The 58,315-nt window shown below is 39.6% G+C and overlaps 3 protein-coding genes across 4 annotated transcripts; 1 reads left to right on the forward strand and 2 right to left on the reverse strand.

The window, feature by feature from the left end:
• The first annotated feature begins 21,721 nt into the window (after positions 1–21,721).
• LOC139953808 (uncharacterized) lies at positions 21,722–43,465 on the forward strand. Of its 2 annotated transcripts, none has more exons than XM_071953373.1 (3): positions 21,722–21,788; positions 35,057–35,780; positions 41,831–43,465. In XM_071953373.1, exons 2-3 carry the CDS (start codon positions 35,073–35,075, stop codon positions 42,395–42,397), a joined length of 1,275 nt encoding a protein of 424 aa, XP_071809474.1. In that variant the 5' UTR covers positions 21,722–21,788; positions 35,057–35,072; the 3' UTR covers positions 42,398–43,465. The 2 variants fall into 2 exon arrangements, with proteins under 2 accessions (XP_071809474.1, XP_071809475.1); XM_071953374.1 differs by lacking the exon at positions 21,722–21,788 and adding an exon at positions 32,161–32,432.
• LOC139954058 (uncharacterized) lies at positions 23,686–26,215 on the reverse strand. The gene is made up of 2 exons (XM_071953719.1): positions 24,615–26,215; positions 23,686–24,457 (listed from the first exon to the last, which is right to left on the reverse strand). The coding sequence occupies exons 1-2, from the start codon at positions 26,156–26,158 to the stop codon at positions 23,686–23,688; spliced, it is 2,316 nt and encodes a 771-aa protein (XP_071809820.1). The 5' UTR covers positions 26,159–26,215.
• Positions 43,466–45,443: 1,978 nt separating the features above from the next.
• Positions 45,444–56,472, reverse strand: LOC139953927 (gamma-butyrobetaine dioxygenase-like). The gene is made up of 5 exons (XM_071953535.1): positions 55,027–56,472; positions 53,556–53,661; positions 51,821–52,017; positions 50,345–50,511; positions 45,444–48,826 (listed from the first exon to the last, which is right to left on the reverse strand). The coding sequence occupies exons 1-5, from the start codon at positions 55,581–55,583 to the stop codon at positions 48,657–48,659; spliced, it is 1,197 nt and encodes a 398-aa protein (XP_071809636.1). The 5' UTR covers positions 55,584–56,472; the 3' UTR covers positions 45,444–48,656.
• Positions 56,473–58,315: the final 1,843 nt, after the last annotated feature.

The raw sequence follows: 58,315 nt of genomic DNA on the forward strand, positions 1-58,315 counted from the left end.
ATATGTTTTTAGAACTTGCAAAATCAACATTTTTACCATATTTTGGCCCTCAAAATGTCATTTTTTTCAGGGGTCTCAGAGTATTTTCCTTTCGGTTTTGATCAGGTCCAAAATTTGTCTTTTTTTTTCTGGTAGAAAAACTTGGGCAAGTGTATCCTGATGTTAACAGTACTGTCTCAAAAATAGACTTTTTTCCCCAAACAGAAAAATACACTTTGAATTTTCTTTTTCTTCATACTGAATTTCGAACATTAAAAAGTAATAATTCTATCAATCTTGCAGCTTTTCCTAAGCACTCTATAGGCTTAGTGGATTACCCAACATTGATCAGGAACGATTGATGACCTTAATTTTAGATCTTGCCAGGCCCAGCCCCAATCATATTTCTTGACATTGCATAAAACAATGTTTTGTGAATAGCGCCTCTTTTTGTGAAAGTGTTCCCTTTCGGTTGTTATTGGTATTTTCATGTCTTCTGGGTAGAAACACTGTGTTTATTGTATCCTGTTGTGACTGATCATGCCTTAAGTATAGTAATTTTTCCAAAAGCAATGCATGCTTGTTAAAAATCTGGCACTGTTTCAATGCCCTTTGAGTAATGAATACAAAGTTTGTATATAATGGTATCCAACCGAACCATAACCAATGCTTTGAAACTGAGAGTTCTTGATTTGGCTACTTTACCTATTGTACAGGTATGATTCCCATTGCAAGTAGAGTGCGATGAGCATTCTTTACAGGTTGTCTTTAATACAGGGCCTACTCACCTTGGTCCCTGCCTGCTACCAAATGTAAAACTTTTCATAGAGATAGAGATCATAAACAATGTAGTTTCTGTGCTTGAGGCAGATGGTTTGGAGCATCCAATCATGTCCAACACAAATGTGGGAAATTAAAAAGCCTGCTTAAAAGTGTTGGAAAAATTTGCCAAGATCTTATTAAAAACAATGATACTAACGATTTGCATGACGAGCGTAAGAGATCATTTAAAAGGAACACGTTCCAGGGATCGGTCAAGTTGGTCTTTGAAATGCGTTTGTAACCGCTTGTTACAAAATGCATGGCTAGAAAGATGTTTTTGAGTGATACTTGTCTGGATCATTATATTCTACTTTTAAAATATCTTTCTAATCATATGCATTTTGTAATAAACGTTTACAAACACTTTTCAAAGACCAACTCGACCGATCCAAGGCAACGTGTGTTCCTTTAATGAAACAACACGGATAGAAGTTGTAAATACTTGCACCTGCTCAACATAAATAAGTAAGATGCATTTGCAGTGACAAAAGTTTATTCAGGCTAGTTTGATTATTTTTTCCATTCACTATCTTACTAGTTCATAATTAGCATATATTTCTCTGAGAACGATCAACAAAAAACATTGTCAAACATTACCTGTTGAACTCTTTTATTGTTTGCAACAGTACAATTGAAAGGAACCCCACCATGGTTGGGGGAACTGCTTACAGAAGGCCAAAGCAGTTGAATTTGGACACAGTACTTGCTCACTTTTAGAGCCTCTTTGTTCTGATAGGGATGAAAATGTTTAGTTTGGTAGCGAGCAGGGGACCAAGAAGACTGTTAAAAGGCCATGTACAAATGTATACACAAGAATGGTAAAGAATGCTAATCGCACTACTTCTCTTCTTGCAATGTGAATCATACCTGTACAACTAGGTAAAGCAGTCATGACAAAACAAGAACTCTCAGTGGCAAAGCATGGTTATAAACTTTTTATATGTTACTTAAAGAACATGGAAACAGTGCCATATTTTTTTAACAAGCATGCTCGTTTTTGTTTTTTATCAATTCAAACTAAGGGATAACTTCAAAATGCATTTTTTTTGTTTTTGGAAAAATTACCATGTTTGAGGCAGAAGTGTCACAATAGAATACAATAAAAGTGTTTCTCCCCAGCAGACATGCAAACCATAATGATAGCCCAATCACAACCAAAGGGGAAATATTCTGAGGACCAGTAATAAATTAAGACAGTACAAACTTTCTTAATGTGCAAGGGAAATTAAAAAATGTGACTTTCAAAAAAGAGGCGCTGTTCACAAAACTTTTTTATTTTTTTATGCAATGTCAAGAAATATGATTGGGCCGGGGCCGGGGTGGGGCCGGGGCAAATTCTTAGATTTAGGTCTTTAACAAGTCCTGATCAATGTTTGGTAATGCACTAAGCCTACAGAGTGCTTATGAAAAACTGCCAGATTGATGGAATTATTACTAACTTCTTAATGTTATAAATTCAAAATGAAGCAAATATTTCAAAATGCATTGCTCTATGTTTTCGGGGAAAAGGGTTTATTTTTGAAACAGTTCTGTTGCATCAGGATGCAATTGCCCGGGTTTTTCTTAAAAGAAATAAAAAGACAAGTTTTGGCCGTGATCAAAACCGAAAGGAAAATATTCTGAGACCCCTGCAAAAATGAAATTTTGAGTGCAAAAAATATGGTAAAAATGTGGATTTTGCAAGTTCTAAAAACATACTCTAATGCACGATCTTAAAACACCACAAGGGTGAAATTTATAGCAATAGTTTTTTGTCTCAAGTAAAGCCAAGGATGATAATTTATAGTGATGGAAAAGGTTTCATAAATATGCTTGTTTTTTGGTGGGGTGGGGTGGAGTTGTAAATATTAACTAAAACACAGTTTTTCAGACCCCCAAATCGGCCTAAAGTGGCCTAAAAACAAATAAACTGTTACCATGGCAACGTGTTATATTATGATTTGAAATGTAAACGCTGTTTATTTGGACCCCAGGTCCCTACCATCCACAAAGTATAAGAAAAATGTTCCTTATTTTTTACCGTGGATACGTTTATCGATACTATGTGAAAAGACCCTTAAAAAGGCATTTTTCACGTTTTGGGGAAAAAAGTCTAGTTTTGAGGCAGGACTGTCACAACAGGATACAATTGCCCAAGTTTTTGACACCAGATATGGAAAGACCAATGTTTGCCCTAATCACAGCCGAAAGGAGAATTTTCTGAGACCCCTGGCAAATTGACATTTGGGGGTCCAAAAATAGGGTAAAAATGTCGATTTTGCAAGTTCTAAAAACATACTGTAATGCATGATGCAAAAATAGCACAAGGGTGATATTTATAGCAATAATTTTTTTTTCTCAAGGAAGGCCAAGGATGATACTTTGTAGTGATATAAAAGGTTTTTTGAAATAATTTTGCATTTTGGTGGGGTGTAGTTGTAAATATGAGCTTAAATCCAGTTTTTCAGACCCCAAAATTGGCCTAAAATGGCCAAAAAACAAAATGAGCCGTAACCATGGCAACGGGCTATATATGGAATTGAAAATGCAATTTTGTTTACTTGCACCCCAAGGCCCTTCCACCCACAAAGTATAAAAAAAATTCATTTTTTGACCGTGAGCAACTATGTCAATTATTTACCTGAACTGACTCTTAATTGTTTTCAAAGAAATTGGTGTACATTTTGATTATTTTGTTAATATAGCTATATGTGATAACACCCATGGTGTTAATGTAACACCCCATGTGTTGCAGTGTGGTGAACAGCTGGCGTAATGTTATTTTCTTTTTCCTTGGTGTAGTAGGTTCGTCTCCAAATGATCGTCGAAATTTAGCCTGTAATTAATTTGTTATTTCATTGGGTATTTTTTGTAGGACACAAAATGCAATGTTCACGGATTTACATTAAACTCACACGGTTTGAAGATAAACATAGTAGCAAGCTTCCCTTTTAATACTACTTGCTGAGGTGCAGTAGTTTTTGAGGAATGAGTAAAACAAGTCGAGCAAATTGAAAATTGTAAAACGTTTTTGCAAACATTTCACATTATTTAGATAATAATAATAATTATAATAAAATAATGCATTTATAATGCGCAATCTATCTAGTGTACAAGACCCTATTCCGAGGCGCAGAACAAAAAACAATACATACAACAAAAAAGAAGTGTAGAACATAATACAAAATTAAACAATGAATAATCTACTGTCAAGACATGTAACGAGAGATTTAAATAAATGAGTTTTCAGCAAGTTTTTAAACAATGGAAGAGAACTACAGCACCTGATGTTATTAGGTAAAGCGTTCTAAAGTTTAGGAGCACAAGCGGAAAAGGCACGATCACCATATGATGAGGAAGTTCTAGGAATAGTTAAAAGGGACTTAGCAGAAGAACGAAGAGTGCGAGAGGGGGCATAACGTACAAGGAGATTTGCAATATAAGACGGAGTCAAACCGATCTGAGATTTAAATGCAGAAAGTAGAATTTTGAATTGAATTCGTTGTCGAATGGGTAGCCAGTAAAGTTCCTGCAATATAGGTGTAATATGATCATGTTTTTTAGATTTTGTTAAAACACGAGCGGCAGCATTTTGTAAAAGTTGTAGTTTGTGGAGCTGGTGTTCGGTAACTCCGTATAATAGGGAATTACCATTGTGAAGGCGAGAAGTGACCAAAGAATGGATGATAGTAGCAGCAGTATTATTTGATAAGGTTTTTCGAATGGTATGAACAGTTCTTAAGTAATAGTATGTCGATTGACAGATTCTGCTGACATGTTTATCCATGGATAGTGTGTTATCAAAAATAATTCCCAAATTACGCGCACAAGGTGAGGCGTGAATAGAGGCACTGTCAACATGGATGTTATGATTAGTGATTTTATGGCGTTGATGTCTGGGAGTTATAATGAGAAATTCAGTTTTATCATCATTTAGTTTAAGCTTGTTAATTGTCATCCACGACTTAATCTCAGATATGCAGGCTTCGGCACACTGGCGTGCCGATTTCTCACTATTGGGTATGTTTAAATCAAATGATAAATAGAGCTGTGTGTCATCCGCATAGGCATGTACCCGCAAGCCATGTTTACGAGCAATATTGGCAATTTGGCTAGCATAGATTGTAAAAAGCAACGGCCCCAGAACTGATCCTTGGGGCACGCCGTAAGGGAGTAGATCAAAGTCAGACAGGACACCAGCAATGTTCACTGACTGGGTCTTGTTACTGAGATATGATATAATAAAGTACATCATGGTCAATGGTGTCAAAGGCTGCAGAAAGATCAAGAAGAATAAGAAATACACCAAATTTATCATCCAGTTCACATAAAATATCATTTTGTACCCTCAATAAAGCTGTTTCTGTACTGTGGAATTTTCTGTAAGCTGATTGAAAGTGTTCATATAAGTTGTTAGAAGATAAATGATCAATGAGCTGGCATGCGACAGCCTTCTCAACAATTTTGGACACAAACTTTAAATTGGAGACAGGACGGAAGTTCTTTAAAATTCCAGGGTCAAGTGATGGCTTTTTTAGGAGCGGTGTAACTTGTGCGTTTTTAAAATGGTCCGGGAAAATTGCTGTTTCGAAAGAGTTGTTCGCAATCCTTGTGATCACAGGTGCCAATATATTTATATGGTCTGTAAGCATCCATGTTGGTACAGGATCCAAGACACACGATTTAGATGGTGATCCAGAGATAAGTTTAGAAATCTCTGTTACACTAACAGGTCTGAAATGTTCCAAAACTGGGGAAGTACAATTTTAAGGTCTCGAAATCAAGCATCTGAAAGCACACAACTTCGTGTGACGAGGGTGTATTTTCTTCCATTATTATCTCGCTACTTCGACCAATTGAGTTCAAATTTTCGTGTTTCGGGGGGTTTTTTTTGGCTTAGCTTGAGATACACCAATAATGAGAAGACTGGTCTTTGACAGTTACCAAAATGGTGTCCAGTGTCTTTACACTTCATTTCATACGGAGAATTACCATTATGTATCAACATTCAAACATTATACTGTTTGCTGACCTCAAAGTATCTTTTTCTCTTCTGTTTCCGGTTTCAACCGGGAGACAATGACAACATTTTTGTAATATTTTTGCAATTTTAATAAATTAAATAAACCCATTGTATGGGTTGTGTCAAAAACCTTGCAGTTCACAAGATATGATATTATTTGAAAGTATTTAGTATGTAATTAAAGGCAATGTACACGTTTGGTAATTGTCAAAGACCAGTCTTATCACTTGGTTTATCCCATCATAAGCATAAATAACAAGCCTGTGAAAATTTGGGCTCAATTGGTCATCGAAGTTGCGAGAAAATGATGAAAGATAAAACACCCTTGTTGGACGAATTGGTGTGCTTTCAGCTATGAATAACAGACTTCTAGCTATTAGTCTTTTAATATGTTAGTGAGAAATTACCTCTTTCTCAAAAACTACTTTACTTCAGAGGGAGTCGTTTCCCACACACAATGTTTTATACTATCAACAGCTCTTCAATGCTCTTTACAAGTCAGTTTTTAAGTTAATATTTGTTTTAAATAATTAACAAACGTGTACCTCCCCTTAAAAGTAAATCAACACCTGGGCCCAACAAGGCTAGGACATAAATTCGGCGCTAGCGGGGAATCGTGTATCGTAATCACGCTAATTCGGCTTTTCGGGGTGGCTCAAAAATTAAAAAGTTTATTCCCCGGGCAGGAAAAAGGCAAGAGTGGCCATCTTGTTTTTCTAATAGTCAACTCTGGAACTCGCGTTTTGACGGTGCAAATCGACCAAGTTGAGCATCCTGAACAACTTTCCTGTGTGGAGGCATGCAAAATTCGCAAAACCTTAGGAATTACAACTTTTTGGTGCAAAAGTGACGTCAAAATTTGACAAAAAAATCGTCGATATAACAGTGGCGGAGTTCAATTTTGCACCGGCACACTCGGGTTGGTCACAACTCGTGGTAGGTACATACTGTAGTACATTTACCATAGTGGATTATTCACAAAGTGACTGCATCCAGTTTTAATCAAATGACGATTACGTGGTTAATTAATTAAGATTGTTTACATTTTTTTACATTTCAAGTAAAGCTTGTGTTGTGAGCTTCAATTTGGTATAATAAACTCACACTTTCGTATTATGGTTTGGGAGATAGGGTTTAAACAAAATAATAAGTTAAGATGTTTTCTGTTCCGATGGCAGGTCGGAACAGCTAATATTAAAAATCTTGACGAAAACAATACCTGTTAAGACGGTAGGTCGGAACAGCTAATTATAGGAAGAACAAACACAAAACAGTTAGCGTCAAATAAAACTTTACCAATAAAGTCAGAGATGAATACTTAAATGAAACAGATATACAAAATACCCAACATCATAATAAAACATAAAAGGGAACACTAGTTGTGTGATAAAAATAATACTAGAGAAAAAGCCAAGCCTTTATGCCTTGATATATAAGGTGCGCTCAAATTTAGATGAAACCAATCAAGACTGTTTAGCTTTTGATCTTTGACATTTTACATGTCATGGAAGTAGATTGTGTTAACTCATACAGATCTGTACATATTGGTTCACAAAGTGATTAATTAACGAGTAATTAACATTCAATTAACAAGATCATTGTATTAATTTTGGTTTTTACCCATACACCGATGTGTGTTAGCACTGTATACTCAGTACTTTCCCGAGTCCTGTGAAAAAATATCACAGGCATGTTACTCGGGTGGGATTCGAACCCACGACCCTTGCAATTCTAGAGCAGTGTCTTACCAACTAGACTACCGAGGTTGCCCGGCAGCTAGAGGCAGTTCGAATCCTATGTTTTGGCAGCGGGTACCGCAACGATATAATAGATGTTAAATCATCCCCGATGCAAATTTAACATCTATTAAGATCATTGTATCTTCATGAAAGCTGTACAACGTAGTCTGTGTACAGCACGTCGTATGTAAATCATGTTGGTGTTTTTGAAAGCAGGAGAGGACAAAGTTGTTGGAACTTCCTGTTGATGCTGACATCACGAAAACATCAGCATATAAAAGTATTGGAATTGCACTACCTATTGAACCACTTGTAGTGTGCATGGAATCCAACACGTTCCCAGTCTAGAGTCAAGCTCTGATTGTAAAAATCAATTCAGGCATCATCTTCAATTTAATTTTATGCAACAAGGAAACTTATACATTTTCTGATTTTATTTCAAAGGGTAACGGAAATGGCCGTTAGCAAACTGTTTCCAACAAAAAATAAGTGGTGTACGTGCACAATATGATTACTGGCCTTAAGCCTTGCCCTCTAGATAATAAATCAAGCATTCAGTTGAAATTGTTATCGCCACAATATTCAGCGAACCATGAATCATACACAGCTACTATTCACAAGGAAATCTATGTGTGGAGGGTAACAGACAGCACACAATGGAACCGGAGTTTAACAATGACAATACCAAAAGTGCAATCGTCAGCCGTTGAAGTTTATTATACATGGGGCTGATGGTGATCAAAAGGATAAAAGTTTGTTATCGCCACTTTATTCAGCGAACCATGAATCATACACAGCTACTATTCACAAGAAAATCTATGTGTGGAGGGTAACAGACAGCACACAATGGAACCGGAGTTTCTAGTGACAAAACCAAAAGTCACTATGAACTCAAAACCCTGCATTTTTGTGTGAAAACTGTTTTGACAGGAAATGCTCTGGTTGAAAACTGTTTGAAAATTGTGTCAATGATGAGATAAATTTGTGTTTGTTTTTTCACGCAGCAAAACTGCGTGAAACTGTTAAATTGGGTTTAAACTGTGTGAATTTAATGATAATTGGTATGTGCATACACATTTTACACGTAGACCTACACCACGTGTATTGAACTAGCGGTGCAGCAGAGTCACGCACCAGTTATCACCCACCTAAAAAGCTTCGCGTACAATAGTCTTCTTTCAAGGCGTTCAAAAACATACGTGTCCCATGCTGTTAGTTAGTCTACTCCACAGTCGTCAATATTTCATAATTCATAATTCCTCAACCACATAAGCTAGTTTGACAATCTTTACATTTTATGAAAGGGCTTTACAAACTTCACAAAAATGGATATGTTGGTGACCTTTTTTGACCGTTTGATCAGTCTAAACCCGAAGTGACTGTAAAACGCTTTGAAAAGACGTTTCATGTATGGCTTTTTAGGTTGAAATGTACACCTTTTGATGGTTACAACCACATAATAAAACTTTGCAAAGGTATGGATGGTTTACAAAAATAATTCAGATGACGTCACCAAAAATTAGTGCGCTTTCTAGCGGCAGATTTAAAACATCTAAAAACACACTTTTACTAGATGTTTGTGTCAGGATAACAATTGTTTCAGAATTGTTAAACATAATCTCCTTCATATTAGCAACATATCTGTGGAGTATTAGCTTCATGACGTCATCATGTGTCACGTGGTATTGCTTTAAAGGTGCACTTTTCAAAGATGTGTGTCTGCCAAACCAAAAGTTCGACTGAGGTGAAACTTGGTGCATTGTTAGTCAAGGACATTAACTTTCTGAACTCGAAATTACGTCATGATGATGTCATTGTGTTGTTTTGAAATTTTTTGCAATTTTTATAATTTATTACAAATCTTTAGCACAAAGCAATGTGCAATATTTGTTTTTTACACCAGGCTTTTACTCCCGGAAACCGAACACCTAGAGTTTGTTCACAAACTCTCTATGTCTAGTTCCTTTTAAAGTGACAGTTAACAGTAAAACTAACACAACACTGACTACTTAATTGTCGTCACGTGGTCATTGTGTAAAGCATCACCTCCCCTGCATGCACTATGATCCGATCATCAACAGTGCACATTGTTATGCGTAGAGCAGGTATTCAGATGTGCTAACTGCCCAGTTTACCTGTCTAGCGGCACCCGCAGTACAGGAATTTGCACAACACAAAAAACATTGCAAAAACGCGTACAAGTGGGCGAACGGGGGATAATGAACGGGACGGGAAAAAAATTAATTAGACTGACAAATAGTACAAAACGGGTAAAACAGGAATGATTGAGGACGGAAAAAAAATTAACGGGGCTAGGGAAATAATACGGGAAAGGAATACATAAACAAGGACAGGGTAATTGGTAGTGTGACGTCACTCTTTGCTTATAGCAATTAAGATTGCTGCAAAGTAAAGATCAATCTTAGTGCTTTGTAAAATCGAAACAGCATGGAAATCTAGCGGGTTTCCCGCTAGTCAGTAACAATTTGTAACAATCTCTAGGACTACTCTCAGTAATCTATATAGGGTGCGTTCGTTTATCTTCCCTGGGTCTACACTGCGGTCCTCACTCGGGTGAGCCCTTGACAAGAGCTAAACGAACGACCACTCACCGCTCTCGTAGTGACGTCGTTTACCTGGGGCCAGCCCCCAAGTGACCCACTCCACAAGCAGGGCACTGGGGGCTGACCTGGGTGAGCCCCTGGTGTGACGTCAAAAGCTATTCGAACGCACCGGGGCAGACCGGGGATGACCCAGGGAAGCTAAACGAACGCACCCACTATTAAAAGCGTAACCCGCGCCATCTTGGATTGAAATTAGAAGGTCTAGTGGCATGGCATCCTTGTGGAAATCAACACGGTTGTGTGTGTGGAATTCAACACGTTTGTGTCTTTTTAGACGTCGGGTTGCAAGTCTACAAAACCCTGACCCAAACTCCCACTTACGAGTCATCTGATTGGAGGAAGTTTTGGCGGCGACCGTCTGTCAACTACTGGTCGATGGTGTTACCAGACTTCCTAGAAATCCTTCTGACAGGTGACACCGAACTGAACCTAGCACAGTATTGGGCCCGAAATAGCCAGCCGCGTATTCCCGGAAAAAGCCAGCCGCGTATTCGGAAAATAGAACACATACAGTACAGGGAGGTTCAATTCTGAAGATGAAGATCTGTATTATTCGAACGAATTCTAAAATACTAGCCATAAACCACAACTTTTTATTTGATAATATATCAATTTAATAAGTATATATGATTAAAAAACAATGAAAAAAGAAATAAACTTTTAACAAGACGTCACAAAATGACCCGCAAACACAAAGACAAAAATTAAATCGTTTGTGTTACACTGTGTCATTAAATATACTGTGTAAATACATAACTATAATTTGAAAATAATTTGTACCCTTCATTAAGACAAAAATTTGCTTTTTTATTCCAGAATCTTAAAGACTGATTTACTGGGCGGATCAAATTTTGGAGCTGGCCAATTTGGTCAATTAATTAGTGGTTAATTAATCACAATAATATACGCAATTTTCAATATTATTTTACCGCACTAACAATGCGGTTGACTTAAAAACAATTTGAAAAGAATTTGTACCCTTCATGAAGACAAAAATTAACTTTTTTATTCCATAATCTTTAAGACTGATAAACTGGGCAGATCAAATTTTGGAGCTGGCTAATTTGGTCCACTAGTTAGTGGTTAATTAATCACACTAATATACGCCATTTTCTATATATTTTAATACCGCACATAAAACAATGATGTTGACTTAAAAACAATTTGAAAAGAATAATTTTTGTACCCTTCATTTTTAGACGTCATTTTCAATCGTCATTGCATAGGCGTTGCAAGACAAGATTAGAAAATAATTTGTACCCTTGATCGTAATGCAATTTTTTTTTTTCAGAACCTTGTATAGAATAATATACTGGGCGTATCAAATTTTTGAGCTTGGCATTTTGGTCCACCAACTAGTGGTTATTTAACCACACTTGACGCCTTTTTTAATCTTTAATACGCACAAAATGCGTGATGACAAAAAAAATGTTTGTTTTTTAAAATTTATTTCATAACCTTGTGGACTAATATAGGGCTTACTCTGGGCGTGTCAAATTTTTGAGCTGGACAATTTGGTCAACTTAATAGTGGTTAATTAATCACAGCTTTTACGTACGCCATTTGTTATTTATCTTACAATCGTCGGTGGCTGAATAGACCGATTGCGCTTCCAACATCACGTGATCTAAGATGGTTAGTACACATCAACACACACGGCCTGCTGCATATCATCGTGCGTGAAAAAGACATGATTATTGTTGCATTTTGTTTGTTCAGGCAAGGCTTTACTTTCTCGAAATTACTGAAGAATATTCTTTAGTTTGTAACATGAGACATTACCGGTGGCTGAACAATGCCAGTATGTAGGTCAACACAGTTCCACCAACTTGGAAATTCTACGAGAATGTTCACATGATGTCATATTCTCTAGATATAATTTTATTGTATAAGAATAGGTTTTCCCAGCCACATTCAGCAAAAAAAACATGCATTCAATTGCATTTTATTGCAGTCAAATTCACGCTTTTCCCTCTAATGCTCTAAAATAAACTAGGGTTTATTTTTAGCTCTTGCATTCAATTTCGTTTTCGTGCACACGTGATTTCGTTTTTCTCGTGCAGTTTTTCTCGCTTTAGTCATTCTATTTCATTTATAGGCATTCAAGACTACACTTTGACCGTTAAGTTGATTGTCTACTACCTATTTACAATGATGCATTTAATAAGAATCACCGAAGCGAACATGATTTTGCTTCTAGTATGCTTTTTCTTTTTCATGTGCAACGAATTCAATTTTGCATTCAAATTCGAATTTTATTCAAACTGCTTTAATATACAAATCTTCACAAACTGTTTTGTAAAACCAACTACTTTTAAAACAATAATATAAAGAAAAATGGCAAATGGCAACACAAAACAAGAAATTGTATGAAGGGCAAGGCCCTTAGTTATCATGCGAATAAGGCAATACAAAGGCTCCCCCATTTGGTGTTCAACTAATCTAAGTTGTTATTCTAACAAAGATCATTTTTTCCATTGCCAAACAATGTTTTTTTAATTTTTTATAAAAGTAAACGAGGGTTTTCTGTCATTCATCTTCATGCGATTAAATGATAACTGCAAAGAATGAGAATAATTTAAAGATGAGTTATGGCTTTATGAGTAAACTGTGAATTAGCTCCTTTAAAGTCACCTGGAAGTGGTATTTTGTCGAAATAAAGCTTTTGTCACTAATATAATTATGTGTTTTGATGAGTGGAATGTGAATAAACAGTTAACTAAGGTTAAAAAAATTAGTTCTTATCTTATTTACAAATTTAAGAGTAGGCCCGACCCGAGAGGGCGCTGTTCGAGGCGCGATATTGAAGAGAAAATGCTGCACAGTGCTGAAAAAGACGTCGGACCGAACCACTAGACACTATTGCTCTTGTGAGTCTGACCAGCCATGCAGACTGACCCCATCTTTAGTTGTTTTGCTGCATCCAGCATTAATACGAATGCAAGAAAACAACTTTTTCAAAACGTACGAACTCAATGACTTGGACTTGCATGTTATTTGCACGTGTGTTTACTCTACGCATAAAGGCAAAGTCTGCCTCGATTGACGTCACAAAAGGGGTAGGCGGAGTCAACCCCCAAACAACTTTAACTATTTTTTAAACATATTATAAATCGTGACAAACAATTACTAAAAAAAATGTTTTATTGTTACTAAACATCTACTTTTAATGTTTGAAAAAATAAAAATTATATTTCCAGGTGACTTTAAGCACAGTTATGTTGTCCTTTGAATGAGTTTTGTCCATGTATTTTCAGTTTATTTACATCATGTGTTTTCTTAATTGAAATAGCTCATATTCAGTGCGTTGTTACTCTTTCTTAAAGTAAAGGCCAGCACCCGATAACTTTGAAATGCAAAACTAATTATTTTGCTTTAGCCTTGATATATTTTTTGCCCAATATGATGTTGTTTTTGTTTTTCTGCTAATGTCAGGACCATTTTAAATTAGAAGTTAATAAATGTTCCAAAGGAAGCTTACAATAAGGGGGCGTGAAACAATTTAAAAACAAATTAATGGTGTTCTCCAAAGCTTCAATTAGTCTTACCCCATTTTCACTGCTCCAACCGACCTCGGGCAGCCATCTTCTTAGTCAAAATCGCTCAGGCCTTTACTTGGTTATAATGTCAAACAAGTTCAAGTCTGAATTCTTTTTGGTTCATAAGGGAAACTGTTTTAATTTAAATATGAAAATGTAACTTCTACTTCAAAGAGAACCTCAACAGCTTTTCTTCTGATCGTGCAGATCTTTACTTGCTAGTAGCTATATATTAAGTCTGGAGGATTGGGGGCTAAAAAATACAATTTTTTTATCATAATGAAGGGAACAATAATTTTTTGAAGAGATTGTTCTGTAGGAAATATTGTGCATAGTTGATTAACCACTAATTAGTGGACCAAATTTGCCAGCTAAATAAATTGATACGCCCAGTATATCAATCTTCAAAGTTCTGGAACTAAGAAAACATTTTTTTCCCCTCTAATTAAGGGTACAATTTTTTTTCAAATTTTTGTTATGTCCACCGCCTATGCAATTGTGCGTATACATTGAAAATGGCATCTATAACTGTGGTTAATTAACCACTAATTTTTAGTGGACCAAAATAGCCAGCTTCAAAATTTGATACGCCCACTATACTAGTCTTTAAGGTTCTGGAACAAAAAAAAAGGTGAATTTTTATCTTAAAGGGAAAGAACACGTTTGGTAATTGTCAAAGACCAGTCTGCTCACTTGGTGTATCCCAACATAAGCATAACATAACAAGCATGTGAACATTTGAGCTCAATTGGTCATCAAAGTTGTGAGAAAATGATGAGAGAAAAAAACACCCTTTTTGGACAGATAGGAATAAAATACTTCTGGCTAGAAGTCTTTTACTATTTTAGTGAGAATTTACCTCTTTCTCAAAATCTATGCTATTTCAGAGGGAGCCGTTTCTCACAATGTTTTATACTATCAACAGCTCTCAAATGCTCGTTACCAAGTGAGTTTTTAATTTAATATTTGTTTTGAGTAATTACCAAACGTGTACATTCCCTTTAACAATTAATAATTCAACCGCTTTGTTTTGTGCGTAATTGTATATAATATTGAAAATGGCGTATATTACTGTGATTAATTAACCACTAATTAGTGGACCAAATTGGCCAGCTCCAAAATTTGATCCGCCCAGTATATCAGTCTTAAAGATTCTGGAATAAAAAAGCAAACATTTGTCTTAATGAAGGGTACAAATTCTTTTCAAATTGTTTTTAATTCAACCGCATTGTTATGTGCGGTAAAATTGATTGAAAATGGCGTATATTAGTGTGATTAATTAACCACTAATTAGTGAACCAAATTGGCCAGCTCCAAAATTTGATCTGCCCAGTATATCAGTCTTAAAGATTCTGGAATAAAAAAGTTAATTTTTGTCTTCATGAAGGGTACAAACTCTTTTCAATTTTTTTTAAGTCAACCGCATTGTTATGTGCGGTAATTATATTGAAAATGACGTATATTAGTGTGATTAATTAATCACTAATTAGTGAACCAAATTAGCCAGCTCCAAAATTTGATCTGCCCAGTTTATCAGTTTTAAAGATTCTGGAATAAAAAAGCAAATATTTGTCTTAATGAAGGGTACAAATTCTTTTCAAATTGTATTTAAGTCAACCGCATTGTTATATGCGGTATTAAAATATATAGAAAATGGCGTATATTAGTGTGATTAATTAACCACTAATTAGTGAACCAAATTGGCCAGCTCCAAAATTTGATCTGCCCAGTATATCAGTCTTGAAGATTCTGGAATAAAAAAGCAAATTTTTGTCTTAATGAAGGGTACAAATTCTTTTCAAATTGTTTTAAAGTCAACCGCAATGTTATGTGCGGTAAAATATATTGAAAGTGGCGTATATTAGTGTGCATAATTAATCACTAATTAGTGGACCAAATTAGCCAGCTCCAAAATCTGATCTGCCCAGTATATCAGTCTTAAAGATTATGGAATAAAAAAGTAAATTTTTGTCTTAATGAAGGGTACAAATTCTTTTCAAATTGTTTTTAAGTCAACCGCATTGTTAGTGCGGTAAAATATATTGAAAGTGGTGTATATTATTAGTGTGATTAATTAACCACTAATTAGTGAACCCAATTGGCCAGCTCCAAAATTTGATCTGCCCAGTATATCAGTCTTAAAGATTCTGGAATAAAAAAGAAAATTTTTGTCTTAATGAAGGGTACAAATTCTTTTCAAATTGTTTTAAAGTCAACCGCATTGTTTATGTGCAGTAAAATAATATTGAAAATGGCGTATATTAGTGTGATTAATTAACCACTAATTAGTGGACCAAATTTGCCAGCTCCAAAATTTGATCTGCCAAGTATATCAGTCTTAAAGATTATAGAACAAAAAAGTTAATTTTTGTCTTAATGAAGGGTACAAATTCTTTTCAAATTGTTTTTAAGTCAACCGCATTGTTAGTGCGGTTTAAATATATTGAAAATTGCGTATATTATTGTGATTAATTAACCACTAATTAATTGACCAAATTGGCCAGCTCCAAAATTTGATCCGCCCAGTATATCAGTCTTGAAGATTCTGGAATAAAAAAGCAAATTTTTGTCTTAATGAAGGGTACAAATTCTTTTCAAATTGTTTTAAAGTCAACCGCAATGTTATGTGCGGTAAAATATATTAAAAGTGGCGTATATTAGTGTGATTAATTGATCACTAATTAGTGGACCAAATTAGCCAGCTCCAAAATTTGATCTGCCAAGTATATCAGTCTTAAAGATTATGGAACAAAAAAGTTAATTTTTGTCTTAATGAAGGGTACAAATACTTTTCAAATTGTTTTTAAGTCAACCGCATTGTTAGTGCGGTAAAATATATTGAAAATTGCGTATATTATTGTGATTAATTAACCACTAATTAATTGACCAAATTGGCCAGCTCCAAAATTTGATCCGCCCAGTATATCAGTCTTCACGATTCTGGAATAAAAAAGCAAATATTTGTCATAATGAATGGTACAAATTCTTTTCAAATTGTTTTTAAGTCAGCCGCATTGTTATGTGCGGTAAAATATATTGAAAATGGCGTATATTACTGTGATTAATTAACCACTAATTAATTGACCAAATTAGCCAGCTCCAAAATTTGATCCGCCCAGTATATCAGTCTTTAAGATTCTGGAATAAAAAAGCAAATTTTTGTCTAAATGAAGGGTACAAATTATTTTCAAATTATAGTTATGTATTTACACAGTATATTAATGACACAGTGTAACACAAACGATTTAATTTTTGCCTTTGTGTTTGCGGGTCATTTGTGACGTCTTGTTAAAAGTTTATTTCTTTTTTCATTGTTTTTTAATCATAAATACTTATTAAATTGACATATTATCAAATAAAAAGTTGTAGTTTATGGCCAGTATTTTAAAGTTCGTTCGAATAAAACAGATCTTCATCTTCAGAATTGAACCTCCCTGTACTGTATGTGTTCTATTTTCCGAATACGCGGCTGGCTTTTTCCGGAATACGCGGCTGGCTATTTCGGGCCCAATACTGTGCTAGGTTCCGTTCGGTCAGGTGACTCATAGGACAGTGTTTCGCAGATGGTTCTCCGGATTGGTTCACTCATTGCCCCTTGCCCGCCAACCTGCCATTCGATCCGCCCTTTTTGGTCGGGTTACTTTCGTGTTGTACTAAGCATGGTTCTCCGGATTGGTTCATTCATTGCCGCGCAGGGTCGAAGAGGCTGGGTGCCAGGACAAACCGAAACAAATCTCACGAATTTGCATTGCATGAATGAAGTAACTCACAGATTGATGTTTCGCAGGTGACCATGTGTCAACCACTGGTCGATGTTGTTACAAGACTTCCTAGAAATCCTTCTGCCAGGTCACTCATTTGTTGTAAAGATTAAATGGATAATATTTATAAACTAGACATGTTTGCATTTGTGCACAAATGCAGAGCTGTTTCGTCAATAAAATTTTCAAATTTCTCAACTGAGTTTGAAATTTGTTGTGTATTCAAAGCAATTTGCCTAATGTGGCATAAATAAAAACATAAATTTTGATTATACCATGTTCAGATAGCAATTTATGTGTTAAAGGTGCAAAAATGGAAAAAATCATAAAAAAATTGTGTGATGACGTCATCATGACGTCATTTAACAATTCACGAGAACTTGCCAATATCTAACAATCTACCAAGTTTCAACACAATCGCGTCCTTACTTTGAGAGTTATACGACTTCAAAAAGTACACATTTAATGCCGCATCACGTGACCCCGATGACGTCATTGATCTGAAACTTCACACATATGATGCCTAGCTAGCTGACAGTAACCATGTGTGTAAAATTTAAAGTGATTACAAAAAACTTCACCACAGACATCTTCAAAAAGTCCATTTTGAAGAGTTTTCAACCTGCCGCTAGAGGGCGCTGTTGCAATTTGTGACGTCATCGATATTGTTTTTGAACTGCCCACCCTTGCTAGACACTTACGTCCTTGGAAAGCAACGTTATAACTTTTGCCACTTTTGAATTAAAGGGGCACTTCCGGTTTCGACCGGAAGTAGAGGTCACGTGAGGTCGCGCACACGAAACAAAATGAAGACCTATAATTAATCCCTACCCAATCCCGCAAACAGAAATCTACGGGTCTCTTTTGACTGATTTGATATAGATTTTCAAACATTTCACAGAAAACACCTTTAAGATGACGTCACGTGACCAGTGATGACGTCATCATGACATCCTTGCTTTAGGATCATTATTGCACCATAACCTTCAATCCCTGAAAGTTTCATTGCAATTGCTCTTTGGGAACTATGCAAAACATTGCGAGTACTGAATCAGACAAATAAAAATAAAAATTAAAGGTGCAAAAATGAAAAAAATCATTAAAAATCATGTGATGACGTCGTGATGACGTCATCATGACGTCATTTAATAACTTACGAGAACTTGCCAATATATAATGATCTACATAGTTTCAACATAATGGCGTCTCTCCTTCGAGAGTTATACGACTTCAAAAAGTGCACCTTTAATGCTGCATCACGCAATTTTTTGAATTGCCCACCCTTGCTAGACACTTTTATCGCGGAGAAAAGAATTTCATAAGTTTTACCACTTTTGAGTTACAGGGTACTTTCGTTTTTGGCCCGTTTCGACCGGAAGTAGAGGTCATGTGAGGTCACGCACACGAAATAAAATGAAGACCTAATTTATTCCTACCTAATCCCATTAACAGAAATCTACGGTCTCTTGTGGTTGATTTGATATAGATTTTCAAAGATTTAAATAAAACACCTTTAAGATGACGTCACGTGACCGGTGATGTCATCATGACGAATTTCGTTTAGGACCCTCCTTGCACCAATGCCCTTCATCACTGAAAGTTTCATTGCAATTGCTCTTTAGGAACCATGCAAAAAAATGCGAGAACTGAATAATCCTGAAAAAAACAAATAAAAAACCGAACAAAACCAATAGCTGTTTCGCTGCGCTTCGCTACTAAACAGCTAAAAAGCATTCACTTCCAAACGGCATGAGAATTATGGACAAGGAGGGATCAAACGGAAGCTTTATAATTTGGAAACATTGGGTATGGGCTATAGGTTAAGAGGAGCCTGTAAGGTGTCTGAGGGAACTTTACAATTAGGAACATTTTGGGGTTGGGGGGGGGGGGGGGGCTTACACAAATAAAGTAAGCATGTGAAATCGAGCCCAACCTCCTTACATTCTGGTCAGTGTATTGTGAGTGGTGTGTTGTCTGGTTTTGAGACAGGTCACCTGTTGCTTGGTGAAGGAGGTCGCCGTGGGACCACTTTAGGTTGAAAGTGGGTGGCGACCTCGGACTTACAATAAATCTCCATACAGAAATTGCACGTATCTTGCTGTTGTTAAACTATGGACACTTACTATCTTTATAGAACAAATTATTTACAAGAAGAGAGTGTATACATTGTGATTCTTTTTGTATAAGTCTTGCCAGTAAACTCAAATGAGTACATGAATATAGTTTTAGAATACGGTCTGTTCATGGAGGTATAGTGTTGCAGTTTCAGAGTTTACCCCATCAGGAAGTTTGTGAAAAACTTATACACGTACGTCAAAGGCTGTTTTGAAGCTGTAAAAAAGAACTTTGCATTTGGCCAAAGTTGTGAAGCAAAACGACATTAAGTTTCCTTTTGAGTAAGTCCATTCACAAAATTGGTTAGAGCAGTGTGTCGGTCAGGTCTCAGAATGTTCATTTTGCCAAATCCATTTTGTAGCCTACTTTAGCAATCGCCCCGTCGGGTTGGTTACTGGAGATAATGTTAACAAAAAAGCCCTCATGCGGCTGAATGGGGTACATTTTTTGGAGTTTATCTATAACAAAATTGACCCAAACTGGACGTAACAAACCCTATAAATAACTTGACATGCTTTCTGAAAGTGAAACAAGTTAGAGAAATATTAAGGAGTGAGGACGAATTTACCGTTTTTATTTAGTTTGTACGATACAGGGTTCCAAAGATATGGCATGTATGGAGGTTTGTTCCTAGCAGCGTGAACAAGAACGGTCAGAAATTGTGTCGTTAAAATTTTGCGAGATGCAATAAGCCCAAAGTGACAATAAACAATACATTTTTTTTGACGTTCACGTTCACGTTTAGTGTTCCCGTAACGTGCAGCCTATTGACCGGAAAGTTTACAGGACCAATTCAGATGAGAATAAACTAAAAAGAGCGGCATCCCGCTAGTAGTTTATAAGGTACGTCGTCTAACCCAAAACGAGGTGGGCGCAGCCACTGCAAGTAGTGGCGGACGTGGGTTAGAATTATGACGCCATGCATAAATATTAAGAGAGGCGTATAACACCCTCACCCACATTACATTTCGAAATATTTGTGTAAAGGATTTTGCATCCCGCTAGTATTATTTATTTAAGTCAAAGCACATGCTTCATTATAGGGACCCATTTCTTACAAGCTGTGCTATATGGGTTCCTCTACAGTTTCACTCCCTGTTTACTTAATACTGTACTGTTTTTACTGTTTATTGTGAATACTGTGGAAATAAATGAACTGAATTTCGATTATTAATGCATGAGCAATCGCATTGTGTGCAGAATTGGTTCAACCCTTCGTCGCCCTTGGATTCGTCTAGTCTGACGTACACTGACTACGAATCCATCGGATCGGTGGAACTAGAGAACATACGTACACTGCTGGTACTCCTGATCGCAGTAGTGCGGGAATTTGATGCTGAGACATAATTGACCATTAACGCAATCATTAAACAGCAGGTAAGATGCATCATTGTCAATAAGTATAATAATACTATAAAATAAAATGGTGTTGTTAAATATTATTTATAATGTGGTGGCAACACCGAATGGTTGTTCTTTTCCAGAAATGTATATTTATTTGGTAATACACCGTGCCAGTGTTCTCACAACTATCTTAGGTAGAGTCAACTCGGTCCGAAGTCAACTCGGACCGAATCTATGTCCGAAGCCAATTCGCGAAAAATAAAACAAAATGTTGGCGAGAAGTAACTGGCTGTATCGCGCCGATATTGTGTACTTTAAATACAAACGAAATTTTATAAATTAAAAGGGCCTATACACTGCAAAAACGTTGGTCAAACTATGTGACACATTTTGTTGGGCAAAGTCACTTCCACAATTATTGGTCAAAGGTTGCCCATTGAAAGCAACAATTGGTACTGTTGGGCAAACATTTTGTTTGCCCTTTTTTTACAAGAAGTGAAACAAAGTTGGGCAATTGTTGGGCAAATATTTCTTAATCTGAATTCATCATTATTGTTGGTTACAATGTTGCCCATATTTTGGGCAACTTTTTGGTAGTTTGAATTAATCGTAATTGTTGGTGAAAATGATGCACATTAGTTGGGGCAATGATCCGATCATGCGCATTTCGATCAAAGATTTGCATAACAACTGGGCAAGTTTTATGCAACATCTGGGCATTGTTCCCGCAAAATGCTGTACGAAGTGCATGCATAAAAGCATAAAAACAATCTTTTCCAACATTGCGAGTGGAGGAGTGGCTGTGACCGTGTCGTCTCTCTTAAACGAGCGGGATTGCCCAGTGGTTATAGAACCTTTTGCAGGTTAGTTTTTAACTTAACACGGAAAGTTGTTTCCTATTTAGTTGTACACAGTTGTAAAAGTGGCAGAGCAAAAAACACCCAGTGCTACTGCCATTGAATTATTCTCAGTTTGATCATGACGTTCGTGTACATGTATTATGTAATGTTACAAACATCGTACTGTCGGTGCATTGTATTGTGGCGGGACCGGGGGGTGGGGCCAACAGGTCTGGTCTCGTTCGACGGGGACACCGTCCCCCGGGTTAATTATCACACCCCAAAATATATTTATGAGCCCTGGTGCTCAGGTGAGCGGCTACCCAAACACCAGGGGGGGACTAATAACGAGCGGCGGCTAAAGCCTGCGGGCGGTTCGTTTGGTGGAGATTTACCACCACCTAGACTTAGATTAACCTCAAATTATAAACGAGCAGTTAGGAAACCTCAAATAACCTCACGAGGATTCATAGGTTCCAAGGCACAACTAAATGGTTTATTTCAAGTACAATAATCAATAGATAATTCACAGGTTTATAATCACAACACAACCCAATAACCTCGCCTTATAATAATATCAGGCCCTTAGTCAAGGCAATCAATAAATGCACTAAACCTCATACAAAAGTTATACACAAGTGGGCCCAAGTGACAGGTGAACCTCACACCTCATACAAGTTACACAATCTTCTCAACTACAGACTATGCCTCACACGGCGTAACTTCTAACCCACAAAAGCTAAGCAGGAGGGAAATTCCCCAGGAACCTTCCAGCGATAAACAGTGTGCCTCACCGAACCACATACAAGTCGTGAATTCCCCGGGCTACACTCAACCGTTTTCTCTACCCGAGATGCGGTTATTCGCCCTCACACAACCTCAGTATTCGCAGTTCCCACGTAAGGAAACACAACACACGCTCCCGTTCCCAAATTTCCGGTACACAAGCTTATTAGTTACCTCGCTCTTCTATCTATACGGTCGGCGGTTCAATCCTCGATCCATCGACAACACAGCAACACGTAACCTCACTCCCTAAATGCTAGACTAGCCCAAGAGCAACACGTGGAGAGATAACCTTCGAGATCAGATAACACAGCACGCCGCAGAGAGAGAGAGAGCATGCCTTCAGCGCCGCCTGTTTTATAGCCAACGCGCAGACCCCACGCGACGCAGAAAAGGCGCAGTAGACTGGCCACAGTCCACCAACTACACTCAACTTACACCCTGTTCCGCCACACAGGCCCCAGCTAAGCTTGGGCCGTCCCGGTCCAAACAGCTTAAAACAAACAAACCTCAGGAACAGGCACAATATTAAACACTAAACTTAAACATTAAAAACCCCTTATACAATAGAAACATGCGAGGTTTACTAACCCTCACATCTACTCATTTATACATCCTCAACACATGTACTGGTCACCACAGATCCATGCCTTCTCGTTAATACAAGAAAGTCATATGAGGCCTACCTCAACCTCACAACTACTGTTCTAGTTTAACCAAAAAGATAAAAAGTCATCCTCACTGTGGTGAGGTTTATCCAACTCCTATACAAAATTTTACATTACAAGTCATACAGAACAAACAGTAACCCACACCTCCAGTGAGGTCACTGTCTGGATTACACAATAGAAATATTAATTTTACTATGAATTAGCGTCTTCGATCTACACCATTATCGAATCCACCTTAATCACCATTTATACAACAATTATTAAATGCCTTAGGTTTCTTAAACTTAGCAATACAAAAAATATAAAAGTTAGCGGCCTCAACACTTAAACAAGAACACTGTGATTTATCTTAAAATTTTACAATAATCAAAATATAAATTTGACAAAAATACTGCACTGATTTTTTCACAAAATGTCATTCCGGCAAGATAATGATAATTTAGTCGTAAGTTCACTGCTCGTCTCTAGGGGTCCAAAGTGTAGCGGGAAGAGTCCACTGGTTTGAGAAATACGCGAGTGATGTTCTCCACGTCGACCAACGTGTCTCCCAGGTAGGTCTTTCGGCAGAGCGTTTCCTCGACACGGGCAAACCGGGTCCGTCTGGCTGGTACCTCCGGCGGGTCCACGGAGTCCTCACCATCGTCTTGGCCTGGCTCGGGAGCAGCGCTCTTGGACGAAGATTCGGACACTGTCCCTGGGGAAGAGCCGTCTGTGTTTGCAGGTTCCCCTCTCATGATTGCCAACATGGTGCGAGGTTTCCCACCCAACCGAATCGACGGGGACCTTGGTGGAGCCTGAAGAGGCGGTGTTGGTGACAGGCTGATGACGGTGGGGCTCAGAGGTGGCTGGGTTCCTTCGGCTGGAGCCTTGGGCGATGGGGGTGGCTTGCTCAACGTAGCTGGGGCTGAGGACCGCTTGGTTGGGTTATCACGAGCTAGTCTTCCCACCAGAACTGATCGGTCCACCGATACCGGAAGAGTGATTCCCCCATTCGACAACACAGGTGAACCTCTGTGAGGTTCCTTCTCGAGCTTGGCTTGGATCAACGCACCCTCCGCCCGATGATCAGGGTGGCAAATCCGGTAGTGTCTAGCAAAATTGTCTCTTCTCTTTTCTTTAAAACTGCACCTTTTGCAGTGAAGAAACTTGGGCGGGCCGTGCTTTACACGCAGATGGCGCCACAAGCCTTGCTTGCAGGTGAAGGTGTCACGACACTTATAGCACTCCTCAACCATCCTGCAGCAAACAAAACACAACAAAAAAAACCTTCCATCAAACCAACATCATTAACCCTACAACCTAATAGTGCTACCTATACCTCACAGGTAGTCGGTGTCCCCTTTTCGGATACCTCCGAGAGGTTTCCTCCCCACCAGGTAGGCCTATATCTAACCCTGTTTGGCCTACTACATTAGTTGGACTAGTCTCTGAACCTGCAGTAGGTTCCAGCCCTCTCTCCGGTTCCTCACTCACCTCCTCCATACCTTTGTGCCCACTTTCCAGGACAACCTCAGGTTCATCACTTACTCTCACATTCTCACTTTCATTTTGCCCATTTTCAGGGGCAACCTCATGTGCATCTCCTACGTGAACTTCCACCACCCTCTTAGGCCGATACGCCCAAGGCTCAAGGGGTTTACCCTCATATCGCTTAAGCCTATCCCCGTGGACTACAAAAGCTTTGCTCCCACGTTTCAGCTGAACTCGAAACGTCACATCTGAGAGTCTTTTGACCACCAAATACGGTCCTTCCCAACGAAGCTGCAACTTCGGGGACCGACCCTTTTTCTTCAGCTTGTTGAATAGCCAAACAAACTGGCCTTCCTTCAACCCTTGACCGTGAACCTTACGGTCGTAATTTCGTTTCTGCCGTCTGGCACTCTGCCTGAGGCACTCTCTCGCTCGGGTGTGAGCCTCTTGCAGGTCGTGTCGTAGAGCTTCTGCATAATCAGTACGCACCGTGACCTCCACACTAGGGCACTCTACCATCAAATCGACGGGCAACCTCACTTCCCTCCCCAACATCATCATGTTCGGGGACTCACCGGTTGACTCCTGGGGAGTGCACCTATATGCAAAAGATGCGTAGGGTAGACACTCGTCCCAGTCACTCTGCTGTCGTTTTGGCTCAATCATCATGGCCACCATGTTTACCAACGTTTTGTTGTAACGTTCGACCATCCCATCGGACTTTGGGTTATAGGCCGTGGTCCGAGTTTTCGAGATGCCAAGGACCCTGCACATTTCAGCAAAAACTGCTGACTCGAAGTTCGTTCCCTGGTCGGAATGTAGTTCCAAGGGAACCCCGAACCGACAAACAAACTCCTTGACAAACTTGTCAGCCACAGTTACCGCCCTTGCATCGGGAAGGGGGTACGCCTCCATCCATTTAGAGCAGTAGTCACCGACTACCATAACCCAGGCGTTGCCACTGTCACTTCGTGGCAGTGGCCCCAGCAAGTCCAGAGCCACTCGTTCCATCGGCTCGCCGACCCTGTATTGCTGCAAGGGGTGAACACGCCTCTTTGCCGGAGACTTCCTTCGCCCACACAGAATGCACTGTCTAATGAACGACCTCACATCAGCGACCATACCCGGCCAGTAATATCTCAGTTTGAGCTTGGCCAGCGTCTTTGTAACGCCCAAATGACCACTAGCCCGACCACCATGTAACTCTAGGAGGACAATCTCCCTTAGCTTCTCTGGCAGCACAATGCGCCACCTGATCGACCCTCCATCATCCGACTCCCAGCTTCTACATAAAACATTGTCTCGCACTTCCAGCTGGTCCCATAAAGACCACAGAGTCTTGTGTACCCTTGAGGTGTCCGACACAGCCTCCCAGAGAGGCCGACTGCTCGACTCCTCCTTTGCCCGTACAATCCAATTGATACCAGGGTCACTTAGTTGTGCTTCCCTGACTGCTCCCATAGGCATATGTGGCTCAGCAAGTACGCCCCTAACCAATGCCTCGGGAGGTTCAGAGTCTTCCACAACTTCCTCATGAACCTCAATTGTCTCAGGTTGCATAGAAACCTCAGTACCAACTACAACCTCTTCGGTGTCTGCACCTCTTCCACATTGTTTGCAGACCTTTCTGGACAACGCATCAGCATTCCCATGCTTACGACCAGGCCTATGCTGAATGGTCATGTCATACTCGGAAATAACCTCAATCCACCTCGCCAGCTGACCCTCAGGGTTCTTGAAATTAAGTAACCACCTAAGAGCAGCGTGGTCAGTCCTTACAGTCACCTTGCGACCATACAAGTACTGCCTGAACTGTTTGAGGTATACTACAACTGCCAAAAGTTCCCGTCGGGTCACGCAATAGTTCCTCTCGGCGCGACTCAGTTTACGGCTAGCAAAGGCTAGAACTTTCTCTTCCCCATCGTGCATCTGGGACAACACAGCCCCTATCCCATCTCCGCTAGCATCAGTGTCTAGAATATAGTCACTGTCCAGAAGGGGATATGCCAGTACTGGGGTGGTTTGCAATCTGTGCTTAAGTTCATCGAACGCCCGCTGACAGGCCTCAGTCCAGATAAACTCCCGTGACTTTTCAGTCAAAGCATGTAGCGGTGACGCTACCTCAGCAAACCCTCTGACAAACTTACGATAATAGGAAGCGAGGCCTAGAAAGCTTCGAACTTCCTTGACACATTTTGGTACGGGCCAATTTGCCACTGCTCGAACCTTTTCAGGATCCGTAGCCACACCTTCGGGGGACACAATATGGCCCAAATAACCCACCGACCTCTGGAAAAGGAAGCACTTACTCGGCTTCAGCTTTAGGCCGGCTTGGCGCAGTCGTGAGAGAACAACTCGCAGTCGCTCAATCTCTTCGCGCACTGTCTTGCCAAACACAATCACATCATCAAGGTATATCAGCAGGATGTCCCACTGAAGCCCTCCCATAACTTTTTCCATTAACCTCTCGAACGTAGCCGGTGCGTTGCAGAGGCCAAAAGGCATGCATTTCCATCGGTACAAACCGTTACGCACGACAAAAGTTGATTTCTGGCTAGCCTCCTCATCGAGGGCTACCTGCCAGTACCCAGACGCTAAATCAAGCGTCGAGAACCATTTGGCACCTGACAATGCATCAAGTGTTTCATCTATTCGAGGGACGGGATAGGCATCCTTGATTGTTACCGCATTCAAACCTCGATAATCGACACAGAATCGCCGTGTCCCATCCTTCTTTTTCACTAGAACTACATTAGCAGCCCAGGGGCTATCTGAAGGCTCAATAACCCCTCGCTGCTTAAGCTCTTTGACTTGTCTCATGATTTCCTCCTGGTTACACAAGGGGTGGCGCCTAGGCCTCTCCTTAACGGGTCTTGCATCACCGGTATGAATGTGATGCTCAACAACATTGGTCTTCCCAATATCGTGGTCACCAGAGGAAAATACATCCTGATAGTCTGATAAACAAGACTTAACCTCATCGTGGTAATCCTCACTGAGGTTCACCTTACTCCTCTCATATAAGTCGTACAAGTGCTTAGGCAGTTTGTCATTAACCTCACCAGCACCTACCCGACTCAGCGGAACCACCGACTCAACCTCAACTGCTTCCACAGTCCCGACTGTGGTACCCTTCCGCACCACCCGTGCATCATCACTGGGATTGAGGATTCGAAGTGGTAATACCTCACCCTGAGGTTTAACCAATGATCTGGCTAAAACTAAACCTCGTTGGGCCAATTCGCCTCCACCCTCAACAGGCTCAATGATGGCAGACCGAAGTGGTATCTCGCCAGTATGAATAATCGACCCAGGCACCACGGCCTCATGTCCGGATGCTATTTCAGTTGTTTCCGCGACAACTACCCTGCCAACAAATGGCTCTCCTGCACTACTTGTGCACCTCACTCGTTCTCCATTCAACCTCAACTCAAGACTCTGGAAATCTAAGTTCCCACGGGTTGGCAACAAGAAATCCATTCCAAGTATACCCATACACTTGATGTCTGCGAAAACTGCCTTGACCTGATGGACAGTTTTACCCACCTGAACATCCACCGAGGCAACACCCATTACGGCAAGCGGGCTGCCGTCCACCTGCCGAATATTAATCCCCTCGTTGATCAGCACCGGCCTCTGTTCTTTGGCCATGCTATGGTACACCGAACCACTAATTACTGTATCTGTCGAGCCAGAGTCGACTAGAAAACGGCATTTAGTGCCCCTCACCAATCCATTAACAAACAACCCAAGTCTAGGCCGAAGGACAGAAAAAGATTGGGTCGCCACCGGCTCTTCTTCCTCTGTAACTCGCCTCTTCTTGGCTGTATCTAGTTCTTCTTCTCTTCCTCGTTTGGACCCTTGGGTACATCCAGCCTTTCCGTGGGCCCCCCGGTCGGCTGGTCGGCGTTTCCCGAACGCCCCTGCTTTTTGCGAGGTTCAGTGCACTCCCGTATGAAGTGCCCAAGCTCTCCGCAATTGAAACACCTCACACCCTGGCTCTTCCTCATCTCAGGCCTCTGTGAAAACCCTTGAGGTTTATCACCTCGACTGTTCCAGCCTGGGCCTTTTTTGGTCAATTCAAACAATAACTCCACAACCATGTCCATCTTTTTCAACTGCTCAGTAGCACTGCCCTCCAATTCCTGGAGACGCTGTTCGGTGCCAGAGTCAACGGCCCTTGCAAACTTGGCAGGCCTACGTTCCTCTCTTCTTTGACTTTCAACCTTTTCGATGCTTTCGGTTTCGAGAGCAGCCTGGATGGCTTCATCCAAAGATTTTGGGCGCGCACGATAGATGCCTTCTCTCACCACTTGACTGTCCACAGCATCTATGAAATGGTTTTTCCCGAGGCGCTCTCGTGCCTCCTCAGAAATCTCAGGATAGGCCTTCACAGTCAAATCTCGGACCGCCTGTCCCAACTCTTGAATAGTCTCTTCCGCACCCTGTCTTCGATGCCTGAGCTCCACCAAATAATTTTCGGCCTGTTGACCAGGGCCAAATCTCCTTTCAAGGAGCCTCACCAGTTCACCATAGGTGAACTTCTTCTTTGCTCCATCTCCAAGGATTCGGAGCGCATCAGCCTGGAGGCTCGCAGCCAGAAACTCGGCTGCTTGCTCATCGCTCCACTGATTAACCTTTTTACAGGCCTCAAAATGCCTGTGGTAGTCGGTCCAAAGGACCTTACCCTTATACCGGTCGGGGGTAATAGTAGGACGGCGGAGCCTGTCCTCTTGAGGCTGAAAAGAAACCTCATCCCCAACCAACCTTACCTCTCTTTTGAGTGGCCATGGACCAGCATGAGGTTTACTAACCTCACTGTTTCCGGGACCCTCTTTCTCCACATAAGGATGAGTCAAAAAACTCAAAACCTCATTGTGCAAACCTCGTTCAGTTACCGACTGAACCTCGGTGTTTAGAAAAGGGTTTGTATTAGAACTGTGCGACGGAAAGGGGATAGACCTATGATGAGGTGTACTCCCAACATGCCTTTCACCCCTTTCAACCAACTCAGGGGACATCCCAACACTGGAAGCTTGCCGTGCCTTTAATGAGGCAAAGTCGGCGGTATCCTCTGGCAACTTAAAGAATATTTCCGTGTCGGCCTCGCACGAAGGACGATCCCTTACTCTAAGGGAACCCTCTTCCATGCCCTCGGGCTGACCCTTCCGCCTTGCGGCCTCCAGTTCGGCCGCCAACCGTTCTCTCTCCCACTTTAACCACTGCACCTCCATTCTGGAGCGACACAGTTCATCTTGGAAAGAACCCTGTTCATCCACACCTCTAGAGGTGACCCTATCTGGTTCTCTCCTTCCACTCATACCAGGTTGTCTCTCACTACGACAATCTCTACAGTAAACCTCAAACGTGTACCTCAGAGAGGTTCACCAAACATGTACAAGATAAACCTTAAAATAATGCACCTAAAAATTACAATTGCTCAAAAATATCTACAGGAAAATCAAGTCTAGGAATCCCACTTCTGACACCATTTGTGGCGGGACCGGGGGGTGGGGCCAACAGGTCTGGTCTCGTTCGACGGGGACACCGTCCCCCGGGTTAATTATCACACCCCAAAATATATTTATGAGCCCTGGTGCTCAGGTGAGCGGCTACCCAAACACCAGGGGGGGACTAATAACGAGCGGCGGCTAAAGCCTGCGGGCGGTTCGTTTGGTGGAGATTTACCACCACCTAGACTTAGATTAACCTCAAATTATAAACGAGCAGTTAGGAAACCTCAAATAACCTCACGAGGATTCATAGGTTCCAAGGCACAACTAAATGGTTTATTTCAAGTACAATAATCAATAGATAATTCACAGGTTTATAATCACAACACAACCCAATAACCTCGCCTTATAATAATATCAGGCCCTTAGTCAAGGCAATCAATAAATGCACTAAACCTCATACAAAAGTTATACACAAGTGGGCCCAAGTGACAGGTGAACCTCACACCTCATACAAGTTACACAATCTTCTCAACTACAGACTATGCCTCACACGGCGTAACTTCTAACCCACAAAAGCTAAGCAGGAGGGAAATTCCCCAGGAACCTTCCAGCGATAAACAGTGTGCCTCACCGAACCACATACAAGTCGTGAATTCCCCGGGCTACACTCAACCGTTTTCTCTACCCGAGATGCGGTTATTCGCCCTCACACAACCTCAGTATTCGCAGTTCCCACGTAAGGAAACACAACACACGCTCCCGTTCCCAAATTTCCGGTACACAAGCTTATTAGTTACCTCGCTCTTCTATCTATACGGTCGGCGGTTCAATCCTCGATCCATCGACAACACAGCAACACGTAACCTCACTCCCTAAATGCTAGACTAGCCCAAGAGCAACACGTGGAGAGATAACCTTCGAGATCAGATAACACAGCACGCCGCAGAGAGAGAGAGAGCATGCCTTCAGCGCCGCCTGTTTTATAGCCAACGCGCAGACCCCACGCGACGCAGAAAAGGCGCAGTAGACTGGCCACAGTCCACCAACTACACTCAACTTACACCCTGTTCCGCCACAGTATGTAGTATAGACATGCAACGGATGGCACTATCACTGCATTGCTTGCACTACAACTATCCCAACTGTGTACACCTAAACAGAAAACAAACGTTATTTAGTTAAAAACTAACCTTCAAAAGCGTCTATAACCACTGGGAAATCCCATTGTTAAAAGAGACGCCGAGGGCAAAGCTCGCCACCACTCGCCACTGCACAGTGGTTTAAAATCCTATGTGACCCCGACATCGACAAGTTTCTGTACAATAATCGGTCAAAATACCTTTATAATCGGTCAAAATACCTCAACCATGTCTCAATGTCATCTTTAGGTAGATAAAACGTGGCTGTCCATTAAAATAATCCACAATTTATCGATCCGTGTCGTGATTCACGAATTATTTTAGAGGAATTGCGCCCTCTTGTGACAATTTTTATGTTGTGGTTTTGAAGTCAACAGAGAGCGCTATATCTTCTGTGTTTTGGTTAAAAACAGCGTTCTGAAAACTTAGTTTTTGGGAGTGAAGGCGATCTTGCGGGATTTCGGCGCTATTTTATTTTCAAAGCTAAGTAGTCACTCTATCATTTTATGGAAACAAATACACAAAATATGTTGGCCGTTGGTGGCCGATTGGGAAAATATCCAACGTTTTGATTTTTGTTTATTGTCCTTAATTTTGCGATGTAAACAATTGCTTTTTTGCTAATTTACCGTGAATTTCTAGCCACAACGAATGGTTACTTTACTAATTTATTACATATTTTTAGCATTTCGTCCAGGCCCTTAATGGCTTATTTTAAAGATGTGTGGCGGTATTTTTTTTTATAAATAGCATTTTTTGACATTTTAGTCGAAGATTTCGGTCCGTATTTAATCTTCTACAGTGCGAAAGGTCACTTATACAGGTAATTTAAAAACAATATTTGTTTTCTCAAACATTTTTTATATGCCTACCCAGGTATTTTTTTAACATAAGGGTTTGTGATTTTTGCTGAATATAAACGTATATGTCACTATATACGAACTTAAAAAAAACAGGGTAATAAATTTAAAAAAAAAAATAACAATTCTTCAACAAATTAGTTCTTCTTGTTCATATTACCAAAGATATGTAGTTATCTCATAAAAAAAAAAATCGGACTTGATGTCTGGGTCTTAAACCACTGTGCACTGTGGAAAAAATCGTTTCGATTCATGGACGTAGATCACAGGAACTGTAAATCAAATGGTTAGTTAATAAATTCACCATTTGTTGGATAACACAATACATATTGACCAACTTTTGTTCATAAAAACCCCAACACTTGGTCAAGTATAATAAAATTGCTAAACTTTTACATCAAACCTTTCTTACCCAACAATTGGTTAAACAAATTTAACCAACAAAGTTGATTAAGATTTTGCCCACCAATATGGCAATTTTGTTTGACCTAAAGGTTGGTCAAAATGTTTGTCCAAACTTGTTGGGTACAATTTTAACCAACAGTTTAGAGAGCTGGTCAAAATGTTGGTCAATTATACCCAATTTTTTTTGCAGTGTATACAATCACTTCTTTAAGGCAGTGGACACTATTGGTAATTACTCAAAATAACTAGGTACGATCCGGTCTCGCTTTTAACATTTCCAGGAAGAATGTTAAACAATGTATCCATTTATACTATTTTGGGAATGTTGCTGACATTCATAACGGGACAATCTGCCGTGTTTTTGTAACATAAATTTCTCTTTTTAAATTTGAATCGCACCGATTTTTTTCGTACAAAACGACAGATATGCTCTTTCATTTCAATGTACTGCTACATAATTTCTGTCAATACTTTTCAGATATTGGGCCAAAAAAGACAGCATTCCAAAAGCCCTGTTTACTAATTGAATATGCATACAGAGGTCACGGACGAAAACCAATGAATAATTTGCAGATAAAAGGAAATGAATTTTAGTGTCCTGCGGATTGGCTGTTTGCTTTGATTCCGGTGATCTATATGATCGAGTCACCTTCATTATGATCGAGTCACCTTCATTTAGCACTGCCTACCTTTTGTCACTTGGTAAATTTACTTTAAACGAAGTAATTCACATGGTTTAATTGTACTTCTCTTGGTAAGACATCCAAACATAAGAGTGAGCATGCACTGACAGATGACTAGACCTAACATTATTTTATTTCTGGAAATGCATAATATAAAGTGCAGTAAACAGGATTTTGAGATTTAAATAATACAAACTTGAGCTCAGTAATACAAATGTAAAAGGCGCCAAATAAAATAGTAACACATTTAGCTGCCAGTCCGAGTCTGATCCTCAGTTGGTCAGTGGGCCAGCTCCATTAATAGAAAGTACGTGGACATCAATGTTAAAGGGACACGTTGCCTTGGATCGGACGAGTTGGTCAAAACAAAAGCGTTTGTAACCGTTTTTTATAAAATGCATATGGTTGAAAAGATGTTGTGAAAGTAGAATACAATGATCCACACAAGTTTGCCTCGAAATTGCGTGGTTTTCCTTCTACTGTGCGAACTAACATGGCCGGCCATTTATGGGAGTCAAAATTTTGACCCCCATAAATGGCCGACGTGTTAGTCGACAAGGTAAAAGGAAAACCACGCAATTTCGAGGCATGTTTGTGTGGATCATTGTATTCTACTTTTACAACATCTTTCTACCCATATGCATTTTATAAAAAACGGTTACAAACGCTTTTCAAAGACCAACTCGACCGGTCCAAGGCAACGTGTTCCTTTAATACGGTGGACATCAACGAATGATTTTAATAAATCTTATAAACTTGCGCCTTGGCGGGCTGCAGCATTGGGGTATGAGATGTATGGGTTAGGCAATCTGGACACAGCACCCGTGTGTGTGGCTGATGAATGGGTGTGGCTCTCAACAGTCCAGTAGTCTGGGCCTAAAATAAAATGTTCCTTATGAAAACAAACGATTCACTGGACTTTTAATGTCAAGTGCTTTGGAAGTGAGCATCTCAAATACTTTGTTGAGAAAATCCTTCAAGATACATAAAATTATAATATGGTGAAAAACGTGAAAAGGATAAATTACAGGGGAACTAATCCTACATGTTACATATTATTGTAGCTTATTAAAAAAAAGTCTCGTTAAGAAAAGCTCACAAGCTTTAAAGCTAAAGTAGGCCTAAAACTATTTATAACCAGGCATAAGTGTAAGGACTGCAGACAAAATGTTTTCCCACAAAACATCAGTACAGATACACCAAGTGGGAAGACTGGTCTTTGACAATTATCAATAGTGTCCAGTGTCTTTTATATGCCTTAGCAGGAAGTAAAGGTCACCATGGGGGTAAAAACAAAAACTTATCTTTAATGCACAATGGAGTCTACAACTGAAAACAAGTTTGGAAATCGGTTGTGTAGTTCTTGAGATATCTTCCCACATATCTGACTTTTCAAAGTTAATATTTAATGCCTAAGGAGTCTATAACTGAAAACAAGTTTTAAAATCGGTTGTGTGGTTCATTGTTTTTATCGAAGGTGTTTTGTGGCCTTTGTGCCTTTATATATTAAAATGTTTAACATATTTACTGTAACGTTTGTAATTCAAATACAGTTCGGCGTTTTGCTGTGACTTTTGAAATATAAACATATTTTAATATAAAATAACTTTATTTGTTACCGTGTTTAACTGAACTGTTTTGTACAAGTTGACTAAGTGATGTTTTCAGCAACGAGTCAATATGAAACGCTAGCACAGTTTTGATGAGACACCACGGCATTTATGTGCCTTTTCCGGACTGATTTTTGTTTAATTTTTTTTTTTGACAATGACATTGCTTCAAGATTATTATGCTTACTCGTGCTTTCGTTCACATTATTCAGGTTTGTTCGAATCACCATGCTGGCAATAAAGAAGTGGGCTGTCGCAATTGCAGTTTGTTCCATCTTGTTTTGGTTGAATTTTGGCATTAATCGGAACTGGCAGAAAAGAGACGGTCCAAACCTACCTGATCTCGCAGTAACAAGCGGTCACAGCGTGACACTGACCATCCACCTTGCAGCGACTCCTGTCATACTTAATCAGCTTTACTGCATTGCAATACGATCAGCAGCACTATTCTGGTCTCCGAAATTAGGACGCATAGGACTTATAATGGACGCAGAGTCACAGAGAGACCATGAATTTGCTGCACGACTCAAAGCACAAGAGAAACTACTTGGGTTTACCTTCGAGATAATGTATCAGCCGCTACCGCCATCGGGGTTCAGCTATTTTACCTCCATGAATCACATCTCTGGGAAGTCAGCTAGTTACAACAGGCAACTTTGGAATAGCTTCTTCATGGACGAGTACGTCACTACATCAATTGTGGCGTGGACGGACGGCGATGTAATGTTCACCTCCCCAGTCATTCCGGAAAGCATCCTCAACGGTGACAAAATCCGAACCTTTGCCGAGCCTGGCTTCGTTCATAGTAAACCTGCTGAATCCACTGCGTTTATTGCTCTTGGGAAGAAGGCGGTTGCTCAGTTCACGTGTTTTCCTCTGTACCTGTGGCGGGATACCATAACGAACTGCCGGAATCACATTCTAAAACACATGAAGGTATTTAAAAAGTAAAACAATTACCAGTTTTATAACCAAATCTTGAATTATTCTGTGACCTTAATATCGGGTCTGGAGCCAATATGGAAGGGAATTTGGACAAGGTTCCTTTGTATGAATTTAGGTTGTGTCCTAAAGCTAGGAGGTTAACTTAGAACAAAAACATACATTGCTAAAGCCTAATCACACAGTTTGGTTTTCTTTTAAAGGAGTAAATAAAAAGACATACTTGGCAATGCAATTAATTAAAGTTTTTTCAGGAATCTCCATCAAAAAACTTAATTCTATCTTCCCTACCAAGAATTTCATAGTATTGATCAATAAGATAAGCCAACATCTCAGGTCGTTGTACAAGGGGCACTCAAGCAGAAAATGTTACTCTATTTCAACGTCAAGGTGACAATGCGAGCAAATTCTTTGGTGTGACTTTAACCCAATATACCTTCCTCAATAAGTAGCTTGTGTGTAGAGCATTTAAAACGGGCCAAAGAATGGCGATAACAGGGTTTATTATTTAACCCAGTTTGAATATAACTCAAACTCAAAACTGGTTTTGAAGATAATTACGTAATTTTTGAACATAATACGTTTCACATTCCTTTGGCTAGATGGCCCAGGTATGTACTCGCTTAGCTTAGTATTAATCTCAAGGTATGCATGCTACAGTGCAGGGTTGGGACTCGTCCGAAATCCTAAGATTAATCTTAAAGGAACACGTTGCCTTGGATCGGTCGAGTTAGTCTTTGGAAAGCGTTTGTAACGGTTTGTTATTAAATGCATAGGTTAGAAATATGTTTTAAAAGTAGAATACAATGATCCGCACACATTTGCCTCGAAATTGCGTGGTTTTCCTTTTACTTTGCGAACTAACACGGTCGGCCATTTATGAGAGTCCAAAATGTGACTCCACTAATGGCCGACCGTGTTTGTCGACGAGGTAAAAGAAAACCTCGAGTGATACTACTTGTGTGGATCATTATATTCTACTTTTAAGATATCTTTCTAACAAACGATCACAAACGCCCTTCAAAGACCAACTGGACCGATCCCCTACAACGTGTTCCTTTAAGTTAGGAAGAGTTTGGTGCAATCGACGGCTGGCACACTACAGGAGCCTGAATCAAAATACTTTAATAGCTTGAGAAATACTGACGGTTTGTGGTTAAAGGGTCTATGTAACTTTTGTAGGACAAAAAACCAAATGTCCACAGATTTACACTAAACTTACACAGTTTGAAGATAATGATAGTAAAAAGCTTCCCTGAAAATAGTACGTGCTGAGCAGCTGTAGTTTTGGGGAAATCAGTAAAACAATGTCATGAAAATAATTTTCGTCTCATGAGACGAAAATTATTTTAATCATTTACAAACGTATTTTCATGACATTGCTTTACTCATTTCTCAAAAACTACAGAACCTAAGTAAGTGATATTTGAAGGGAAGCTTTCCACTATCATTATCTTCAAACCCTGTAAGTTAATGTAAAACTATGGACATTTTGAAAAAAGTACCCAAATCCTTTAAGCCCTTAAGTTTGATCAACTTTGAAGTGAGTTGTACATAATGGAATTCCTGTTTACCACTCAATGTAAACCTTAGCCTTAATCAAGGCTGTGTAGACAATAACTCTAGCTAAAACCATAGAGCAAGGATAAACCTCAGCCGCCCGAATGCGATACAACCAGTCCCCTAGTCTTGGCCCAAGACTATGGTGCTTGATATTGGATAGTGTACTACTCGCTGTTGAATCGCCAAAGCGCGCCCGCCACGGTATGATTTAGGTAATTGGACGGCTTGAAATCTAGACTATACTGGCAAGCTACCATAGTCTTGGACTTCTTGCAGCGCTGCGTGCACTGTGGGCGTTGCCGTATTATGTACATAAGGCCGTTGTCAAGGTTGTATGCATATTCAATAGTGTGAACAACATGGCAGCGCCCATCTGCATGGAGTCGGGCCACGGTCGGACGTACGGGACGAACGAGTGATACTTTGCCTGGCCAAAACGAAATGCAGGGATTTAAATTCAACATCTCCTTTTCCCAGAAAACCAAATAATTAGCTGTTCCGACCTACCGTCGGAACAGGTATTGTTTTGGCGAGGTTTTAATTAGCTGTTCCGACCTACCGTCGGAACAGGTATTGTTTTCGTCCAGTTTTTCAAAACGTTTTAGAAACGTTGTTCTTGATTTCTGCCTAAACGCCATAGGTTTAATGCACGATTTTTATTTATTCGTAATCTTAGAAACGGTAGAAATCAAAGACTTTAGTTATATATGGAATCGAAGCTTAGCACGTGACCTAATCACTAAACGTGGTGTTGTTTAATTTCTTAATCAATTAGCTGAGTTATAATGACATGAATATTTAATTAGGCAAATGAATATTTAATGTTAACACCATCTCCCAAAATAAACGTCCGATTTTCAAATTGTTTTCAGATTTTGATTCTCTGGGTATTAAAGTTGTACCAAATGAAGTAATTTTTTATGTCACGTCATCTTGAAATTATTTGTCATAAATTAATACACTTATTATATAAGGAATAAAATCCCTCATTCTGTGTTGATGGATCGATTGGGGCCGCGGTTTACAGCGGGTGCTATTACCCAGGTGATCTGAGTTCGAAACCTCCCGGGAATATCGACTAAATCAATATTATAATGCATACATTTTACTTTTTTTTACAAAAAGAAATATGTACCTACATTAAAATCAGTACAACATGTTCTTATTTTTCAAATTTTTGGCTCATGAGATGCTTCTTTCCTGGAAAATAAAACGATTCTGATTTTGTCCTCGCGCAGCACGATCGTTAATGGGTGTACGCACTATGGAGGAAGTTGTACGTACATGTACATGGTTCTTCGATTTACGTACAACCACTTTTTCGCTAATAAATAGCGCTATTTTTGCAGTTTTTTCGCTCTATGTATGTTGTCAATCAACACAAAGTGCCAGCCTTTTTTTTCTAAACCTTATCACTGAAGACAAACCTATATGAAACATACAAACTTGTTTCTTTACTTATTTGGCTTCGATCAAAGGCATCATGTACGAGGAAAAGTGGATCGTGCATGGACGAATACACCTGCCTGAGATTTGGAAGTTTACACGGCATACACATTTTATAAATGACCATCGAAATGGTAGTAGGCCTACTATCAATGCATGTAAAGACTGTAAGTGTCTTGTGGTGAATCATAAAGATGTAGTGTTAAGTGTATACTTGTAACTTTAACGCCTGGGATTTGGAATGATTTACGGGTGAAGTAACCTTGTTCGCACCGGGGACCAGTTGCCTAAACTAATTCCAGTATTTCGCTTTACTTTCGGAAATTAGACCATGACAAACAAAAACTCTTTGACAGGAATACAAAATAAGAGATTTTATTATGCTGGTCGACGTTTCTCTGGTGGTTGAGTGGCTCAATGTTATAGAGCTGCTTATAATAAATAGGCAAAATATTTTGCTTTATAAAACTGCAGAAATTGAGCAGAATACCTGGATTCACAACTTGTAGTTTGTACATGAGGAATGGTATTTGCTGTGTTGAGCTGCTTTTTGTGTTTAGTTTGGTCTGGTCCTGGGCCAATGGCTTTAAAAAGAAAGAATCGCAGCGCTTACGTAATCAGGGAATTGTGCTTACGCTAAAAGCGTATTTAACATCTGGGCACACATGGAATGTGTTCTTGGTGAGCGTGACAATTCGCAACAAAAAATCTGCTGCGATTACTATTGTGCTCAACTCCTCCGTAACATTCACTGCAAAAACAGTGACTTAAAAATTTGGTTTGCTTTCGCAGGATAACCGTGCTTTTCTTGTGCAAAATAGGCCTGGGCAACTAGTGTGGTTTAGTGTTTAAGTCGCGACTACAAATTAGTATTAGAGTCGTGACTGTTTTTCCCCAATTCGTTAAAAATTGTGCCTACACGTTGAATACAAAAAAAGTCCCGACTAGTCGAGTAGTAAATTCACTAGTCACCACGGCTTATTATGATGGGAACTTGCATAATGACAAATCCTGTGGGAATGGGCCCAATGTCATGCTCTGCTCTGGAAGCAAATATTCAGTGCTTAGCACAGAAGCAGTGAATTTTGCGCTTACGTCAAGCGAAATAGACTGCTAAGCAGGGATTTTTTTTTTTTTTTTTTGCTTCCAAGCTCGCATTTTGTATTCCGCGCTTGCACAGTAAGCGGGAAAATGGTGATCGTAAGCGCAGAGTTTGGTGGCCGTTAAGAGTTCAGTGAAATCCACTCGTTCTAGATCAAGCATCAAACCAACGACCAAATACAAGGATTTTATCCTTAAAAGTAGTTTGTCACATGAAAATGGACTCTAAGAATACTGCATTGAACTCAAGAAACCAACAAATCAAACAATCCTGAGTAAAATAATAGTTTTTTGCATTTGTTCAACTTTTTAATTGAACTTTTTTAGATAAACATTTCAACTGAACATTTGACTAGTAAAAATATGTCGATACAGGAAAGACCACCCATCTTACATACCGCCTTCTATTGACCAGTTAAAATATATATTGAAACAAAGCATAGTATTAATTTGTACACGGTTTTTTCCAGCCTATTCTCCTGAACCATATCGTCAAAAGAGTTAAATCATAGGTCAAATTGAAGCTTAGAACCTAAGCTCAATTCCTAATGTAATTTTGTTTTTAAATTCTTAATTAATTAACCACGTGACCCTCATTTGCATATTTAATTGGCAAATCTTTGTAACACCATATCTCAAGAAGTACAGTGCCGATTTGTCACCTGTTTGTAGTTTAGGCCTCTGTTGGAATTATTTGGCGCGTAGTGGCGCAAACAAGTTGCCACTGGGCGTCAAGTGGCGCCATGTGGCGCGAAATCTCATTGGCGCAACATTCCTGTGGATTCCAATAGGCGGATTGTTTGCGCCAAAGGGCGATACACTTGGCGGACACTTGGCGCTGATTGCTCGATGCAAGTGGCGCGACGAAAGTTTCAAACATTTTGAAATTTGTTTGCCGCCACATTCAAATTTGGTGCCGTTACGGGCCACCACGAGCCAGTTGGGAGGCAGTTTGAGCCACTACAAGCCACTAGGTACGTTGTTGGCGACACTAGGCACCACAGTAAATTGCAATTTGTATGTATTCAACACACCGCTATCACTCACAATCCTAGCCCGTGAGCCGCGATGTGAGACTGACTGTGGAAACGAGCGTTCGTGTGCTTCCTTGGGTGACAGCGTGGTGTGCTATTTAAAGACAGTGGGGTGGGGGCGGAACAAGGAGTTGCATAAGGGCATCGCATTCGTTCGGCTGTGGTTATGCACATTTTTAGCTTTGTAGTAAGCAAACTAATTTATTACACAGCCTTGATCAAGGCTATGTAAACCTGTGATTTAGCATGCATAATATTTACATTGCTCTATGCACAAAGGAAAACAACCATTCACACAGGAATGCGTCATTGGGTGTACGCCAATTCCCTTTTTAAAATAAAAGCTTCAGTTTGGTCTACTTCGTTCTTACAAGTAAACAGCTGAACAATATAATAGTATAGGCTTTAGTAACGTATCGAAAATTCTCAAAAGCAGGTACGGCTTAAGATCTTATAGATGCCTACGAATAATAAAAGCAAATTTAGAAGCTTTGTCAAGAAGATTCTTGTTGTTCAGTTTAAAGGGGCCAGATGATTGATAAATTACACCAAAATATGTATAGATCACCACACTTTCAATTTCTTTTTATAGACAAAATTAATATTACAGGTATGCCCATTCCGAAACATATAAATCAGATAAGCAGTTATCCCGTTGAATTGTCAGAGTCTTTCTCACTACTGATATTGTGTCGCACTGCTGCAACACTTTAAGCTCACACAATCTTTCAAGTAACACCCTTTTACACAACAAGTTGAACATACAAATGGGCCTTCGTGATGACGTCATCAGTATTTTAATTACATGAATTCATTATATTAATGATTATTTCAAAAGTCCTAACGCCTAGAATTGAGTTTTTTTCACAGCAGGCTCTCTTTTTTTCTTTATTGTTTTAGGTAAAAGAGTTCGAGGAAGCATTCGTCAAGTTCCGTGGATACGAGTCCTTTCCAGTAAATATCTTTTTCTCGTACGCATTTTACTTCGAGCATGATCGTTACGATTGGCACATTCGGCTCCCACCAACAATGTCTCTGCAACAGTACAACAGGGAGTTTGTGTCGCCAGGTTTTGGCTTTGAAATCGCCGACTTAACACCAGAAGTGTGCAACACTATGCACAAACCCTACTTCGATCCTGAGCGTATAATTAGTCCTTTACAGGGCTACTGTACGTCTATGCACTACATTGGTAAACGACCTGAAAAATGTAAACAATTTCGAGGTAAAACGGACTTTCAGGTTTTCGAACCAAGACGGTACGAGAAATGTACGATTGCCGAATGGTGTGATGGAGCAAGCGAAAACAGGGCAGCATGTGCCGCAGTCAGTGATGCTTATTATAAGAATGTTGCAAAATACGTCCAATGGGGACTCTTTACTTTTGATCTAAAAAAAATATCAAATGTTGAAAAGGCAGCCATGGAAATGGGTATTACTTGCCGCAAGTTTGAAACGTTAAATTAGGGAGGTTTACATGCACAGAACGTAGTTACGAAGTGTTTTAAAACGTTTGCTTATCGTTTATGTTGTGCTTTTTAAACCTGCATTCATAAATACCTCAGACAGTTTCGCTATTCCTATTCGTGGAGAGCGCGTCACGTGGGTGTGAATAAACCTTTGTTTATGACCGGTTAAAAGTGTAAATTCACCTGTTCTTATAAGACAGTTTCTTCATTCCTATTGGTCGAGAGCAACGGCTGAAACAGTTGTGCCACATCACGCGATACGCGCGACGCGCACAGCATTCCCTTATAAGGAGTTGTTTACCCGAGGGCGGCGGAGGGCTTTACCATTTCATAGCTGGAGGGGTGTTGTGTTGAAAGAAATCATTTAACAATTATAATTTTTGCATTTATTTTACCTTTTGACCAAAAAGTGATGATGTTTTTGACCGAAAAGGTATTTATGAATGGGAATCAAAGTGTGTTGAATCGGTTTTCAACTATGTGGTTTAAACCCGCCGAGGCCTGGTTCTTTATAATTACCTCGACTTCGTCTCGGTAAAATTATAAAGAACCAGGCCTCGTTGGGATTAAACCACTAGTTGAAAACCTCTTCACCACACATTGATTCCCTTTTAAAGGCAGTAGACACTATTGGTGATTACTCAAAATAATTATCAGCATAAAACCGTTCCTGGTAACGAGTAATGGGGAGAGGTTGGTAGTATAAAACATTGTGAGAAACGGCTTCCTCTGAAGTGGAGTATTTTTCGAGAAAGAAGTAATTTTCCCTGAATTTGATTTCAAGACCTCAAGTTTAGAATTTGAGGTCTCGAAATCAAGCAGCTGTAAGCACACAACTTCGTATATGACAAGGGTGTTTTTTCTTTCATATTGTGACGAAAATGTCCCAACAAATTTGTGATTTCGTCAGGCTTACCTTTGAGCTACTCTACTTTAAATGTACTATATTTCCAGCATTATTTCCATAATTTTCAATGGATTAAGAGGTATTTCCGATGTATAAATCCACTGGTGTGTAGCGATGACATTTACACACGTGTGTTATGTTGTACACATGTCAGATACTGTTTATATTAAATCTAACATGGCAACTGCCGTTGTTTGTTCTCAACTTTGCTGTCATTGGTTGGAAGCTGGTTGATGATTTTCTAGTTTGTGAATAGCCACAAAAACACCTTACTTTATGAGTGTAGATTTACAGCAGGCCCGCGAGAACGGGGGGTGCTGTGGGTGATGCAGCACCCCTACCAAAAATGAAGGGGGTGCTGGAGTATTCTATAGCACCCTTACTTTTCGAACGTTGGTTGTAACATAATACCTATCTTTAATTTACCCCTAAAATCCCTGAGTTAAAATGTGTAACACTTTACAACAAATCGTTTTTTAACTCCCACTATTTAGCCGGCGCCGCAACGCTAAACTCATGCAGCAAGGATAATTATGTAAATTCAGAACTGTTTTTAAAAACACACCATACATGTACAATGCCATGCGTGAGGAGGAAGGGAGACGTCAAGCTGTCTGTATGTCGATCGCGATGTTGTAAAGTCCGTACACTGCCGCAAGGAAAAAACTCTTCATATAATGTTAAAGCCATTGTACGCAGCCCCTTAAGGGACATTATCTCGTGCGCACGAGATAATATCTCGTGCGCACGACATATTATCTCGTGCGCACGACATAATTATCTCGTCCGCACGACATATTATCTCGTGCGCACGACATAATTCTGGATTCTATTGGAAGCAGGCAGTGTCGTCGTCATGGGCGCCGCCATTGTTATCATAGCACACATTCAGAACAACGTCAAGGAGATTGGAAAGACGAAATACAACTGTTTAAACTTAAAGAAGCCTGTAATCATCGTGTACTGTGTAAGTGTCCAGGCATAGTTTTGAGTAAGTTATTGTACTTTTTCTGTGTTTATTTTCTTTAACATTGTACTTAAAGTTTATAATTTGATAGAGTTAATTACTCCGACAAGTGTAGTGCAGCAATGCGGTGCATGCAGCAGAGTAGGGGGGGGGCTGGCGACGCTAGAGCACGGCATAAGAGGCCACTCTGCCTGCCCCGATTTTACAGGCCCCCGGGAGTTGTGAAAATGTTTAATCACTTTTGTTTGTGGTGGCCTAACTTCACTTTTAGTAGAGCTTCACAAAGAGACTAATCTCAGTTGTAAAGAATGTGTTTAGTGATACAGGAATTTCAGAGACTATGAAAAATGTGAATTTCTGCAGAAATTGTCATTTGACTTGGCAAAGCCAATAGGCAAACCGTAGCTAGAAGTAAAGTAAATTAATTTCGATGGCGGCTTTTTGGATATAAACTTAACTCAGTTTTGTTTACTTAGCTAGGCAGTCTTCATGTTGCATAAACCCTTTGGGACCTTTCTGAAAACTCTTAAATAAAACTATTAATTTCAGATCTTAATGATTGTTTGCAATTTCCTGAATCTGTGTATGATGATTTTTTGTGCACACAGTGTAAGAGACTGTCCACACTGATTAGCCTATGTGACTTTTATTAGTGTAAAAGCATAACAGTACCTTATTAAGTTTTCCCTTTTTCGTATTCATTTTTTCAACAGGATGACATTCGACCCTCAAGGAATGCTCGTGTGCCCTCCGGACGCTTAAACATTCGTGTCAGGACTAACTGTTTGCTACCAAAGATTCACCTTGCAATGTTTTTTCAGAGAGAGTGAGTTGAAATTGCCAGGGAAGAATGTTGATTCAGGAAGGCAATCCCCTTGTGACGAAGATGTGCATGAACTATGCTGTGCTGTCATGAAAGAGAATGGACTCGAGTTCTCAGAAGATTCTGATTCGGCAATACATGTATACAGGGAACCCAGCAGTTCCATTTCTGGTTTATCTTGTGGCTATTAATCAGAATTGGTTATTGGCCTACACTGAGAAATAACTATTCAAAACATTTTTTTCCTCAACATTTGCTATTGTTGCTCCCCTTTTTATCGAACTCTGCGCAACTTGATTTGCAGGAAATAAAAACCAGCACAGCAGTAGAAAAACCTTTTGGGGGGATTTTATTTTGTATTGTCAACAAACAAATTATAGGACCACAAAGACTTTCAAGTGTATATTGTTAATACTTTAATGACAACGTGTCACACTTTTAACAACCTTGATACTTAAAGGGAAGGTACACGTTTGGTAATGTCATAGACAAGTCTTCTCACTTGTTGTATCCCATCATAACCATAAAATAACAAGCCTGTGAAAATTTGGGCTCAATTGGTCAACGAAGTTGCGAGAAAATGATGAAAGAAAAAACACCCTTGTTGGGCGAATTTGTTTGCTTTCAGATAAGAATAAAAGACTTCTAGCTAGAAGTATTTTATTATTTAAGTGAGAAATAACCTTTTTTCTCAAAACTACATAACTTCAAAGGAAGTAGTTTCCCACAATGTTTTATATTATCAACAGCTCTCCAATGCTCGTTACCAAGTCAGTTTTTAAGTTAATATTTGTTTTGAGTAATTACCAAACGTGTGCCTTCCCTTTAAACAAACTTTTGCTAATTCTTGCCCAACAAACAAATATTTAGGAACACTTCATTATTGTTTTCTTGAGGTATGCTCGGTTTAATTTTTGAGAGTGGTTTACCAAATTGACTAAAAATCTACTGTTTATTCACCAATATCAAAGTCAAAATTCATTGTACGAGCATGCAGATGATCGGCAATGTGTTGATTGACAGTTCTTTCTATTGAGAAAAACAGTGTATGAAATTGTGACTAGTATAAATTAACCCCACTTTAATGGGTTTGGGTACTTTTTGTAGGACACAAAACACAATTGCACAACTTCTCTTGGTAAATTATCAATTTGTTTCATCCTATTTCTTATCGGATAAGCGGGAAATAATGATTGTAATGTGCTTCACTGTAGGTTTTGAGCTCAGTTTTTGTTTTGTTTTTAAAGACACTGGACACTATTTAGCCTTGCTCAAGGCAGTCGCATTATTCGCTCCCAAAAGACACAGCTGTAAACCCACCCGCCATATACCCTGTGCATGTGTGCGATCACACCGAATGACCCACCCGTATACACACTGTCACATCGCACGAATACTGTTCACACTCGTACACCACTAACCGCATGCGGAGGCCGTCAGGCCGACAGCCTTGTCGGGTCTGTATCTTCCCGTTTTAATGTGTTGTATTGAAAAAATTCCAATAGTGGACGAAATTGGGGGGGGGGGGGCTCTAGGAAATGCTAGTATGCAGCTCATGAATATGTATATCGTTCGTCAGACCTATCAGACAACACAGGATGTGAGGCAAATGAATTATTCATTTTGACGTCCAATCACACACGCCTATCATGCTCGCTGAGCGTCCGTGGTGGTGGTGTGTGATGATGTAGACATGTCTCATCTTTCGCGGGCATTATGGTAATGAGCTGACCGTGGGAACTCTTCGCTTATTATAGTAATGAGGTCAGTGGCTTCAACACAGATCCTACAAGGCTGTCGGCCTGACGGCCTCCGCATGCGGATAGTGTACGGGGGCATCGTGTCGTGCGATGTTACGCACAGTGAATACGGGTGGGTTTTACGCACAGTGAATACGGCTGGGTTTTTATACAGCGGCGGTCTTTTTTCGGAGTGAATAATTCGACTGCCGTGAGCAAGGCTAGACACTATTGGTAATTGTCAAAGACCAGTCTCCTCACTTGGTGTATCTCAAGATATGCACAAAATAACAAACCTGTGAAAATTTGAACTCAATTGGTCGCAGGTGCGAGATAACTATAAAAGAAAAACACCCTTGTCACACGAAGTTGTGTGCTTTCAGATGCTTGATTTCGAGACCTCAAAATCGAATTCTGAGGTTTTGAAATCAAATTCGTGGTAAAATTACTTCTTTCTCGAAAACTACGTCACTCCAGAGGGGGCCGTTTCTCACAATGTGTTATATTATCAATCTCTCCCCATTACTTGTTACCAATTAAGGTTTTATTCTAATTATTTTGAGAATTTACCAATAGTGTCCACCCTTTAAATCATTAATCTCTTTCAACTTAATTTTGACTCAACCTGTATACATTAAGTTTTTAAATATCAATGTAATTGTATTACATCAGTTCATTTGACATAAACTAGTGTATTTCCAGAAGCAGCTTTCCAAAATTACAGAACTACATTGTAATGTATACTTATGTAAAAGACAGAAAAAAATAAACTAGCGGGAAAGCGCGTGGGGGGAAGGCCCAAAAAATAAGCCAGGTAGCTTGTGTAGCGGCTTGCCTTTACAAAACACAATGCATAAACAAAGGTACATGCTTAGGAAATTACAAAGACTACAAAAAACAGACAAACGTACAGACAGACGAATAAACTACTGGAGATAACGACACTTACAAAATATGCAAAAACGTATAAATGAAAAGAACGGTATATGGAAACTCAATTACATAATATTTGGAAATAATGCATCTTTTTAAACATGATTACATCTCTCTTACTGAGTATACAGTGCTAACACACATCGGTGTAGGGGTAAAAACCAAAATTAATATTCTTTATCCCCGATGCAAATTTAACATCTCTTATATCGCTGCGGTACCCGCTGCCAAAACATAGGATTCGAACTGCCTCTAGCTACCGGGCAACCTAGGTAGTCTAGTTGGTAAGACACTGCTCTAGAATTGCAAGGGTCGTGGGTTCGAATCCCACCCGAGTAACATGCCTGTGATATTTTGTTCAAAGGACTTGGGAAAGTACTGAGTATACAGTGCTAACACACATCGGTGTATGGGTAAAAACCAAAATTAATATTCTTTATCCCCGATACAAATTTAACATCTCTTATACATCTCTCTTATTTGTTTTTTCTTAAGGATTCGGGTACTTTTTCAAAAAGTCCAAAGATTTACATTCAACTATGTTTGAAGATATTGATAGTGGAAAGCTTCCTTTCAAATATTACTAACTGAGGTGCTGTTGTTTTTCGAGAAGTGAGTAAAACAAGTCACACAATATTTCTCGTCTCAGTGAAACGAACATTATTTTTGCATGTAAAAACCTATTAAGCAGTTATGATATTATACCATAACAAACCATAACTGGTTAATTATTTTTGTGACATTGTTTTACTCATTTCTCAAAAACTACAGCACCTCAGTAAGTAATATTTTACGTGAAGCTTTCTACTATCATTAACTTCAAACTGTGTAAGTTTAATGACAATCTGTGGACATTGGGTTTTGTGTAAGAAAAAGAACATAGAACCTTTAAAGCCTTTTGTCTCCAAACAGATTCTCTCTGAGTACACGCAATGCAGATTTAGCTTCATCCCAATCAAAGTAACCTCCTTCAAGATGTCTTGAACCACTCCCACTCGTCAACTTGAAGGCACTGCGACCATGCATTACACGGCCATTACTAAATGTCATGATCTCACCTATAATAACAAAAATAAAATTAATAACAATATTAATGGCAATCGATTTTTATATTGCGCTGTAATTCCCAGTTATTAAGCACTCATCTTTAATTTGAATGCAAAGAAGTTGAAATTCGTTGCACATAAATGAACAAGAAAACTCAAACTAGCAGCAAAATCATGTTCGCTTCGGTGAGTCCTAATATTTGAATGCATCAATTGTAAATAGGTAGTAGAAATTCAACTTAGGAATGGTCAAAGTGAAGTCTTGAATACCTATAAATGAAATAGAATGACTGTCGCGGATCTGAACGAGAAAAAATGCAATCATGTGTGCACGAAAATAAAATTTAATGCATTAAGAGCTAAAAAGAAACCCTAGTTTGAGAGGATTAGGGGAAAATGCGTGAATTTGAACGCATGTTAATGAAATTGAATGATTTTTTGTTGAAATTGGCCGGGAAAACCTATTATATAATAATAGAAATATCGAAGTCTTATAATATAGCGCACGTATCTACCACACAAGGTACTCGAGGCGCTGAGTTTATACAAACTTTCAGAAAGATAGGTTATAGCAGTGATGAATTCTAAGACCCAATTATTTAGCACCTTATAAGGGTTTACAAGGTCCTAGGCGCATACAGCAGCCACAGCCAGGAACACCGGGGCGAACCCCTTCTCTTTTCGATAAGTGCACTTGGTTATTTTACATGCGTTACACAACACATGGGACCAACGGTCTTACGTCCCATCCGAAGGACGAAGCAATGGTTAAGTGTCTTGCTTAAGGATACAAGTGTCACGGCTGGGGATTCGAACCCACACTATGCTTTGGAGCACAACAGCTGATATATTTTTTTATAATACCACGTTATTTTTAAGTGAAATATTTCTAAAAATGCTTTTTACTGTAGGAAAGCTGCTGGTATAGGCTTCTAACTCAAAGTATTATTGACGTCAATAGTTTTAGGAGTGATTACAAAACTATTAATTGTCCCAATAACAAAACAGTTGAAACAGTTAAACCATTACATGAATAAAAAATAGCACAGAGCCACAAATAATAGAAAACATGATACGAGGCTAGGTCATGGAAAGAAAACAGGGCACAGTTTCATGGCTCTTGTACCGTAAGCAAATAATCGGCGCTTACGGAAGCAGGGAATGATAATTATGCTTACGTCAAGCGTATTTTAAATTACGGGTTAGCGGTGATTTGTGTTGGTGTGCGTGCGTACTCAAGGCACTAGGCATTCTACGCTTACACAGCTAGCGCATCAATGGGAGACTTTTGGGACGCTTGGTGGCAGCAGACCTACCAGGTAAAATCCATTATTCTCGGCAATGTGCGCATGCTCAGAACTACGTAAACAATGGAATTTTACCTGGTAAGTCTGCTGCCAGCGTTCCAAAGTCTCACATTGTGATCGTAAGCGCAGAATTCAGTGGTAAGCAGAGCAGTGAAATTTGGCCCCGGTCATCTGGAAGCTCTTTGCTTGAGAAGGAACAATAAATGATAAAATACTTGATTACCTGGGTCCATGCGGTGGGAAAAGACGTTTTCTGGTCGATACATGACGCTGTTGAACACCTTTATAGCCTTGTAGAGGTTCTTGACTTGATCTACGGGTAGAGATAGCTCAGTTGATCGACAGTGATCACTGTAATTTATGCACATGAAGTTACCATGTCGGTCATATCTATACACGAGAACAAAAACAAAAAACATAAAAAAAAATCGTTCTTTATCCCCGATGCAAGATTAACATCTATTAAATCTTTGCGGTACTCGATGCTTAAAACATAGGATTCGAACTGCAATATCAGTGGTCTAGTTTGTAAGACACTGCTCTAGAATTGCAAGGGTCGTAGGTTCGAAGTAACGCTAATGCACACATCGATGCAATGGTAAAAGCCACAATTAATATTCGTTAAAAAATCATCTATTACAATCTAATAATATCTGGGTCAATGTTTTTTTTTTACCCGAACAGGGTCCAGTTGGAAGAAAACCGGACCCATGGCTGATTCGTAATCGGGTCAAAACACGACAACTGAATCAATTTCGAAATTGGCAAAAATCAATGGCCTGTCCCAGGGAATTCTGTCCGCCGAAGATTAGGTCCCCCATATGGGAAATTAACATGGGCTGGAGGAGGACTCAAAAGAGGGCGCTATCAGAAGAAGTTTACACACAATTCGCCATTATTATGCCGTTTGCATGGTTGACGTAAGAGTTGGGAGGAGTTGGTCTGAAGCTATGAGCTTCTGCTGAGGAATTATTTTATGACTTGACAACAATATTTCAGAATTACAAGCGAACGAGATCGTCCATATCTATCAAAAACCGCAACAGCTAAAGGTACTTGACACGTTTGGTAATTGTCAAAGACCAGTATGCTAACCCAACATATGCAAAAATAACAGACCCGTGAAAATTTGTACTCAATTGTTTATCAAATTTGCAAGAGAATAATGAAATACAAAATACCCTTGTTGCATTATACTTTGTGTGCTTTCAGATAAATATAATAAAAGGCTTCAGCTGAATACTTTTATTATTTGAGTTGTACTGAGAAATAATTATATACATCTTTCTAATACTTCAGAGGGATACGTTTCTCACAATGCTTTATACTTTCAACAGCGCTCCATTGCTCGTTACGAATCATTTATGCTAATCGTTATTTGGAGTAATTACCAATAGTGTCCAGTCCCTTTAATGGTGAAATTATTGTCTTACTGGATCATGGGCCGTCTACTTTTCGGATGGTATATGAGGTGGTCATCTCCAGCGTCAATCATTTATGCTAATCGTTATTTGGAGTAATTACCAATAGTGTCCAGACCCTTTAATGGTGAAATTATTGTCTTACTGAGTCATGGGACGTCTACTTTTCGGATGGTATCTGAGGTGGTAATCTCCTGCGTCAATCATTTATGCTAATCGTTATTCGGAATAATTACCAATAGTGTCCAGTCCCTTTAATGGTGAAATGATTATCTTACTGAATCATGGGACGTCTACTTTTCAGATGGTATCTGAGGTGGTCATCCCCTGCGTCTCTGAAATCAATCTGCGTCGTGCGTAATATTTGATACTCCTCGGGATAATCTCGTTTCAACTGCTCTGCAATATTGACGCCATCTACGAACTGGTTCTCACCGCCTTCACCCGCCTGCTCAATACAATGCAGCATTTGAATCTAAAATAATGAGAAATATTGGACTGAGTTCAAAGCAAGTCTAAATGAAGTCATCAGTATCACCATGGACACGGAGGAGAACAAATTATTTGTTTTTTCCTCGATGGTATTACGAATAACTAGTACCCAAGTTCTTAGGGTCTCATTGCCGAGTGGTGTGGAGCATCATATTGAAGTTCTGGTGGTTTTGTTCTCGGGGTGTGGGTTCGAATCCTGGTCATGGGTAAAGTGAGTAATATATTTGCCTCTTGCTTGACACCCCGTTTACACAGAACTAGTTTGGTGTGACTCAGGCCTAACGAAGACCTTGCCGACCACCCCGATCTCAAAAAGTTATCAAGTCGGGGCGCTATGTTGCCGTCAAAATCCAGTGATACCCCGTTCAAACATAGACGTAGTCTTGGTTCCAAGACCATTGGTATTGAGCGGTCACACACAACCAACCAACGTTCCGATCTATGCACGGCAAACTGTACATGCTTGTAATGAATGAACATAGAGGGCGCTGTGACTAGCGTTCCCCCCCCCACGACATTATCCGGATGGGATCAGGGAATCAGAAATACACAGCACCTTCAGAACGTTGGTTGTGTGTGACCGCGCGACACCAATGTTCTTGAAACCAAGCCTAACATAGACGCCGCTTCCACTTATAAGATGAAAAAGTGGCCGTGTTGTTGTATAACCAGCTTACCTAGAAAGTGTTGTCTAACTAGAACGTTGGTTGTGTGTGACCGCGCGACACCAATGTTCTTGAAACCAAGACTAACATAGACGCCGCTTCCACTTATAAGATGAAAAAGTGGCCGAGTTGTATAAACAAGCCTACCTAGAAAGTGTTGTCTAACTAGAAGTTCTAAGAATACGAGTCATACTGCCTAAAGTGTCAAAAACCATTTCCATCGGGCCTGTCTGATGATTGTTTTTGTTAATATTTTATTTTATTTATTTATTTAAATAAAATAACTTTTAAAGGCTTTCCTTTCACCTGTTCTTGTTGTGATTGCTAACAGTACCATTATGATGGAATGTTTTAAAAACATTGGACACTATTGGTAATTGTCAAAGACCAGTCTTCTAAACTCACTTGATGTATCTCAACATATGCACACAACAACAAACCTGTGAAAATTTGAGCACAATTGGTCGTCGAAGTTGCGAGATAATAATGAACGAAAAAACACCCTTGTCACACGAAGTTGTGTGCTTTCAGATGCTTGATTTCGAGACCTCGAAATCTAATTCTGAGGTATCGAAATCAAAGTCGTGGAAAATTACTTCTTTCTCGAAAACTACGTTACTTCAGAGGGAGCCGTTTCTCACAATGTGTTATATTATCGACAGCTCCCCATTACTCGTTACCAAGTAAGGTTTTACGCTAATAAATGCTGAGTAATTACCAATTGTGTCCACTGCCTTTACGTAACAGCACTTTCTCCCTTAAATGTAAAACTGTTTCATTAGGGATGAAGGTGATGAATAGTTCAAACGGGAGTATTTCGCTGTTAAAAATCAAAGAAAAATCATTTAAAACTTACACCGGGTATGTATTCATAGAAGAGCTGATCGATGTGGAGTCCCAGAGATTTAGGTGTGAAAGCAACACTGCTAGCGTCAAGTTTGCTGAACACCTGGAACGTATCTCTAGTTTTGTTTTGAAGAAGAAAACAAATGCTGGCAAATAATATTTATTCATAAATAACCCCAGACAGTTTCGCTATATCTATTGGTGGAGAGCGTGTCACGTGGGGGTGTTTAAACGGTTTATAATGACCAGCTGGAGCTGTTTAAAACCGGTTGTTTTCGGATAGCATTGTGCGGGTTAGCGCACAACCTTGTTCCCCGGGGTGATTGATATCGCCGCGCCAGTAGCCCATGGATACGAGGATGCATTATACGCGCACGAGTGCATATCCGAAAAAAGTCTCATTATGCACCACTAGTACAGAGCTCAGACGTCAGAAAACAGATAAGTTTTTACAGAGTTTCCTACTTTATTACGCCTTTTAACCAAAACGGAATTTACGAATGGGAATAAAAGAGTAGTGACTTGTTCTTAAACGGCCGTTTTAAACCTTGCAGGGTCGTGGCCGTGCGATAAAGGCCCGAGCCGAAGGCGAGGGCTATTATCGCACGGCCACGACCCTGCCGGTTTTAAACGGCCGTTTAAGACCTCGTCACTACCCTTTTATTTCCTTGGCAAAAGCCGTTGGCGGGGGGGGGGGAGTCAGGTCTCAGAATTTGGTTCTTTGCTTTGGGTTTTTTCAAAAATTGTATCTTGGAGGGAGTGTTGGTAAATATTATTGGAATCTTTAAGCGTCAAGATAAAGTCGGGGCCATGCCTTTAACAGCTTAGATATTAAGGAGATTCTTGTTTACTTTCTTGCTAAAACGACTTTTAAAAAAACAGCATGTAAGGAAGTTATTTGAACAAACAAGCTATTTTGTAAACTAAAAACAAAAATGCAGTAATTTTTTAAAGAATATCCCTGGTTCTAGAACAACTTTTCTTGAAACAATGTTCTTGTGCAAACAACTAAGAGAACAATCTGTTCTCGAGAAACAGGAGAGCAAAAAAAGTGGATTGTCCGAACCAAAACGTTCAATCTGCATTTTGTGTTGCGGAAACCAGAAAAGCTGATGTCCACTTTTGACCCACGTGTGAGAACACGTCCAATCTGCTTTTCGGCTAACTTAAGAGTAAAAAAAGTGGATTAAACTAAAACGTTCAATCCACACTTCTGCTTTCAGAAAACCCCAAAAGCAGATGTACACTTTTGGACTGTCAGTGTAGTAACTAAGTAAAATTGGCTTATCTGAAATCAGTCAAGGAGGCAGAAAAGCAAATAGGTGGAAACATGCATCGGGAAACAACGTTCAACCTGCTTCTCTGCAGTTCTGATAGCAGACAAGAAGATGTCCACTTTTAAACATCCATGGGGGTTGGGTCCCAGCGTATTTTGCACTAGTTATGTATCTACACATCCATATCATCAATTATCGACTTACCCATATACCGTGGTTCGGAGGTAAGCAACCCTCTTGGCAAGCTGCCCAACAGCTCCAACCTTCAACGGAGCCCCTTGCACCATAGCCATCCCTTTACTACCCAGTACACTCAGCCAGTTATACAACTCGGTGTCGCTTGTTACAATCTTGTTGAAGTCGAATTTCTCCACATCTGTGTCCATCTCTGCTCCCCATATCGCCAGTTTCTGTCCGTCCACGAAGTCCTTTTCGGTCTCCGAGAAGCGCTGACGATTCAGCCATTCTGCCAGGAAGTCACTGCGATGGCCCCCGGGCCAGATGATTCTGAACCCGGCACCACCATCGGTGATATCGTCGGATTGGGGAATAATCTCTGGGTCCAGATCTGCGATATGGGATGTACGCTGCCAGGCGGAAGGTTGGTAACAAGCCGAGCAGCGACAGTTGTCTTTCAGCCATACGTACGGGTATTGACCTATGTAGCCATTGTCGAATGACAGCTTGTACCACCCTTCATTATCTTGTCTTTCTCTTGAGATCAGCTTTGTATCATCAGTTGTGTTCTCGTTGGGAGCCATTGCGATGGAGGTGATACCTGCCGGGCTGTTGTCTAACAGTGAGGTCAGACCCGAGAGTTGTCACGACGGTCGATTGTGTTTTTGTTTGGATAAAACCTTTTACTTCAAAGTTCAACTTTTTTGCTGGATAAGCAGTCTGACTATTTAATCACCGGGCCTAATCTGACCATGATCTGACAGACCTGGGGGTGCTATAGAACTGTCATACAATTGGTAACCTTGTGATTTTAATAATAGTATAAATAGTAAAAACAACAGTGGCCCTTTATAGAGCGCTCAGGTCCGTCGGGTATGACGCTCATGGTGCGGTACAAACCAACATATAAAAAAAAGCAAAATAAAGTCATAGTGGTGGTGTTTAGTGGTGGTGGATTGTATGTTATGTTAAGGCCCGTGGCGTATCACCTGAACTTATGCCAAGGTATGCACAAAGTAGTTCGAAAATTGTTAGAGTCCAAGAACGTCCAACTTCCCACTTGACAGCGTATCACAGCGTATGCAAGAGTATGAGTAACGTATACCTAACGCATTCGTTGCATATGTCTGCCGTATTCAACGTATCCTCGGCGTATCCTCAACGTATCCTCAACGTATCCTCAGCATATCCTCGGCGTACAACGAACACGTAACCTATGCCGTTGTCATTGTCGCAGCCTATCATCCGCCATGGTCTCTGATGGGTTGTTGTGTTCAGCACGACCGATCATGAAGAAATAAGGATGTAGTCTAGTCAAATATAGCAAAAATATGGCTTGACCTAGACAAAATTGCTTCACCTGTGCAAAAAAAAATTAAATTTCTACTTTGTAAAGGGTGTGCATACATATTTTTGGGGGAAAACGGTAATTTTTAACTTATGCAAATTATGCATGTTTCCCCTGCTTACTTTTTTTCTACTTTTTGGATACTGGACATATTGGTATTTGTCAAAGACCAGTCTTCTCACTTGGTGCATCTCAACATATGCATAAAACAACAAACTTGTGAAAATTTGAGCTCAATTGGTCGTCGAAGCTGCGATACAATAATGATAGAAAAAAACGCCCTTGTAACACGAAATTGTGTGCTTATAATGCTTGATTTCATGACCTCAAATTCTAAATCTGAGGTCTCGAAATCAAATTCGTTGAAAAATACTCCTTTCTAGAAAACTACTTCACTTCAGAGGGAGCCGTTTCTCACAATGTTTTATTGAGTTATTACCAATAGTGTCCACTGCCTTTAAGCGAACTAATTGTCATATTTAAGTAAAGCGGTAAAATCATGCAGTGCTCCTACGGGTAACAAAGACCAATGCGGAGACCAGTGTTATGCTCAACCAATTCGGCCAACAAGTTCATTCAACTGGAAATAGTCTGGGAACAATTGTCACTGAACCAAACTTTACCAAGTAAGGTTTTATGATAATAATTATTTTGAGTTATTACCAACAGTGTCCACTGCCTTTATAAGGGTCTTGCTCAAGAACACAAGTGTCACGACCGGGATTGGAACCCACACGCTGCTGAGATTCAGCCACCATAACTTGACTCCGAAGCAATGGCCACGACACATCAACAGATAGAAAAGAAGAGACTTTGGATACCAAAACTAAGAGAAACAACTGTATTATGGTGATACTTAAAATCTGGTTTATTTCATTCAGAGCAGTTAGTTGACGAGTTGACTTCATCGAGACACTAATCACAAAACAGCAAACTCTTTCGTCAACAAGTTGTTGTTTTTTTGCGTAAAAACTTACTTAGTAATGAGCAATAGAGAGCTGTTGATAGTTGAAAACGTGAGAAACGGCTCCCTCGGAAGTGGCGTAGGTTTTGGGAAAGCGGTCAGCTCTCACTAAAAGAACGAACAACTTCAGGCCTGAAGCCTTTTATTATGCATCTGAAAGCACACAAAGTCATACAACAACTTTTTTTTTTTCATGATCTCTTGCAAGTTCGATAACCAGTTAAGCCTAAAATGTTCACAGGTTTGTTGTTGTGTGCATAATGTCGGGATGCACCAATTGAGAATACTGCTTGGCTATTGCCAAACGTAACATGCTAAACAACTACGAACAATGTATGCAACTGAGCAACACAGACTGTGTACAGCTTGAACTAAATGTATATTAGAATAACCGGAGTCGCCCCTCTCAACTGTGCAAATAATTGTTTTACTAAAGATCTAAGGTTATAACCATAAAAAGGTTCAACAAACTTACAAAAACGGGGCTGTTATAATCCAAGACAGTTTGTTTACCGGTTTTGTTTGTTTAATTGTATGTTTTTTGTGTGTGTTTTTGTGCTTTCAATGAAAAAAAAAATTAAAAAAAAATTCTTAAATATTTAGCATGTTAGTTGCACTAGGTAGAAAGGAATCCCTACAATTGTCGTTTTAAAAGACACAGTTGTCGAGCTTTCTACCTGGGAAATTCTGGGTGTTTTGAGGTTTCACAGGGTGGCTTAGGATCACAAAATAATCTCGTTGACCTAATAGCCGTGCTGGGGTTTCTTACGATTTGCTTAAAGTCACCTGGAAATAGAATTACTTTTTTCAAACGTAAGAATATATGTTAAGTAACAATAAAACAATTGTTTTAAAAATGGTTTGTCACGATTTATATGTTTAAAAATAACAAAATAATAGATGTTAAATTTGCATCGGGGATAAAGAATATTAGAAATTGCAAAGGTCGTGGGTTCGAATCCCACCCGAGTAAAATGCCTGTGATTTTTTTCACAGGACTCGGG

This window comes from Asterias amurensis, chromosome 22 (genome assembly GCF_032118995.1).
Source record: "Asterias amurensis chromosome 22, ASM3211899v1".
In the NCBI taxonomy this organism is placed as follows: domain Eukaryota; kingdom Metazoa; phylum Echinodermata; class Asteroidea; order Forcipulatida; family Asteriidae; genus Asterias; species Asterias amurensis.

Coding starts and splice junctions, on each gene's coding strand:
- LOC139954058 (XM_071953719.1), bottom strand. CDS start 26,158: ATGCCTATGGGAGCAGTCAGGGAAGCACAACTAAGTGACCCTGGTATC. Junction 24,458..24,614: donor AATGTAGTAGGCCAAACAGG/GTTAGATATAGG, acceptor TGTTTGCTGCAG/GATGGTTGAGGAGTGCTATA.
- LOC139953927 (XM_071953535.1), bottom strand. CDS start 55,583: ATGGCTCCCAACGAGAACACAACTGATGATACAAAGCTGATCTCAAGA. Junction 50,512..51,820: donor AGTAGACGTCCCATGATTCA/GTAAGATAATCA, acceptor TCTCGTGTATAG/ATATGACCGACATGGTAACT. Junction 48,827..50,344: donor TTCCCACCGCATGGACCCAG/GTAATCAAGTAT, acceptor TTGTTATTATAG/GTGAGATCATGACATTTAGT.
- LOC139953808 (XM_071953373.1), top strand. CDS start 35,073: ATGCTGGCAATAAAGAAGTGGGCTGTCGCAATTGCAGTTTGTTCCATC. Junction 35,781..41,830: donor ACATTCTAAAACACATGAAG/GTATTTAAAAAG, acceptor TTATTGTTTTAG/GTAAAAGAGTTCGAGGAAGC.